Raw genomic sequence first — 60,948 nt, forward strand, 5'->3', positions numbered from 1 at the left:
CTAGTGAAGAGATAACCCTGGCTTCTCTTTGATTCGGTTTCTCCATCTCTGTGGTAGGGGTGCCAGTAACGTAATGTTTACAAAGTACGTTGAGATCCTCACATGGGAAGCACAATAGTAGTGACAAATATTAAGCAACAAACCAAACGCTCTAGGTTTTCAAATAGTTAAGTCTTTTATTACAGTGGTTCGATTCTGCTGCTGTGTGCACGTTGCATAGCTCTGAATTTTGTAATAGGTCAAGTGTAAGGTCTGGCCTGCAGCCTCTTTGTTATATCCTGCCCTCAGTTCATATAGAGAACTCCCAGGGTCACCAATAGGCATTCCCTGTGCAAATCCAGGGAAGTACATGGCCCTGGTTGCTTAACTTTTGATACACTAGAATTCCATCTTCTTTCTAAAGTTTACTTTGGTTTGATAGGTCTTCTGCATCTGTGCTGGCAAAGCCCAACAGGAGCTATAGTTTACTCAGAAGGGGATGGCTTGGCTATCCCCTATACATATAGAGCTAGATTGTGAATTGCGCTGAGGTAACATAAAGGGGCTGCAATGGAAACAGAATGGTACCCTCAGAACCCCTTTGTCTCAGGAGGGTTCCTGGGCTTGCACAGAACCCAAGTAATGGCTTTATACCAGCCACTCTCACAGCCTGCAGTGTAGGGGACGGGCCAGAGGTGGGAAGGGTTAGGGACAGGGTAGGAGTCCCTACAGCACAGCACAGATATTCTGTCCTCGTCTGAATGAATCATAGAAGCCAGTGCAATTTAGAGCAGTTGGGTTGCTCTAGGTTGCAGTGGAAAGGGATGAGGAGGCCCTAATCCAGGCCAGAATTCAGGAGACACAGAGGTGACTTAAACAACTTTTGCCCATCTTATTTCCCTCTTTCCACCTCCACACACATACACTTTCCTGTGTTCATCACAGAAAAAGAGTAAGAGGGAATCAGGTATATAGGGTCAGGTCAAAGGCATCCCTGACGTAACTCCCCAGTGTAACTGGGGCTAATTTGCCCCATACTTTTTTTCAACTACTGTCTGAAACTGGTGACTGTGGTGTGAATTCATTGAGCACAAATTGCCGCTGAGTTTAACAGAGAATAACATATAGCTTGATCCTCTCCAACTGTGTAGGCAATAAGCAGCTATTCGGCTTTGAGTTTTTCCATCTCTCTGACCTAAACCAAAGATTCAGATGAAATATCTGGGACCCAGGGGCAACACAGGCCAGCTCCTGCTCCTGGTGAATTCCAGGGGAGCAGTAAGGCTTTTGATACTGTCTCGCATGACCGGCTCATAAACACACTACAGAAATACAACCTAGATGGTGCTACTGTAAAGTAGGTGCATAACTGGTTGGAAAACTGTTCCCAGAGAGTAGTTATCAGTGGTTCAGTCATGCTGAAAGGGCATATCAAGTGGGGTCCCACAGGGATCGGTTCGGGGTCCAGTTCTGTTCAATATCTTCATCAATGATTTAGATAATGGCATAGAGAGTAGAATGGCATAGAAAGTTTGCGGATGATACCAAGCTGGTAGGATAGGATAGGATTTTTGGATAGGTTTAAAATTCAAAATGATCTGGGCAAACTGGAGAAATGGTCTGAAGTTAATAGGATGAAATTCAATAAGGACAAATGCAAAGTACTCCACTTAGGAAGGAACAATCAGTTGTACACATACAAAATGGGAAATGACTACCTAGGAGTACTGAGGAAAGGAATCTGGGGGTCACAGTGGACCACAAACTTAATGTGAGTCAACAGTGTAACACTTGCAAAAAAAGCAAACATCATTCTGGGATGTATTAGCAGGAGTATTGCAAGCAAGACACGACAAGTAATTCTTCAGCTCTACTCCACGCTGATTAGGCCTCAACTGCAGAACTGTGTCCAGTTCTGGGCACCACATTTCAGGAAAGATGTGGACAGATTGGAGAAAGTCTAGACAAGAGCAACAAAAATGATTAAAGGTCTAGAAAACATGATCTATGAGGGGAAATTGAAAATATTGGGTTTGTTTAGTGTGGAGAAGAGAAGACTGAGAGGGGACATGATAAGAGTTTTCAAGTACATAAATGGTTGTCACAAGAAGGAGGGAGAAAAATTGTTCTCGTTAATCTCTGAGGATAGGACAAGAAGCAATGGGCTTAAATTGCAGCCAGGGCTGTTTAGGTTGGACATTAGCAAAAACTTCCTAATTGTCAGGGTAGTTAAAATGCTGGAACAAATTGCCTAGGGAGGTTGTGGAATCTCCATCATTTGGAGGTTTTAAAGAGCAGGTTAGACAAACACCTGTCAGGGGTGGTCTAGTTATTATTTAGTCCTGCTTTGAGTGCAGGGGACTGGACTAGGTGACCTCTCAAGGTCCCTTCCAGTCCTACGATTCTATGATTCTATTATGTGACTTTTACTTCTGCAACAGATAGAGGTTTATAATATTGTTCATTTAATTATTACAGTAGAACCTCAGAGTTATGAACAGCTCAGGAATGGAGCTTTCAAAGTAGCAGCCGTGTTAGTCTGTATTTGTAAAAAGAAAAGGAGTACTTGTGGCACCTTAGAGACTAACAAATATATTTGAGCATAAGCTTTCATGAGCTACAGCTCACTTCATCGGATGCATTCAGTGGGGAAAAAAATGGAATGGAGGTTGTTTGTAACTCTGAAGTGTTTGTAACTCTGAACAAAAGGTTATGGCTGTTCTTTCAAAAGTTTACAACTGAACATTGACTTAATAGAGCTTTAAAACTTTACTATGCAGAAGAAAAATGCTGCTTTCCCTTTATTTTTTAGTAGTTTACATTTAACACCGTACTGCACTGTATTTGCTTTTTTTTTTTTTTAGTCTCTGCTGCTGCTTGATTGCACACTTCATGTTCCAAATGAAGTGTGTGGTCGACTGGTCAGTTCGTAACTCTGAGGTTCTGCTGTACTCCAGGTATAATCAAGTCAGTGATATGGTTTAAAATTGTCTTCCTTTACTTAAGAACACCATGTGTGAGAGAACATGAAAAAATTGAAGCTGTTTTCACAAAAATTAGTGGAAGACATGCTGTGGTGCTGAACTATAAGTATTTTGTAACCATAGAAGTCAAAATTAAGATACGACTAGGGAGCCTGTTCTGAACTGGACAGTCAAAATGATGCATATAATAGACATAAACTTGTTCAGATTGACACATTTCTCTGGATCAATGCAAGGATTAAACACTGACCATGTTTTAGAGAAATATTGCTCTGAACAATCATATCCACAGCCAGATACACCAACACTGACTGATACATATCAAACGGAAACAGAAGGTATCAATCCCGTTGCCCCGTCACTTGCCAGATCCTGCAATTGTTTAAGTCAGTGCGATTTTGCCACTGATTTCAACAGGAACAGGACAGAGCCCTTTAAACTGTCCTCTGTCTGTGGGCGTAGCCAGGCCATATACTGCTTCTAAGCCCTATATTGAGCTTCCACTAATCTCAGTAGAAACTGTATGTACAGATCTAGGAACATTTACAAGTGTTGGTCACAGATCTTCAAAAGGACAGAACTTGGCCTGCTTTAATCTTATAACTGAGTGAGAACACATTTTTGGTAATGATTTGAATGCCTTCGATGGGGGGAATGTATAATACTGTGCATCAAGGTGAATATTTCTTTCACATATGCCCAATAATAAACAACAACTCAAAACAGGTCTGAGTTATTTTAGATTCAAAGCCCTTCCCAGTCCGTTGAAGATTTTCTTCTCTGCCTTTCTCAGAAACAGGAAGTTGCATCTAGAGTGGAGCTGGACAGTGAGAATCAACATTTGTAGCAAATTGTTTTAAGGATATGGGTCTTCACAGATATGGTTCAGCTCTGCTCTTGCATGGCTCCAAATGACTTGTGCCTGGTGCAACATCTGCAACACTAATTCATGGCACGCTTTTCCAGAAGTTCTATGGTTTAAGAAGGTAAGCAGATGCGTGCTCTGTTTTTTCCTCATATTATTGGGCTTCAGAGATTTGGCCATCTTGGAAACACTGTCAGCTGGAATGGGTGCTTTAATTATAGCGTGGCTGTGTTCGAATTTTGTTCTCCAAGCAAGAGCGCTACTGTCCCATTTATGGGATCACATACAACGGAGTTTCAACAGGGGATCTCTGTAAGAAAAAGAAAGCTGATTGCGGCTAAACTTGCAAGAAAAAATGTGAATTGAAGCATATCTTCTCCTCCTGGCATTGGAAGGCAGAGACACTATTAATGTCAGTGACATTGTCCAACTAGAGGAAGAAGGAAGACAAGAACTCTGCCACCCTGTGACTAAAAAATCACAGGCAATTAGGCAGGGTTTGTATATTTCAGACTGATAAAAGATAAGGAGATGGACTTTTCTGGGGGAGACAGATGATCCGTTATTACTGGCCCTTTCATCTTGGTGGCTTACTTGGCTGAAAGTGTTCAGTGTCCCCAGTGCCAGGTTCCATCTGTGGAGAGGCCTTCTTCCTACAGCAGCAGATCCTTAGGGAGGACCTTGTGGTTAAGGCACACAGGAAACCCAGGTTCTGTTCTTGGCTCTGACACAGACTTCTTGGGTGCCCTTGCGTAAGTCCTTTGATCTATCTGTGCCTCAGTTCCCCTTCTGTGAAATGGAGATAATATTATTTCCCTTCTCCCAACCTTGGCTTTTCTCATCTTAGACTGTAAGCCTTTGGGACAGGGACTGTCTCTTACTGTGTGTCTGTACAGAACCCAGCACAATGGGGCCCCCAGTCTGGATGGCTATAATGTAGGTACTTGTAATCAAAATAATGAATAATAAATAAATAACTTAGATGCACTGTAAACTTCCTTTGAACTGCCTGTGCACCTCTAAAGTGTTTTAATAATGACATGGCTAATTAATTCTGTATATTTAGTTAAGATAAACATTACAGTAAACATAAGGTCTATTCTTTAATAACACGCAACAAAATGCTTTAAACAGACATTTGTCAGACTGAACGGATTATTTGTGACAATATTTCACAGCATTTGAGACATTTATTGTCTCTTTTCTTGGCATCTCTCATAATCTAGACATGGTTTTATACACACGAGGGTCTGATTTAGTTAGCTGAACCTATTTAGTTAAATCAGACTTCACAAGCAAGGATCAATGCACCAGCTAAAATTTGGTCACACCTTTTCATATCACTCTATCACGTTTTGGCTGAACACAATTATTTTACAGTTGCAGAACCCTGTAGTATACGATTAAATTCTATTGTACTCAGTGGCTGTACAGAATCAATAACAATTTAGCACAAGTAACCACTGCAAGTGATTATAGTGGGGGACTGGAAATTAGGACTCCTGTGGTCTATTCTTAGCTCTGCTCCTGACTCACCATGTGCCAACGTCTATATCTGAATGGTTTAAAATGAAGCCAGCAATGAAACTGTGGCCGACAGCGTGCTCATTTTATCACGACTTCTGAAGTGCTGCAAATTTGGGCTCAGGCCTTGTAAACATTACAACTTTAGCAGAAAGAAAAGGAGGACTTGGGGCACCTTAGAGACTAACCAATTTATTTGAGCATAAGCTTTTGTGAGCTCATGAAAGCTTATGCTCAAATAAATTGGTTAGTCTCTAAGGTGCCCCAAGTCCTCCTTTTCTTTTTGTGGATACAGACTAACACGGCTGCTGCTCTGAAACTTTAGCAGAGTTACTTCTTTGACTAAAAATTCCATCTTGTCATGCCTTCACAAGAAGGCCATGTCGCACTGGCTTTATGGATTCCGAGGGATAACATGGGATCTGTGTGCTAACAAGGAGCCGACCTTGTCAAAGGAGGGAAAAAACTCTCACTTGGAGAAGGCAGCTTGTCAACTCATCAAAAATACATGTGTCAGTTGTTGTGCTTATGGGCTTAATGCAAGGTTCTACTCTGAAAAGTAGCTCTGTCATAAGGGTAAACATGCCTTTATTATCTCTCAGTGATTTCCACATCACATGTGCTCAGTTTACTCAGAAAAAGATGGTTTTTGTTACCCCACGACCCTTCAAACTCACCCAGGGATCTCAGAATCAATCAGGGCTCTTTTCTACCTCACCTTAATTAAGGTTCTGCTGCCCAGTTTCTGTTTGGAGAGACACCTGTGCCACCCCTTTGCCTTTGGTGAGGCTGCACATGGGGTAACTAATGGGAACTTGGTAAACAGTTCCGTTGATGACGTACAAAAAGGAATAGAATCCAGCTTACGCTTTCTTAGCTCTTTTGGCTCTGCAGGGCTAACAGAAGGGATAAAACTCATTTTTGTAACATGTCAGCAGATATGACTTTAAATACGCACAGGGAGCAGATCACCTGAGTGAACATTCTAATTTAGGGTTTCTCAAACTGGGGTCCATGGACCCCCTGGAGTCATAACCGGGGCTGCCCACCCCGCTGATTAACTCTTCCCCCTCCTTCCCAGGGAGGGGGAGGTATGGGGAAGGGGAGCGCTCAGGGGAGGAGGTGGAAAGAGGAGGGGAAGAGGAGGGGCAGGGGTGGAGTGGGGACGGGAAGAGGTGGGGTGGGGAAGAGGCCTTGGGGGAAGTCTCTTCAGATGTCCTCAGTCTCCTTAGATTTCCCAGTGATGGAGAACAGCTGCCTCACTCAAGCAGGCTGTCCTTGTTCACATGAGTCGCTCCACTGAAGTCAACGGGACTACACATGTGAGTACAGAGTACTCGGCGGGGGGGGATTTCTTGTACCTATCCCCCAGCAAACCTGGTGTTTGAGGTTCAGAGGCAGAAAAAAATTAAACTAAGCCATTCAAAACACCTCGAAAATTAACCTAAAGAATATTTTTAGCCTTACAAATGTCATAATTAAAAATCCAATGCCACAGGGCCTTTCACGGCTAAAGGTGAGTTACAGGTATCCCATTGGGAAGTTGGGACTGTCCCTTTCCCAGTGGTATAAAACTCTCATTTCTCACCCTGGATAATTACAAAATATTGGATCTAAAGCTTTCAAGAGACTCATGATGCAAGTTTTTCTGGACCAAAAGTCCAGCTCTGAGTGGCTATGATGGGATAGCGAATAATCCAGGATTGGTGACGACCTTTCAACTGGAGAGGTCAGTTTGCTTTGCTTATAGTTTCAAGGCTACCTCTGCAAGGAGGGTGAGGATTTAGGTTTATGTTTTTGAATGAAAGCTGAGATTCTCCTTTACATTTCGTTGTCCCCCAAACAAAGGGAGACCCTGCCAACCCTGGGCTTTGTGAACCCCAGTGGGCCAGTTTTTGCAACTTCCTACAAAATACTACAGACTCTTTTGCAAACTAAACTCTGAATGACAGAAATCATGGATTTGACTGAGGATCCAGCAGAGGAACTGCATGATGTTTGCCTTTTATGTTATATGTACATTTTGGGCACACGTTTCTGGAACCTTATGGGTCAACTGCTGTGACCTAGGTCCTTATCCCAGGGATTTAATGGTCTTGGCACATGCAGGTAAGAAATGGAACAATACAACAGAACAGAGCTGGATTCATGATGCACACAGTGTTTGGTAAATATAATCCCATATCTGGGACTAGATTTATTCTTGTCTCAAATCTCCTTTTCTGAAAGGCATCCAGTCTCTCCTTCATCTCAGTATAATCCTAACTGGGACTTACATCTGATGCCCAAGTCTTTTCTCTCCCTGCCATCTACAATCTCCCTGGCACCTCCTCCTCCCCCTCTGCTGCATTTTTGTTGCTTGGCTTCCTGTCTCTCTTCCTCTAATGTTAGTCTTCACCTGGAGGTTCCTGGGATTTGAGACAGCACCTCGACTATCTAGTCAAGCCCAGCACCCCTCACCTCCTCTGTTTTGGGCTCCAGCAATGGACCAGCTCTCCCATTGGCTGACTTGCCAATTTATCCTCAGGTTCTAACATCTCTGTCTCCACATTTCTTCTCTCACCACTATCTCCACTCCTTCAGTCTTGCCTGTTCCGCTGCCTGTTGACCTTCCCCTCACCCCGTTTGTGACTTCCCATTCATTCACCTCTCCAATTTTGCTGCAGACTTGGACTCTCTCCACCCTCCCTCCAATCCATTGGATTCCATTGTATTTATCTATAACTTCATGCTCTCCTCAACGCTTGATACCTGTTGGCTATTCGTCCCCACTAACCACTAAGCTTTGGACTATCTTCTCCTCTCTACTTTCACTCTTGCCTTGGGCTCCTTTTCCTTTTATTTTCAAACATCTCCCTGCATCCTCCATAAAAATGCATCCCTCTCTCCATCTCCACTTATATCTCTATAGGATAATGGAAGGATAAGCCAAACCGGATCATCAGCTATGATATTTTTATTTCAAAGAGGGAAGATTTTGGAGAATTAATCAAAGAAGTGATATGGACTGAAGAGCTTAAGGACTTAAATGTGGAGGAAGCTTGGAATTTCTTCAAAACAACTATACAAAAAAACTATCTGAAATTTGCGTCCCAAGCAAGGGGAAAAGACATGTAGGGAAAGGCTCCAGACCCAGCTGGATGAATATCCACCTCAAAAAGGTTATTAGAAGTAAGCAGAGAGCCTATAGGGAATGGGAAAAGGGGTTGATCAGCAAAGAAAGCTTCATTGCCGAGGTTAGAAAATGTAGAAATAAAGTGAGAATTGCTAAAAGTCAAGTTGAATTAGCTCCTGCCAAAGAAATTAAAATAAATAATAAGAGGGGGTTTTTTTAGTTATAAAATAATAAGAAAATAAGGACGGATGAGGTTGGGTTTCTATGCAATGTTGATGGGAAAGAGATTAAAGATATCTAGGTATGGCCCCAAAACTAAATGAATACTTGGCCTCAATTTTCAACAAGGGTGATCATATGGAACATAGCCATGAAGGCAGTATGGCTAATGGAAATGAGTGTCTAGAAGTGGAAATGACCACCTTTGAGGAGGAGGAAAATCTTAAAGAGTGTAATACACTCAAATGGGTGGGAACCAGATAATTTCCATCCCAGAATACTGAAAGAACTGGCACATGAGAGTGCTAGTCTGCTAGCAAGAATTTTTAATAATCTGTATGGGGTAGTACCAGATGACTGGAGATTAGTTAATGTTGTACCTATATTCAGGAAAAGGAAAAAAGTGATCTGGGCAGTTATAGGCTTGTTAGTCTGACCTCAGAAGCATGCAAGGCTTTAGAACAAATTGTGAAGGAAAGAATAATTAAATTCACTGAGATAAATGGTAAAGTGAATGTAATGCAACTTGGGTTTACTGAAGGTTCATTGTGAGAATCTAACCTGATTTCCTTCTTTGAGAAAATAACGGGTCCTTTTTAGATAAGGAAAGTGCAGCAGATTTAATATAGCTGGACTTCAGTAAAGCATTTGATATGGTACCAAATAGGAATTAAATTAGGAAAGATGGGGATCAGTGCAAGAATTGTGAAGTGGATAAGAAAGTAGCTAAAGAGGAGAAGGCAATGAATTGTGCTGAAAGATGAATTATTGGGTTGGAGAGAAGTTATTAGTGGAGTCCCTCAAGGATTTGTATTGGGACCAAGCTTATTTAATATTGTTATTAATGCCTTTGGCACAAAAAATAGGAGTGTACTAATAAAATGTGCTGATACAAAGTTGAGGCATCACATTAGTGGCTCATAGTCATCCTGTGCTTGTCCCACACACCCAGGTCTCTTCTCCTCCTCTGTTGCTTCCAGCTGATGAGCCTCCAGTTTGTAGCAGAAATTCTTATTAGGGCTGTCAAGTGATTATAAAAATTAATTGCGATTAATCGCACTGCTAAACAATAATAGAATACCATGTATTTCAATATTTTTGGATGTTTTCTACATTTTCAAATATATTGATTTCAATTACAACATGGAATACAAAGTGTACAGTGTTAACTTTACATTTATTTTTGATTACAATTTGCACTGTAAAAAGACAAAAGAAATAGTATTTTTCAATTCACCTAATACAAGTACTGTAGTGCAATCTCTTTATCATGAAAGTTGAACTCACAAATGTAGAATTATGTACAAAAATTATGTACAAAATGTAGAATTATGTACAAAATTCTACAATTCTACAAATGTAGAATTATGTACAAAATACAAAAAAAATTTACAAAAAATTCTACAAATGTAGAATTATGTACAAAAATTATGTACAAAAATACTGCATTCAAAAATAAAACAATGTAATATTTTAGAGCTTGCAAGTCCATTTAGTCCTACTTCTTGTTCAGCCAATCACTCAGACAAACAAGTGTGTTTACATTTGCAGGAGATAATGCTGCCCACTTCTTGTTCACAATGTCACCTGAAAAGTGAAAACAGGCATTCACATGGCACTGTTGTAGCCGGCATCACAAGATATTTATGTGCCAGATGTGCATGCCAGATGCAACCACCATTCCAGGGGACACGTGTCCATGTTGATGATGGGTTCTGCTGGATAACTGTCGAAAGCAGTGTGGACCAACGCATGTTCATTTTCATTATCTGAGTCAGATGCCACCAGCAGAAGGTTGATTTTCTTTTTCTGTCGTACGCGTTCCATAGTTTCTGCATCAGAGTGTTGCTCTTTTAAGACTTCTGAAAGCATGTTCCACACCTTGTCTCCCTCAGATTTTGGAAGGCACTTCAGATTCTTAAATCTTGGGGCAAGTGCTGTAGCTATCTTTAGAAATCTCACATTGGTACCTTCTTTGTATTTTGTCAACTCTGCAGTGAAAGTGTTCTTAAAATGAACATGTGCTGGGTCATCATCGAGACTGCCATAACATGAAATATATGACAGAATGCAGGTAAAACAGAGCATGGGACGTACAATTCTCCCCCAAGAGTTCAGTCACAAATTTAATTAATGTATTATTTTTTTAACGAGCATCATCAGCATGGAAGCATGTCCTCTGGAAAGGTGGCCGAAGCATGAAGGGGCATACAAATGTTTAGCATACCTGGCAAGTAAATACCTTGCAATGCTGGCTACAAAAGTGCCATGCAAATGCCTGTTCTCACTTTCTGGTGACCTTGTAAATAAGAAGAGGGCAGCATTATCTCCTGGAAATGTGAACAAACTTGTTTGTCTTAGCAATTGGCTGAACAAGAAGTAGGACTGAGTGGACTTGTAACCTCTGAAGTTTTACATTGTTTTGTTTTTGAGTGTAGTTATGTAACAAAAAAAAAATCTACATTTGTAAGTTGCACTTTCAGGACAAAGAGATTGCACTACAGTACTTGTATGAGATGAATTGAAAAATACTATTTCTTCTGTTTATCATTTTTACAGTGCAAATATTTATAATCAAAATATACACTTTGATTTCAGTTACAACACAGAATACAAAATATATATGAAAATGTACAAAAACATCCAAAATATTTAATACATTTCAATTGGTAGTCTCTTGTTTAACAGTGCAATTAAAACAGTGATTAATTTTTTTAATTGCCATTAATTTTTGAGTTAATTGTGTGAGTTAACTGCAATTAATTGACAGCCCTAATTCTTATTATTAGACCCTAATTTCATGATTTTGCACTACTGAATTTCATCCCATTTCTGTAACTCCAATCATTAAGGCCATACAGATCTTCCTGTATAATATTCCAATTCTCTTCTGTACTGATGATGCCTCAACTTTGTATCAGCAAATTTTACTAGCACACGCCTACTTTTTGTGCCAAAATCATTAACAAAAATATGATTTTCTCCAATACAGATCCTTGATAAACTCCACTAGTGACCTCCGTCCAGTCCAATAACTCACCTTTCAGCACAATCCATTGCCTTCTCCTCGTTAGCCACTTTCTTATCCACTTCACAGTTCTTGTGATTGGCAGTGACCTTGGGAGTTTTTCCACCTTCTTCTGCAGCACAGGGCTGCAGGTCCCTGGCCAGGATTATCTCAGTATATCTCATTTAATTCTTTCTCTGCCATCTCAGGGCCTTGAGCACTGATTGGTCTCTCCTATTCTCTATGCGTGGATCTCATTTACTTTGGTCTCATTTCCATTGTTTGGCTTAGGGTGCAGGTGGTGGTCTGTGACATACAGGAGGTCAGATTTGATGATCTAGTTGTTTCAGTACATTTTTCTCCTCTCATCTCTTCAAATGACTCATTTACTTCCATACTCTTCTATTTCTTTCTGATACTCTCCAATCTGGTTTTTAGCCACTTCACTCCACTGCAGCTGCTCTTGCTAAAGCCACCATTGACTTTTAGGCAGATCTAAATGCCCCATCTCTAGCCTTTGTCTCTTTGATTTTTCCAAAACCTTTGAAAAAAAATGATAATTCCTGCTCTTGGAGCTGGCCTGGCCTTCCTCAGTTTGGGTGCTCTCCTGAAAATGTTTAGGTTTAGTTATTGGTAGTGGCATAGAAAGAATCATGATAATAAAGGGGAAGAATGAATAAGACTCATTATTATATTGTCTTCTGCCCTCTAAATGGGCTCCACATGAAGATTTTAAGAGCAAAATCCAGCTGTCAGGAAGATCCAGGTTGGGGAAGGCCAGGCCTACCTCTTTTAGACTTGTGAAAAAAATTGCCTTTAAAATCTTCATGGTCTCCTAAGTGGGTTCTATTAAGGAAGAAGAAAACAGTGAATAATCTTCTGTGATTATAATCTAATTGTCTACTGCCCCAGACTCATTATTATCTGAGCCTGGGAGTTCAGTTGTCAATAACTAAACTAAACATGAAGCAATTCCGGACACCTATGGGGTGGAGGGGAATATACAGGTAAGAGGATCAGGCAGTGGATGCAGTAGAGCCACTCTCAGTAAAGGTTTTACTATCTAGTAGAAGCAGATCCTGCTACATAGATGGGTTAGAATAGAAGGTTCAAGAGGTTTTCATTCCGCCCTCTGATTCAGCGATGAAGCTAGTTACCTTCTCTCATTAGAAGGCTCTTTCCAAGTTGGAAAATACTTACAGAGCTCTTAGCTATATGCAACATTCAACTCTAATTGTAACCATTTTTAGAACACCTTACTTCGGCTGGAAGAGTGTATGTAATAAAATCTATAGTAAGTTATGTGGACCTTACATTACAACTTCATGCCCAGAGCATATACACACATAATATATGGGAATCATCTTAAGCTTCAGATTAACCTGGAAAATCAAAATCATTGCAATTCATACTCTTAAGCCTTATTTCATGTTCTGTTTTCGTACTATGTAATCAAATACAAAGCTAATAATACTAATTTATTAGCATAGCTAATACATATTTTATCGTAAAAGTTAATATTTAGATTACTAATAATTATGTCTAAAATATTATTTTAAAGACTCTTAAATGGAACAATTCTAATTTTGAGTTGTAGTATGCCTTCCCCTATATGTCAAGGCAATGCACACAAATAGGTTGAAAAGCAAATAACTAGGTCAAAGGGGGTGGGGGGAACCCAAATTTCTGATTTTCCCTTACAAGAAAAAAATACATGAAAATGAACTGCAGGTAACTTTGTTGATATTTGTGTGCATATAACATACTATTATACCACCCTAATGAAGAGAACACCATCTGATAAGAGTCTCTCTTCTTTATGTGTGGTAGAATAAGGATCACCTTTTCTGAAAGGAGGAACAATATGATGAAATGGTGATCAAGTGTCATGAGATCATCACAACCATTAAAGTGATTAATTACCCCCAAAATATTCCCAGAGAACCTCAACCATGGAATGACTGCAGGAATCTGAAATGTCTAGAAAGATCTGTATGTAGCTTGATATTTGAAAAGGATACATCACCTCTCTCTCTCTTTTCCTTTCTGACTGCTCCTTTGTAAGTTGCAAAGTTTTCATGCATGCATTAAATCAACCAAGTATGGGACTTAACCTTGTACATCCAAATCTCACCTTGAAGTCACCTGGGACTTTGGGGTGAGCCAGAGAGACCACCGAAGTCCAACACAAAGTAATCAATGCTTGTTGCCCATTTCCACATGGGAAACCCCTCCCTAATTGAAAGGAAGAATGGTAGAAGTATTAGTAGGCCATGATGTCCTCTGAACAGGTTATTAGTATGATCATCATACAGTGCCTTGCATCCAAGGAGCATAAAGCATTACAGAAAACTGCAGGAATGGCCTTATAATCTACGGAGAAGTTTACCACCATTCAACAAGAGCTCACGTTAAATCCCCCGTGCACAAGAACACACACTCAGGTCCCTAGGACCCAGTTGGCTTGCTGGCATGCACACGTACACCCAGTGTGGATGGTTGGTTTGTCTCTTCATTTGTTTTTTGCTCACTCTTGTCTTAGGGGAGAAGTAACTTTAAAGCATGGGAGAGACAGGCAGAGAGAGCACGAGGCCCTATAATCCAACAAGTCAACTTCCCGAGCTCAAACACGAACGGATTTTTTTTTTCTTCCCCCGGCCTTATAAAAAAGAAATTGACTTTTGTTTGGAGTTTGTGAGAAGTGGGACTCGGGGCCCAGTCAATGGGGCTCCCTGCGGCGCAGGCTGAGCGGAGCCATCGCGAACCAGTCAGCCGCGGCACCAATTAATCCGCTCTTTGTCGCAGCCCCGGCCTCAGCAGCGGCCGCGGCAGCGACGGCTGCAGCAGCAACACATTTGCCCATTGTTCAGCCCTTCGTGCAATGGGATTTACCCTTTCAAAGAGCCAGTTTTGTCCCAAAGAGTTCGAGCGGAAGTTTCTCCCTGACAATTTGCCCCAAATAGATAGATTTGTCAGCAGCAACCTGTAAAAGCAAAAAGCCACACCAGGAAAAGAAAAAAAAAAGGTGCATCCCTCTGACTGTGGCTCGGGCCTGCTGAGGTGAGCTAGGGACGCAGCCTGGCTCTGAGCTCGGGGAGAGCTGAGTGGCCTGGATGGGGCGCTTGTTTGCCTCAAGACATGTCGAGGGAAGGGTAAATGGCATGGCTGGGGCTCTTATTCATCTCCTGACAGATACAACAGGGAAGATAAAACACGCTCCCAGGCCGCTGTATGGCTGCTGAGTTCTGAAAGCCTTCAGGGGAGAGTGTTCTTTGACATGCCGTTGGCATGCTTGCTCCACAGCATTGCGTTAGGCCAAGCAGGCCTTACTGACTCCAGAAAAGCCGCTGGCAGGGCTGGAGCAACAGGCCTGGGCTTGTCATTTACACCAGCGCCAATTGGACTTAAAGTGCTACCGCAGCGGAACGGGAAGACTTCATGCATGCAGTGCACTGGGGCGAATGACTGCCCAACGGGCAGGGCCAGGGCAAAGCAGCTTCGCAGTCTCTTTCAGGAGCAGGGCTGCTTCACTGTGCTAGGGCAGGTCTTCAGCAGCTAGTATAAATTGTCATCGCTCCCTTGTAGTCAATTTATGCCAGCTGAGGATCTGCCCCCTAGGGCTGCAAAACACAGCTATTTGCACCTGGCCACACAAGCAGAGGAGTATACTCATGCACACAGCCTAGCCCAGGAGTACAGGCCCGCTGGAGGGTAGCGTTTAGGAGCAGTGCCACCCTATCGAGCACACAGAAATGCACACGCTACAGGAAGTAAAGCTATTGCAAGGATAAAGTTTCAATAAACTCAGTTTAGAGCAACAGTTTGAGAGAGCGTGAATCACATGATTGATCTCCCCAATGACTCCACCTTCCTTCCTATAATACCCTTTCCTGCGCAGATAGGATGTGGGTAGATGTGATGTTTATGTGAGCTCTGTGATGCTGGAAATTAAAGCCCTCTATTTATCCAGAAACTGCTGGGAGGGGTTCAGTGGCCTGACTCATAGAATCAGCCTTGTACATGCCAAGGAACTGTATCAAACCCAGGATTAGGCAAATGTACATGGAATTTGCCCAATTCCAGGAGCCCATCCTCAGCAAAGGTGCCCAATTCATTGACTAATAAGTAGTTCTTTTGTAATAGGGGCCCATATCCACAGCCCTTAAAGTGGACTGGGTCACGGGTCAGGCGAGGGAGGGGGGTTCTGTGTCACAAACCAAGCCAAGAAAACCAGAGATCTCTGAGACTGGCCCACGGCAGGCTGCCTACCAAAGAGGGGGCAGTAGAAATGTATCTAGCCCAGCTATCTTGGCCCTACACTTTTGCGGGGAGCAAATGAAATTACATCATTGGGAGATAACAGGTCTGGATCTTCTGTGGGACCACTTCAAATCTACTAGAGATAAGGCAAGACAGTCTACTTCATTCAAGTCCATCATCACTTGAGCATAGCTTGACTTATTAGCTATTTTATAGCACTCAAAAGTTTACTAGGAACTTCACAGAAGACTGAAAAATATGGGACCAAGTTCAGAGTGATGTGTAAGATGAGCGTAAAGGGGTGGACACTCACTTAAGATCATGTAGCCCTGCTTTTGCCTGCTCTTTTGGTGGGTAGTAGAATGTCAGTGGGTGTAACTTATAAAGTGAGGTGTTAGATGATGTTTGGGACGGCTTTAACTAATTCCTTCTTCTGGCTCCACAGTGGGAAAGTTCCACTCCTTCAAAGCAGTCGTTCTCAACCAGGAGTACACGTACCCGTGGGATTACACAAAGGTCTTCCAAGGGGTACATCAACTCATCTAGATATGTGCCTAGTTTTACATCAGGCTACATTAAAAAGCACTAGTGAAGTCAGTGCAAACTAAAATTTCATCTAGACAATGAGTTGTTTATATTGCTCGATAAACTGAAATGTAAATACAATATTTATAGTCCAATTGATTTTATATGATATGGTAAAAATGAGAAGCAGTTTTTCAGTAACAGTGGGCTATGACACTTGTGTATTTTCAGTCTGATTTTGTAAGCACATAGTTTTTAAGTGAGGTGAAACTTAGGGGTACGCAAGAGAAATCAGAAAGGGGCACGGTAGTCTGGAAAGGTGGAAAGCCAGTGCTTTAAAGCCTTGTGCATATCAGTAGACCAGGTTTAAGTGAAAATATGGCTCTCAGAGTAAGCATGGGTGTGTGTCTAACTTAGACCTCCTTATGCTTGTGAATTTGGTCCACAGCACCTGTCCCCAAAAGCGAACAGTCTAAATACTAGAGATGACAAAATGGGAGGGTGACAAAAGGTAGGAAGGGGACAAGCAAAGGAAGGGCAAGCGTTACCCAGCAGTGCAATCATGTGGTCGCTCAATTTAAGCATATCCACCTTGGGGCGGTTCTCTTCAGTTTTATTGTTGTTGTTTGGTTGGTGTGGATGGGAGGGTTGATTTTTTAAACCAGTCTGCCCACACTGACCTCACTCGGGCTCAATCCGGTGAGATGCTGAGCATTTCCTGACAGGTGAGAAGTGCCCTCAACTCCCAGGGCACCAAATATCTCAGAGGATCAGGCCTTAAAACACTTCCCTCACCCTCCAAAAAGAGACCCTGTGACTTCACTGTTAAAAGCAAATACTGGCCCTTTAGCATTTAATAGCAAGTCCTGTGTTTTCAGATATTGTTTTGGTCAAAATCATGACGATATGGGGCTGTGTCTCCTGGAGAGACCTGGACTTTGGGCCTCTAGACATGGAAAATCCACCTAAGGATGGGGTCCAGGGAGGATGCAGTGGTCCAAGGCATTCGCAAGCTCTGCTAGTTGGCCTGGCACTGGCTAACACAACTCCAAATGCGGTCAGGACACCCAGGAGACATGCTTATTCAACATCTCCTATGGGGAACCTCCACCAGTGGGATTCCTATGGAAGTCCAATGGTAAATTAAAGCTGCCTTCCCCGGCAGAGCACTGGAAAGGAGCCTCTGCCTCTGTGAGGGGAAATCAAGCTCATGAAGTTAACATAAGCAGAGCCGTACTTTGCTCATCAGATGATGGCTTTGCTTATGATCTTTTACAGACCAGAAATACAAACAGGTGGTTTTACAGTGTGCAATTCCACTCATTGTGACGCTGGCAAACCAGGTGCCTGCTCATGCCAAGGGCCCCATGTCTCAACTAAACACTGACAAATACAGAGCTAGAATTAGCCTGGTTCACCTGTGTGTTAGTAATTGTCAAAACAGGTATTAGAGTTATAGAAATGTGCTTAGTCTTTAGTCTGTATTGAATGTTTGTAGGTTGCCGCATGCATTAATCTCACAGATAACATCTCATATTGTAAGGTGAGGGTTTGCATTATAAGCCTCTGTAACTGTGTAAGTCACCAGATAGGCAAGAAACAGGAACTAGTGCGAAACACTAGTCTCCAACAGAAGGTGTTGGGTCCTGCCCGACAAAAAAAGCCCTTCCACACCAGACAAACTATTGTGGAACATGACAGGACAAAAGACTTTGTTGAGTGCTCTCCCCACTCCCAGCCCCCATGAAGAGGCCATGGGCCAGTGTCTGCAACTTGGAGCAGAAGGGGGGAAGGAATAAAAAGCCCTAACAGGGAGGAACTATATCTTTATACCACTTGGACTGTGAGAGGCAAGGTTTACTAAACATAAGCAAAAGATCCTCAGTGCTTAGCCTGGGTTAGCCCTAAGGGACATATAGAGCTTGCTTATTAGAGAAGCTTCTATCATCTTTTGAAAATTAAGACTAACTCATTTGTGTGTATATGTTTACCTGCTTTAACTTTGTAAATAATGCTCTTGTTTCCTTTTCCTAGTTAATAAAGCTTTAGATAGTTTATTATAGGATTGGCTACAATGATTATCTTTGGTGTAAGATCTAGCATGCAACTAAGCTGGGTTAAGTGATTGGGCTTTTGGGACTGGGAGTAATCTGAATTTATCACAAAGGCAGTTTGCCTGGGTGGTGAGATAGATCAGAGTACCCAAGAGGATTGTCTGTGACTCCAGGCACCATAACAACTTTAACCTGAAGAGTTTACAGTTGGTAAAATCTCCAATTCGGAGTTTGTGCCCTGTTTCCTAACAGTCTGCCCTGAGATTGGTATGCAGGATCTTACGCCACTGCAGGGTAGCTTGACACTCATGTGTACGATGTGAAAGGTGAAAGGAAAGCACTTTTTCTTTGCTCATCCATCAGGTGATTAGGTACTTAACCTCATATAGGGAAAAACTCTAGGTGGTCTCTAACAAGGCTTCAGCAGTTTGAGCCGCTACTTGCTGCAGATGACAATACATACAAAAAGTCAATAGTATTTAAACAAATGTACTTGACAACAGAAAATTGGTTAATTACCAGGCAGTGGCTTTGTAGTTAATTCTCCCTGTAAATGTGCAGTATTTTGTCCATTATTAAAATGTTTTTTATAAACCATTATTTAATATTTAGGACAGTCCCCTCTGAACCATCTTTTCTAGCTGGAACAAAAAGTATTTGTTAGAACAAAAAATGTCATCTCCAATTTTGACTCCTTGTAACTAACTGAAAAGTAATAGCTGTATATTATAGTGCCAGGCAACTGTGCTTTCACTCTGCTATCATTACCCCAAAGCAGAATAAATAATCAAAAATGGTTAACACTAAAAATATTAGTATTAATATTTATAAAAATACTCTCTACATGTATGTCACCATATTACATCACACCATAGTTATTGCCATTACACCATCCACACCAACCCTGAGAGGATGTTTAAATATACTGTATATTGCCATTCACAGAATCATGACACAAGAGAAAGAACTATCCCATGATTCCCAGCACCGCTTACACTGATCTGTGTTTCACTAGAAGGATCTCTCCCAACAAAGATGTCAAATATTTGAATTTACCTGGTCAAAGGTTCTCAGCCTTTAACATGTGGGCCACATCTTGCTAAAGAGACTGTCTCATGTACCATCTTCCCTCCCATTCCCAGTCCCCTAGAGCTCCTTTCATTGTGTTTGTAATCACAAAATATCCCTGTGATAGCTACACCAAACTGTGCACATGGAAAAGTAACACTGGGAAAGTCTTTAATATATATCTGTAGCTTCTTTTAAAGCAATTTAGCAGGTGAAATCCTAGAATGTTAACACCATGCGATCAGCCAACTCTCTGCAGTCCACCAGCAATTCTTCCAGGAACAACAGTTTGAGAGCCCCTGAAACAGATCATAAATACAAAGAAGCAGTGTCCAAGATTTCAGAAGAAGGCAAACCCTGCATGACCTCATAAAGCACCCAACCAATACTGCAATGCAATACATGGTGCTATTTTCTTCCTGGCCTTGCAGACGATCACTTTATACCCTGAAGTATGTGATTTGTGTTCTGTGAAGCGAGTGATCACCTGTATTTTAGCCTGCATAGCTGTAAACATTGCTACTGATCACACAAGTGTACTACCCTTTCTAAACTCCAGACACAGAAATTGACTTAATCTGTTTGAGCAGAAGAGAATGCCATACGCTGGCTCTGTGCTTCCTAAAGGAATATTTGTGTGTGTTGGTTCTAAATTCACTGCCCTAACTAGACACTTTGGGCCACATCCTCAGCTACTGTAAATAGACACAGCTCTGTTGAAATCAATGGAGCTGCACCTATTTGCAGCAGCTAAGGATTTGGCCCTTTGGAAGGACCTTCTCTGTTGGCATTATGCCATGTATTATGTGATTGCCTAGGAGATCCAATTATTAATATGGTTCTGCAGCCAACGCTACAAAACCAGTCCACAAGATGGAAAAATCCTAGGCTAACCGATATTAAAACAGGGCCATATTTGACACAACCCCCTCCTCTACCCACACCAAAAAAAGAACTCAGGGCTTAGCCGTGGTCGTTGCTTTAACACATTTGTACAATGATTTTTGAAAAGCTGAAGTGTGGTTGCAAACCACATGGACCACTTGTAGTCAGTTATCTTTCCTTCGCAGTTTAAAAGGATAGTATTTTAACTTTTCCCATATCAGAGTGCATTGGGCCTGATCCTGATCTCACACTCGTTTTACACCAGTGTAACTCCACTGACTTCAGTTGAGTTATTCCTGATTTAGGAGCCAGTGCCGGGTCAAAATTAGGACCATTCTCTCCAAAGTGAACGGAACTATTAGATTACTAAAATACTTGTATTTACTTCTAACTCATTAACAAGTAAATCAAGATTGTAATTAGAACACCTTTGCTAGTGATTCTTGCTTCACGTTGTCCTGATGGGGTCAGGTACAAATGTGGGCATAAAAGCCAACCCTGGCATTTCCTTTTATAAAGTTTATATTTGGGATTAATGGAGATTTTCACTGATGCAAGTGAACTTGGTCTGAATTGCCTGCACTGCTTCATCTATGAATAAAGAGAATGTGAGACTGTTCAATGACTAGAAAACTTTGTTAGTGGCCAGTCTTCTCCTAGATATCACTCCCCCACCCCCTTTATGCACAGTATATTATATATCCTCACTCACTAGAAACATACACTTATAGGATATACATATAATATATACAGTGATCATACTTATAGGATATATGATCATCTAATATAGTCATCAGTTGATTCAACTGAGCATGCACAGTAAAGAATTATGAATTTTAATACCTTATCATTGGCACCCGCTGGAAATTGTCTCAGATACGTATAACCTTGTGTTTTTTAGCTTATTGATTGATGGATAACCAGAGGGAATGTGTTCACTGAATACAAGTGAAGTAAAAGAACGACCAAAGATATTGTGATATAGTCACTGCAACCCCGAAAATGAAAAAAATCATCAACCACAGATCGAAACAGAGAGGTATCAACAAGAATATTGTGCCAATTTTACAAATGTAATAATAAATAAGATTAAATTTTGTATATTCTGTGGGCAGGCATAGTATTTACAGGGCAACCTTAAGCAGCCCATCCACTTATTTTTCCACTCAGAAATTTTTTTTTTTCTCAGCTGAAGAAAAAACTTGGCTTGCATCAAAAGACTTTTGGTCAGATATTCTGGACATGTCGCAGGAGTGATTAACTAAATGTGAAAAATCAAGTTTTATTTAATTCACGATCATCTAATCTGATTTCCCACATAGCACAGGTCATAGAATTTGACCTAATGATTCCTGTTCACATTAATAACAGTTCACTTTAACTTGTTTTGATTTTGCCTAGAAGCATAATTACTGGTCAGCAAGGAATACAGGAAGTGATGGTCACTACCAGGCTCTGCTTGAGAGAATATTTAGTGGGAGGCAGCTGATATCCATCTTCCCTGCCCACCAAGAATGGAGAAAGCATGACCATGATGAGGAGGCTGCTGATGGCCTTTTGTCCCATTTAGACTCACACACCTCCACTTCGTGCTACTCCCCTGTGCACTGTCATACAGCAGAGACACCCATTCTTCCCACAGTAAACATCCCACCCCATAAGTATTCATCCCTCACATGCCTGTTTCTCTAACATACTCCAGCATGCGCACTCCCTTTGAGACACATGGCTCCTTCCACTGCAAGGCATATGTCCCCCCTGTGAGAAACACAGCCTGTTGTACTTTCTAGTTATTTGGGCTTTAAGGTGGCTGGCCCAAGACTGTAGAAGGAACTCCCAGAAGAATTGAGGCCAATCCTTCTGCTCCAAGTGCAATGTGCAGCTCTTTGAATTTACGTCCTCTAACATAAACATACCACAATGTGCGTATAAATTCCAAAACAGATCAGTCCATTGCACACCTTTCTCCCCCTAGAGAGAGGATGAGAGAACACACACGTGACAGATTAGTCCCGTTGCTTAATGCACTAGTGGACAACATTCAGATGCTAGGCAATAAGAACGGTATAAGAATCTATATAGAAAGGAATAAAATAACACTTTCACATCCCAATAGCTAATCAGTCCAACCCACTCCAGCCTCTGCTGTGTGAGATATCCAGCCCTCTCTTGCACTTCTCTCCCTCCATGAGAGGCTTGGACTTCATTTTGCCACCAATGTTCCATAATACACCTCGTCCTGTGCCAGAGTAAGGCCCAGGCTCAGATTTCAGCCACAAAATTTAAGGTACCCTAAAAACTGATAAGAAAACCAGCAAAAATAGAAATCAGGAAAGTAAAAGGAAGACGCTTGCCCTGCACAATAGCACAAGCATTTTAAAATAATAAAAGAAATTCTGCAACATGAGGCACTACGTGGTTTTGGGTTGGTTTTTTTTTTTTTAAACCATCTGGCAACTTACTGGGGCTCTTCAGGGCTCCAAGCTGGCCATTGCCTAAGAGAAGCCAAAGTTTCCTCAATAACCCGCCCACAGGAAAACTTCAAGAAGGTTGAAAATGGTTATATGGGTGTGTTGCTAGGCAACACCTTGACCTCCCTAGGTGGCAGCCATATTGGATGAGATAATTTATACTGAGTGTTGGGAAGATTAAAATAGTTATTGTTCAGTGTGAGTTACAGAGCTAGTGTATTACGCTGAACATATAAAGTATAATCCTCCAAAATGAATATCTGTCATCATGGGGTAGGGGCTTTCAAAAAGAAGGGAGCAGAAAGAAGCTTTAAAACTATAACAGGACTCATGATGAAAAGCATTGTTGTCACTCCACAACTAAAGCAAAATATGACTAAAGGACAAAAATTGAAGGCTAAAAAGGACATCAAATTCAGCCAAGTACGGAACATAGGAAGTGAACTGATCTACAGAAGTTCTGGAGTACAGTGAGGAGAAATGTCAAAGAAAGCATGTGCCTCCAGTTCCAGAGGCTGAAGTTATAACCTCTACCAATACAACAAACACCACTCTGCTGTGTCCTGGAGAATCTGTACTTTGGCCTGCCATAATTGCTGAAGATATAAATGAACAGTCTGCTCACAAAACTCCTTACTCAGTCCAGGGTGACAATTTTGCAATGGTCACCATTCAAATCTTTACCAGCCCTTGCATGAGCTGTTTACTACAATTGGTAAGTGACTGTGTGGAATGTTGTTTGAGGGTTGCTGCATATTTTTCCTTTGGTCCAGACTTCTATTGGGGTTTTCTTGTCATAATCCACTCACCTTTGGGAAATTCTTACAAAATGTTTGGAAAGAACATGAAAGAAATGAATGATCAAATTCCTTTCCCACATAGTAAAATGAATGGGGATTGTTGGTGGAGTAACTTAAGGTTGAGGTGTAAATGGAAGGGGGGCTGGTGGGTGGAAGCAGCCACAACCTTCAGAGTGGACACAGGAATCCAGAAGACCTTAATATCATCCCTCTAGGTACCAGCTCCCTTTTATAGGCCACTTTCCCTGCATGCACAGATCTCAGTCTTACGGGAGATGTGGGGTAGCCCTTGCCATTTGATACCCCCAAGGAAGAAGTGAATTGGGTGTGGCTTCCCATGAGCTAATCCACTGTTAAAGTCCTCATCACCTCCACAAAAAGGAGAAGGGGTAGGTTATGCTTGCCTGATCCTTCCTATCTGCCCCAGAAAGAGAAACAAGAGCCTGACTTTCCAGTCAAGTCTACCACACACAAACACAGCCACCCATGAAGGCAGATTCTCATTGCCTAATCATGCCCTTCCTCAATGGAAAAGAAAAGTAGAAAAACTACCTGTTGTAACCTGAACCTCTTTCCTCCATATTCCTCTCCCTAGCAATGGAACTTCTTTCCCTCCAGATGTTTAAGACTCATTTCAAGTTAATAGCGAATATGGATAAGGTCGGGGGGCTGGAGGAGGGCATTTGATTTTAACATGAGTTGCTCTTCGACACCATCAGAGGAAAGAAAATATTGCTGACAAATAACAGAGAGCCTTGTATCTGGTGTTATAGATCAGCAGAGTCAGAAATCACTTTTATAAGAACTATGTTTTGCTGAAGACCAATAAGACATTTGATGAAAAGTTTATTAACCCCAATTTCATGCTATAATAGCTAGTTGTTTGTACTCCCCAAGCAGGAATTGCAATATGCTACATATACAAATAGTTCAATATTACCTATTAAAAATGCCCATTACTGCAAATCTTTTCTTACAACATAAGAACGGCCATACTGGGTCAGACCAAAGGTCCATCTAGCCCAGTATCCTGTCTTCCAACAGTGGCCAATGCCAGGTGCCCCAAAGGGAATGAACAGAACAGGAAATAATCAAGTGGTCCACCCCCTGTCACCCATTCCCAGTCCTGTTCATTTCAATGGGACTTGACCCAAAAGTTTGCAAAACTGGCCCTTCCAACAACAACAGCTTTTTGTGCCAAATAATGTACTAAATAATAATTGCACAAGAGGAATAGCTCCAAGCAGTGACATGAGCATCCACAAGAATGACCATTTTATCTGATACTCAACTTTTCTTCTAATTTCTTCTTGATTTCCTCACCCCCTCCAAGAATGATGGGAAGTGATCTGGAAATGTACAGAACTTACTTATCAAAAGAGTGGTTTGCTATTAAAATATCATTCAATGTATTAATAAACTCTGACCAAAGATGAGGAAAAGGGATACATGTGTTACAGAAAATTGCTTGATTCAATACGATTTCCAGATTCTTTAATTAGCAAGTCTTTCTTCTGTGATTGCTCACAATTTTAGTGGAAGTGTTCAAGAATGCACCATTCTGCCTGTATGAATAACTAGAATATCGGCACATTCTTCTTATGGTTTAAAAGAGCTGTTACTCATTCGGTTACATTATTTTAGATCAAGAGATTACACACACAATTTTTAAAATCTTAACTAAAGTATACAAGTTCTCTGCTAATAGAGCACTGTAATGAAATTGAATTTATACATTTTCACACACGCAGTTACAGCCATAAACTTGCTCTAGTGAGTGCAGCTGTTTTCTATAGTAGTGACACATCTTCCATAGGTAACTTTGGCACTATCCACTATCATATATAGGAAGGCAATGGAAGGAATGTAGGCTATTTGTTGAATATTCATCCCTAGAGGGTTGTGAAGTGATCTCGCTGTGGTCAGTTTTGCTTATCTTCCTCCTAAATAAAATATCCAGTTAAAGAATAAGGATGAAATATATTAGTATTTTAAGGGTTAAAAATTTAAGTGCTTTAATCCATTCCCATCTCAGTCAAAAATTCACACTATTGTCTGTGATCTTTGACAACTTCTTTACCTCCTGTTGGTGCAGTCAAGACAAAGTAACTTTGGAGGTAAACAGAGAGATCTCACCCAGGGACTTCTATGAGGATAACTATCCAAACCTGCTCTGGCTGAAATAACTGGCCTTTACCTTCAAAGCCAGCAGAATCACACCCTAAATCTTTCTGAGCACTACCCTGAAATGTTTAAGAGAAACAATAAAGAATCCCCAGAGAAACAATAGAAAAGTTAAATTATTTAATTGATATCAGCTATTGGAATTCCAGTGACCATGACTGAAAGATTAGTAAGTAGCATTGAGAAGTGATTGAACTTTACAGGTCATCAAGGGGGCTCTCTCACCCACTCACACCTATGGTACAATGGCTTCTGCATATTTTTTTAAAGGGGTTAACACTTTTTCTGTTCTTGTTGCCTGCAATTTGTGTTCTACCATCTCATGATCACAACACAATGATCAAGACACCTTCAGCCCCATAAGGCTGGGTGCTGGGAACCTGGCGAAGATGAAAAAGTTGATTTTATTGTATCTGCCAAGCAGGGTTATACAAACTGTAAGAAACCCCATTCCAAAAATGTAAATGTCTGCGACTATGCATGGTTTCGGATAGGCAGAACTAGGCAAAGGCCTTTGCCCATAGTTTCAATGTTTCCAATTTAAACTAACAATGTCAATCTCTCTGAAATGCCTTGGGTTGCATTCTAAGGAATATGCACAATCAGTAAAGTGAAAATCCTGCTTTAATGTGCTTTACTAGGCAGGCAGGAGGTAGGAGTGCTTATGGCCTGCTCATAATAGACCCGTATAGTGTAGGTGCCGTCTGCTATTGATGTCTGAGGGAGGAAGAGTTCCGAGCTATTTGACTTCATTTGTATCTGACATCTGCAGCTACTCCTACCTTTTGTGTTCCAATCTGTAACAGCGATTCTAGATTCTCTGTCTACCTTGAACTATATTTTACCCTGACTTGCACTCGGGTAACCCCACTGGGGTCACATGTGGATAGAACTGGGGACCTGCATGCTTATTCTTATATGCTATTCAGACAGAACACAAGTGGTTGAAACTCCTACTGCACGGAATTAATAACTATGCGGGGTTGGAATGAAAGTCTTGCTTTAAATGACTTGATCGATTTATTTGTTGTTTTGGATCTCTCCTAATACCTTCCCCATTTGATTCCATTCACTTAACATTCCCATTTGGGTGTCTCTAAATAGTACAAAATGTCATTTTTGGTTTATCGCTGTTGGATGTGTCTCCCTGTTATTGACATATCAGGCACAAAAATAGAGAGCAGAAAGTGATGACTATGATTTCAGTATTGTCATCGGGATTTATGCAAAACTGGGGAATAATTATTGCTAGACTTAAAGGGAGAAAATACAATGATGTGTGTGTTTGTGTGCGCCATGTAAGGCCTGGAAACAGAATACCTCAATTAGGCTTTGGGATGATTTATTCAGCTGTCGCATTCTCAAGATAGTCTGCTGTTAACAAATGAAATATCAATAACGGTAAGAAAACCACGGAAAGTTACATGAAGGAGAAAACAGGGTACTGCTCAGTAACATTACATAGATTTCAGAACCGCTTGGCGATTTCAGAATCTGGCCTCGGCTCCTACTGAACATCAAACCTAAAATCAAAATGATTTCTGATCTGATTCCCCTGCCTAAATACACACTGTCCTCCCAACTTTTCCAGCAGATCCTTCTGCCCATTTGCCGCTGTGGCGTATCTGCTTTGACCTTGACCAAGAGTTTTCAACACAGAAGGAAGGGCTTTTAAGTCACACTTTGAATCAATATAGTTGCTAGGTTAAAACCATGTTGCCTTGGTTTGCATTTCTCAGCTTCCTCCTTTCTTCAACTCTAAATCTAGGTGCCTTTTTAGGTTCCTTATCCAGGGCTGGTGGGGGTTTGTGTGCCCCACCCCCACTTCTTTAGTCTCCTTGCTAATCTGACTCGGTTTCACAATAATAAAGCTGTGGTCCCAAGTCAAATGCAAACTATTGACACTTTAACAAAAGTAGGTTTGATCATGCTGAAATCTGGGATTTTAGCTTGTGCTTTTCAGGCTGCCCACTCAACCCCACATGTAAAATCGGGCTGTGATCCCCAGAACAGCAGGTTCAGTGACTCTTCTGCACATGTGTGACAATGTCAGCAGTTGTCTGATGCTGGTTCCTTTCTACCCGTTTCTCGTGGGTTTCCCCAGACTGCAATGCACAGAAAGGCGTTGTCACGTGTTTGGTGTACTGTAGATACCCACCGACGGGCTAATGACCTGGGGTTTGCATTCCTGCCACTAGCACCGGCAGAAATTAAGTAACCTGAATCACTTAAGGAGTTGATCACAAACAAAACTTTCCCCTTTCAAGCCAGGGATTTGCTCCGAAGCCTGAGGAATAAATACGCCATGACCAATTTGGTACAGCCAGCGACCCCTCTCGTTAGGGAACTGTCGCGGATTTAATTGAATTTGCTGACTGCTGATACACAGCAAGATCTGTGGCGCCCAGGGCTAAGAACATCCCCCTGCAAGCAAGTAAAGCAATGTTAGGAGCCCTTTAAATCTCCCAGCTCCCGTGGGGTGAAGGATGATAGCCCGGGAGAAGGAATTACCGAAACCGCCAAACAAAACCACACACCTGGCAGAGGTTCACAGGATCTTGTGCAACGAGGTCAAGGAGCTGCGAGAGCCTCCGATTTCGATGTAAACCCGTATTAATCGCGTAACAGACCAGGAGAGGCCCGAGAAGGATGCCTTTAGCCTAGCCTAGCCTAGCCTAGCCTAGCCTAGCCATGCCATGCCATGCCAGGCCAGGCCAGGCCAGGCCAGGCCAGGCCAGCCCCGCCCCCGGCAGGTGCGGGATGGACAAGCTGCAGGATGCGCTGGTTTTAAAGATAACTGGGCCTCCACCCACCCCACCCACCCACTCGCTCGTCCTTCTCGGGCCCGTCTCTCGCCCACAAACACGGCCCAGTGCAGAGCTTGCAAAGGATCGTCCGCTTACCTTGTGTTCCAGCCAAGTTTTATCCCCAGGGACGGGCCTTCAGTTGACACCTTTATATTCAGAAAGTGATCCCACCTCTTCCATCAATGCAAGGCCCCCCCACTTCCCCCCCAACACACACTTCACACTCCAGCAACCGGGCGGAGGGAATAAGGGGAAATCGGAGTTTGAGAAAAACCCAATCTCACTTGTAAAAACCCGCTTTTATTACAGGAAAGGCGCAATGCACACACACACCAAGGGGAAAATCAGCTTGGCAAACGCCTGCGTTTTCTATGGAAGCCGCTTGGGGGTTCATTAATATCATTAGCATTTAACCCACTCCCTGCCCAGCGCAGGGCTGACGTCACAGCCCTCCAGGAGTTGGGGGGGGGCGAGCAAGGAGAAGCTAAGTGGGCAAGGGGCGTCCTATTCCCCTCCCTACTGCTGCCTGTCAGAGCTTCTCGGGGGATATTACAGGGGCTTCAGCCTGAAGCTCAAAGCACAAAGTCATCCAGTGTAATGAACTTCTGGAAACCTTTCCCTTTTTGTGCCATTCAGCTTGTGAGAGCCAGAGACTGCCTCCTCTGACGCTCCCCCCCCCCCCCCCGGCACCCTTCTATTATTTTCCAGGCTCTGATCTCTCCTAGCTGCACTGAGGCACTCAGCACAGAATCCAGCTCACAAATCCTACCTTCTCCTTTCATTGCTGCTGGTATTATTTTTCTTCTAGGACAATACTAGCGAGCCCCCGTCTAAGCCGTTTGGGTTCTCCTCGGCTCCGGGAAGGATTTTCTTGCAGGAACAACAAACCACAGCAAACTTGTCTCTGTCTCCAGAAACCTTCCCAAGAAGCTGCCAGAGCTGGGAAGAGACGCGAGGATGTGTCGATTCCCAACGGGCAAGGACTTCTGACTGCTTGGGAAACACCTGTCACTGAGAGAGAAAAACAAGGAAGGGGAGAATAGAGATCTCCCCAAAGCAGCAAGACTTTAGCCAGAGTTAGCGATTTCCAAAGGGATTCGAGCATGAGCAAGCCGGCAGGATCAACAAGTGGGTAATATGTGATGCAGGTTTCTAACCGCCTTTAGAAGAGCTGGCCCAGCCTGGGTGTTTTGCAAAAGCATGTTATATTTCCATCTGTAGCGGCAGTTAATACACAGTCAGGCCCCAGATGGAATTTGGGGAGATTGGGACAAGTGCTTGCAAAATGCTGGGTTTGTCATTTCCAACAGCTTGTTTTGATCGTACAGCTCTCTAATGAAATCTTGCTCCACTTTTGATGTCGAGCATGTCTGAAATGCAGTTATACGTGCAGCGAGTGTTAGTTATATTCCACCTGGAGGTGAGCATTTGTGCGGAGGTCTGCGTGATTTTGTGGGTTGGGGGTGTTTGGTTTTAAAACAGCATTAAAGAGCTGAAACGTGCTGCTTCTCTCATGGGCCTCATTCAACCTTTTTTCTATAGGACAATATTTTTATTTTGAAAAAAGAGTTTAAAACTCAGATCATTAAATTAAGCAACTCTGTTGAAAGAGGATTTAAATGCAATACTTTGAACACCATTTCCAGTCATACCAAATAATCCTGCAAAGAGGAAAGCAGAAACAACTTAAAAGTCACATTTTCCTTAATCCTAAATCCGTGTACCTCATAACTGGGGAATTTAAAGTATGACTAACCGCTCTTGCGAAGAGCGGCTCAATCGGTTCTAATCCCAGCTGGCACTTTTGGAGTTTATAATATGGACGAAGTCAGTAACAAAAGAAAAAAATACGCAATCCAATTTAATGTATGACAGGTGACTGAATGGACCTTTATATTCCTTGCTATTTAATACACTGTGCAGAGCAGGATCATGGTGGTGGAGTGCAATTTAAACAGGCGCCTGAAAAGTGGGTGTACACGTGAGTTTGTGACAATATGTACATAACTGCTACATTCACGCTCATGCATGTACATCTAACTCACCCATGATGGTTATCTTTGCTTCTAGCCTCTATTATTCTCCCCCGCCCCCCAATCCTCCTTTGTCCCTTGGAGGTTTGAATCCATCCAAGGGAGAAGCCGCTGTTTTTGCTGGTTGCCTGGCCATTCTTGTTCGGAGTTTTGCCGTTGTTACTTCAATTAATACTGGCTTGAATGTAGGGGTTTCTTTTGGAAAAGCGAGCGGGTGAAGTTGATTTCTGTCTATGCACAGAGAGTTGCGTTAAGTATTTTCCTACAGATGCGTTAAGGCTTTTTTTCTCCCTAAGGAACTTGATCTGTGTCACTAACAAAAGCCGAGCAAAAAAAATGAAGATGTAAGGACTTGATCTTGCTTTGCTGGCGCACCCAAAACTCCCGCTGAAGCCCACACCCCAGGGGAATTGGGTAGCAAAGGATGGGGGAGCGAAAGCAGCAAATTAAATAGTTTCCTGGCATATTTTTCTAAAGATAAGGATAAAATAAAACGGGGGGAGGGGTGCAGGGAAAAAGCCCAGTGCCCCTAAAAATGTTTGAAGGGATAGAAAACATTTTGGGGGAGAGAAAACTCAACGCATCTAGAACCTTAGTTCTGGGCCGGCTTCCCCATCGTTGGGTGCTTTTCACATCACCCTCCTCATTTCTGACACCGTGAAATCAATAGCACTTTGACTTCTGGCTCCGATCCTCCCTGGAGCCCTTTCAAATGAACCTTGTTACTTACTGAGTTTGCCTCCCGCGAGAGCTGGCGGCACCGACTGCCGTTTGAAATAGATTTGTTACCAGCTGCACCCCTCCCCAACAGCTCGTTTCCCAAAATCGGGACAGATTTTCCGTTTCCTCTTTCAGTTCTGGGGAGCAGGGAAGCAAACTACATTTTAATTTAAAGCTAGGGCTATTTCTGTGTCCCTTGATTTGCTGCGTGGACGCGGGACCATTGCATGGGAAAAGGATGGCTTCTTCTAGGTGCGCGCACGAGGCTGGTGGTTAGTAAAGAAGAAAAGCTCAAAAAGGGGCATCCCCTGGTTTCAGGAAACCATCCATAATCTTGTAACTGGTGCGGTTAAAGGTTTGACTGGAGCCCGCGCGGTTTCTTGGCACTTTCTTCAAGTTGGTCTAAATTATAAGATTTTATCCAAGGGACTCTTGTGAGAAGTTATAATTTAGAGAGATCAGGGGAGAGAGAGAGAGATCTAAAGGGAAACCTGCAAGCTGTTCCCGAAAGGATGAGTACTAGCCCTGCTGGAGCCATTCAAGGTCTACGGTCTGCGGCTGAAGACCTAAGGCAGGCTCAGCCAGTGGTGATGGAATAGCCCGGGGAGATGCAGGCACGAGGTGGGGTTGGTTTTTTTGTTTTTTGGTTTTTGGAGGGGGGGGTGTTTTGTTTTTTTACTGTGGCTTTTCTCCTTGGCCTGAGTTTGCCGTGTGGATCTTGCTCCACTTCCCCTCCAGTGAGTGTATAGTTATGTCAAACGTGATCTCTGCCTGGGTGGCAACAAGACCCCGTCCCGCAGTCCCTCAAACCCAGACTAACTTCTTTCAACAGCCTCTGATGGTAATTACAGTAATCGAAGCTGCCATATATCTTTAAGCAATTATGACACACAAAAAGCTGCAAAGGACCCCCTGTCGAGGGATGTTAAAAAACGGTTTCCCAGATCAACAAAATTCAATTTTCTTAACGTTGGACTTCGGAGACCAAGCTCTGCTTCGTCAAAGGGGAGCTTTTTTAAACAGGGGGAATCGGTTATCTCATGACCCCGTGTCATGTTAACATTTCTCTCTCGCTCGCTTTTTTTTTTCTTTCATATTTGTTCTGCCCAAGAATTTTCTCATAACAACAGCCACGTCTACAATAGTCTGAGGGGCTGACACTCACTAAAGATGTTGATTAGTCGGGGGAGAGTCAGAATAATTGCAAAAGTGATCAGATGAGATGGACACACTTGGGACTGGGAGAAGAAGTAAGTTTAGTTAGGTATTGAATGGAGGGCGGGGAAACCGACTGATAGAATTATATTTTACATGAATTACTATACATCTGGCTGCAATTTGCGTCACCACCCCCCTCCTTTTACAATTACAGCGACGAATGCTGAATCTAGCATTATTTTACTAGCTCTAGGTCTAGAGGATTTAAAATATTATTTTATCATCTCTGGATATGGTGAAATAAAATACAAAATAGAAACCGCTCAGTATTAAAACGGTCTTTCACACTAAATAAAAGTCCCGCTCTGATGTTATACATATACTGCTACCCATCCGGATTATTTATTTTCAAAAAAGAGAATAAACGCACTCCTTCATTTCACTGGTTCACTGCCTAGTCTGAGGCTGGTTTCAAAAATTCCTTGCTGTGATTGAAAACAAAGTTCGGGTTTATTTGGAGCGGGAAGCTCCGATTTATCTGCAAGCTCCAGCCAGGGGAAGAAAGTCTGGGATTTGCATAGCTAAAATCAAACTCCAAAGTGCCTGTGAACTCTGCATTTAGTCTGGTGGTGACATTGCATGCAAGGGGATGGCACAGATGCATGTATAATTTCACTGTCTTTTCTTCACCCTCCTCCTCTTCGTGTGTGTGTGTGTGTAAAAGTCTATCTGTGGATGCTGAAGCTGAAGGGGGTGGGGGGAGTCGAGTGCTCGCCCCTGTTGGCATTGTGTGATATCCGAATTCCCATGCTACTCTTTTTGACGGGTCACTGGTGACCCAATAGGCAGGTGGCAAGGAGGGCTTGTAATTACACAATCCCAGGAATCACTCCTTGTCCCCAAACCCTCCTCGCGATCTCCTACCTGCAGACCCAGAGCCACAATTTGCGTTACAGTCTGTAGGGGGAGGGGTGCGGGGTGGCTCTCCTAGCTGGACTTCTTATTAATTGCCTAAAAGTTTTCTATTCTTTAACCCCTCTACCCTCCCTCCTCAGCTCCCTCCCTTCCCCAGTCCCTAACCTAATCCCCATTCCTCTAGCCGTGTTGTATATAGCAGCTGTCGAGTTTCATTTAGGGGAGAAGCTGGCAGCTTGTGCTGATTGGAGGCAGTCAAACGAGTTTCAATGGGGAAAATCATTAAGTTAACACTTTATCTAATGTCCCTATTGTCTGCCAGGAAGCATTGTTTTAGAGCCTCCAGATAAACATGTCTGAAAACATCCCGGGCTCCTAAATTCTCTAGGGAGCAGAAGAGACTTCTCTGAATTCAGCTTCCAACCCCTTCCCCCATCCCTCTTCCAACCCCACCCCCCACCCCCCCACACACACTTAAGACACTCTCACTGAGCTAATTCAAAGCAAAGCAAATTGCTGTAAACCAAATCGGCCAGGTTTCTCAAACCCAGGTTTTGTGAGAGAGCTGCACTTTTAGCTTGAGTTCCTTTTGGGGGGGAAGGAGGCTGTTTGAACTGATGCTAACAAAAATAAAAGAAAGGAGCTAGTAGGGGTTTTGTGGTGCGTTCATTGAAATGGGGTTTAATAATCTCTATACATTTTATATGACTTTCAGTGCATTTGCACTGACAGTAAAAGTCTCTGAAAAGGAAACACGATTCAGACTGTGTGGCTGATTGATAGATTAGATAGAAGAAAGGAACAAACCAGGCATTTCAAGTACGTTCGGCAGTACATAAACGCACTTTCCCACAGTTAATGCGGAAAGTTTTGCTTAAATTTTAGGGTAATGGAAACCCATCCAAGGTAATGGCGGGAACAAACCCCACCGTGAGCTGGTTTTGTGACTCGGTTCTCGCCACTCCCTACACACAGAACGTCGTTTCCCCCCTGCTTGAAGAGCACTTCAGACCCAGCAAAAACTTTTCTCTCCTAGCAGGGAGGTTTTTGCTACTGCTGCTGCTGTAATCTTTCGTTCCAAAACGGGTCTTGGCGATTATAGAAGATCCAAATAAATGTAGCGGTGCATGAATAATTCTCATTGTAGAAAACTGACACTTGCTCAAGGGAAAGAAGGTTGCCTATAAAACCACTTCATTATTTGCTTTTATCGCAGCTCTGGTGCTAATCCCTTCAGAGGTCAGATTGCTTAGTTCTCTCTCTCTCTCCCTCCCCCCGCTCCCTTGCCTCTGCTTTTTCAGGTCGTATATTAGACATCCCTTGTAAAGTGTGTGGGGACCGCAGCTCCGGCAAGCACTATGGGGTTTACGCTTGCGATGGATGCTCAGGATTTTTCAAACGGAGCATCAGGAGGAACAGGACGTACGTCTGCAAATCTGGAAATCAGGTACTAGTGACAGCATTGGCTCATTTCCCTTCCACTTCCAAAGAGTTATTTATGGTACTGTCGCTCCGGAGTTCCCTCCGGCATGCCGAAATATGGATCAAAATCTAATACGCATCCTGCCAACTGGATGCCATCCCAGCTTAATACAGACTGGAGATGCGGTGCTGGGGGACTAGAATTTGTCTGTGATAGATTTAAGCAGATCAAGGATGTTTGCTAAACATTTTAAGGATATTCACATTTTAACAGTATGTTTAACGCAAGCTTCTTCCGGGCGCGTATTATAATAGAATAGGAGTCAGCTTCCGGGGGTGGGGGGATTTAAACAGCAAATCAAAAATCAGATCTCATGCTTCAGGACCAAACGATCGCCTGCGGTGGTCAGGAGGAAATGCCTGCCCCATCCTCTGCATTGTGGCGGAGTTTCGCCAGATATACTGGCCACCGAACGGTCTCTGAAGCATTAGATATTGGACTGCGGTAGGATAAGGGATTTCATGGACCAAGAGTCTGATTCCACACGTCAGATCTTTCCTCTTAAAGCAAGAGAAGTTCAAAATTCGAGTAGATTGTTATGTGTCAATTAACGCAATGTATATTAGCATGAGGTTGGGCAGTTTTCCGGGGCCAATGCCCTGGTCTCCATGTGTTCCGATTACTCTCTGGTTGTGCGCATATGTGGAAGTGTATCGGTATATAAATACTCTGTTCAGCAGCACAGAGACAAAATAGATTCAAACACTAAACCAATTTACCTTAACTACAGTGACATAACTTGGTGTGGCCTTCTCTTGCTACAGGTTCTGTTTGTCCTCGCTACATAATGGTGCAGGTCAGGCCAACTCTGCGCTTCTACCAAGCTTATTTAAGCATAAAAGAGGGCAAAGACTCGCAAATATTTTAAGACAATGTTCTGATATAAACTTTGCTATTCAAATATAACCAAGTCTGAGAAAAATCAACCCCCCAGCTTTTGATTTCTGTGTCCCCTACCTCTAGCCCCCCTTAATTAAAATAAAAGCGCAGTTATAGAGAGAGGGAGGGGGTGAACGGAGGAGCTGATGAGTTCAAGCCAAGCCAATACCATAGTTACAGGGAAGATTTCTTGAAAACAACCCCCTCCCCCCGCCCATCTCACTGGAAAAGACGTTTGTACAAACTTTTTGAACAAGCTTCTCTCGCTAGAGTTTCTTTTCCAGGTCACTATGAAATTTAGGACAGTAAAAATTCCAGCTCCCACCAACTATCTAATAAATACCTATTATAATAAAAGAGACAAGGCGGGTGGAGTAATATCTTTTACTGGACCGACTTCTGTTAGTGAAAGGGACAAGCTTTCAAGCTCCGCATAGCTCTCCTTCAGAACAGTGGAGCTCAAAGGCGTGTCTTTTTCACCAACAGAAGTTGGCCCAATAAAAGAGATGACCTCACCCACCTTGTGATCTCTAATATCCTGGGACCAAAAGGCTACAGCAACGCTGCAAACATATTATAATAAAGGCAGCTAGTAGATTCAAGTAGAGGGTTCATTGCCTGTGTTGTAAATAGAATAAGGAGTGGTGGGAAATGATATGACGGTACTATCATACCTGAAGGATTAGCGCTAGGATAATTAATCGAGGGTTCCCCTTTCCGGAGTATTTGAACTGTTCACTCACTGCGGAAAAGAATTTTCACTTTCCTCCTTGTCTCCTCTGTGTGTTTACAAACACGCTCCTGTCTCCGGCGAATTCCCACTGACTTCACTGTGAACTATGTCCGAGCAAGGACAGCGGCGAATCAACCATTATATAGTGCATCCACAAGGCTGCTGTGAAACGTGTGTCGCCTCCACTCACCCTCACACATTTAAAGATCGTCTAATGTGTAACAGTAAAAAAGGAAAAGGCTGTCAAGTCAAAAGGCGGATGGCAAAGAGAATATTGAAGTAAATTGATCAGACAGCGTCAGCTTTGTACTTCTAGGCAAGGGAACCGTGCAGGGAGAGTAAACAGATTTTTCCGAAGCAGCTATAAATCCCCCTTACTCATAACAATATTGCGTTAGGCGCCCTCTGCTTCTGTTCATTGGATTGTCTCGGAAGGGGTTTTAGGCGGGAAGCTTTTTTGTTTGAGGGCACTTGGAAGAGCTAGAGAAGAGAGCGCATCGATCCGGGCCCGAACCTAAGTCTGTGGGTGTTTCGCACCTTACTTCAGTGGGAGCTGGAGACCCCCGTAGGAGTCCGGAATAAGTTTCGCTTTGCAACCTGACTTCTGGGAAAGGCGAGTTTCCATTGATCGAGGAGGAGTAAAAAGAACAGGAGGACTCGTGGCACCTTGGAGACTAACACATTTATTAGAGCATAAGGTTTCGTGAGCTACAGCTCACTTCATCGGATGCATTCAGGACTCTAACTTCTACGGGGTCTCGGCAGGTGTGAACTGGTTTCCAGCTCACCGCAAGCCAGAACGGCACAGTTACAGCCAAATTGTTTCTGAACAATTAACACTAACAATTTATACCAGGCTCCCACCTTTCTGAGAAGGGGTTTTCCTTCATTATCATGTCTCACAGGGCACAGGAGGCGTGGGGGGATGGCGGTATAAACACACATGGTGCCCGGAGTTAGTACCAAAGGATAAGGGGCAGACTGAAGGACCATTAACTTTTGCATGCGTAAGTCAAGTTATCTGAGGCTCCGGGGCTAAATGAATATAGCCGGTGCCAGAGTATAAACACAGACAGACACATACACATAGTGTGTCTGGTTCAGTGACTTTTTTTATAATTCTGATATCTGTCACCAGCATTTACACTAATTTACAAAATCCACCCACCCCCATCTTGTCCCATCTTCTTAAGGTCTCCATGTCCACTACCTCAGTATCGGCTGAAGTTTGGCTTTGTGGCTAGATAGTTCTGGTTGACTGAGCCGAGGGCTGTATGTGACTTTCCGGGACTCTGGATGGCTCTACGTCTATACTATTCCTCTTCGGACAGGGGCTCCTGCTGCATCTGCAGGCCTCGGGAGCCCTGTTATTCCGGGGCGCAGCTGGAGCCTCTGGGGGTGGGGAGCTGTCTAAGGTGCTGAAACAGATTTGTCCATAACCACCTGCCCACTCATTTGTTAGGGTCCAAATCCTGTTCGCCTTACTCACTCCAGTAGCCCTATTGGGCCAGATTCTAATCTTATTTATACTGGTGGAAATCCTTGGTAGCTCCATTTGGAGTCACTGTGGAGTGACTCCGGTTTTCCCCTCTATGTGACTGAGATCAGATTCTGCTTTATTGATTTCACCGGGGCTGCTCCCAGGAATGAGGACAACATGATTTGGTCCCTTACACCTCGTTAAACCCTACATACACACTCGTATAACCCTCGGTATAGTCTCCCCAGAAAGGAACCCCTTTGTGACTAGATCGGATTCCAGGAGCATGGACTCACACCCGCCAAACGAGCCCTTTCTTCCGTTTCTCACCGGGACACTTCGGCACACGCTATAGTCTCCCCTTCATTTCTCTGTTTCTGTAGAAGTAACTCGTTTCTGCACAGCCTACAACCCAACCGCTGAAGCGAAGGGATCCTGCAAACCCAAATGACTCTACCCCTGTCCTCTCCAGCTACAGACTGCGCTGACCAAGGGCCCAAGCCTGAGCTGCTTGCTCAGGCCAATCTACTCTTTGGCGTCGCAGGGAGTTTTGTCTGAGTAAGGGCCGTGCACACAGGTGACCCAGGGAAGGTTAGGCAGTGTAAATACACAGGGTCATATGGTGGCATCTGTTTAAAAGCAGAACTTCCCACTGGTTTCGGGCTGATGTTCCGGTTGGAAAATCGTTGGCACCATAAATCCCTCCGTTCACAAATCCTTCCTAGGCGGACGACAAGCAGAAAGGGCACCAGCCACATACTTGGGTGACGGGGGGAGTACTCCCTAATGCTGCGATCGCTAAGCAGGTTCTTAGCTGCCCCGCCCTTCGCTTGTCAGTTCCCCACCCCGTGCCCTATGCAAGCCCATCTCTTAACGAAAGGAGTTTCTCTGTTTTAGGGAGGTTGCCCCGTGGATAAGACACACAGGAACCAATGCAGGGCGTGTCGACTGAAGAAATGCTTGGAAGTCAACATGAACAAAGATGGTATTTGCACATCCTTTTACCCTTCTCCTTGTGGCTGAGTAATATGAAACATGAATCGCATGTATGGGGAAAACGCATTGTAAAGTAAGCGCCCGGAACCCACGGCCCGGAGTATTCCCTCCCAGCTGCCCTCCACCTGTCGGCAAAATTCTCCCTTCCCGTCCACCGTGCCTGGCTCAGCTCAATGACCCCTTCCTGCCAACGAGCAATTAACGCCCTGCCCCAGCACCCCTTCCTGCCCCAGCAATGAACGCCACTGCCTTTAGCCCTCCTGCCCCTGCCACCAATTCGGAGCCGATCCGTTCCCATCGGAACGTCTGTTATTCAGCTGTGTACAATGGACCCAAAGCCAGGGCCGGGCAAATTGTTTGGGTTGATGACAAAAGCAACTAAAACACTGAAACAAGCGCAATGAAACCACCAATTAATGTATTTCAGCCAAATCCAGCCCTTGGCGTGGATCCATGCGATTTAGCAGAGCTATGCCAGGGATGGATTTGACCCATAATGTCCAGATCCAACGTGTGCTAAGGAGCTGCAGGATTTTTGTGCAGGGAACAGAAATGTCATAGAGCTCCGAGTAAGAAGGACCCAGTTATTCCACAGCCCTAAACGCTGATCAGGTTAGACACAATCCAGTCCCTTGTTGTAGACCCCCAAAAAAGAAAGAAAAAAGTCGCTCTGCAAACAATGTAATGAAGTGTAGGCAGTGGGTGAAACCCTCAGCTTATTGAAGGCAACGGGACTTTTGCCACTGTCATCAGTGCAGACAGGAACCCCGTGCTTTATTCGAGAATTAAGAACCTTGCTGTTAAAATTAGCCTTTCACCTTAACGTTTTTGAGATGCTATTAATACTAGAATTAAGACTCAATTAGACTGTCAATTAAAGTCCGTCACTTGGAAGCCGCGAGGCCTGGCATAGGTCAGCAAACTGTGAGCTGTAAGATTTCCCTATACAATAAACGATATGATGAGCCACAGATCGTCTCTGTGGAGGAAACAGTAGCCCGAAACAATGACGAATTTTTCGATTGATAATCCACGAGCAGTCAGCCTGGCTTGGCATTCATTCAGTATACCTCGTATGCAACCGTCTACTGTCTTCTAGTGCCCAATAAACCTTTCAACACATTTCGGTCCGAAACAAGGACAGTGAAATCCTGGCTCCTGGGAAGTCCTGGGCAAAGCTCCGCTTGACCTCGATGGGGTCAGGATTTCACACTCAGGTTGTTTTATTAGCACATGTAAGACAATGGCTGTACATTGAAGATGCCTAAACAGAGAAATTTCCTGATGCGCTTGCCACAGTTATTGGCATAAATCTTCTCGACTTGAATCCGATTATGATCCTATGGAGACCAGCAACAGAATTTAGTCGTGCAAACACTCCAAGTGACTCATTGGGTTGCAATCTTATCGAGTCTTGGCTATTTCCCGTTATAATTCTGCAGTAAACTTTTTGTTTGTTTGTTTTCTAATGGCCGGGTTCTAATGCCTGCCAGAGTGAGTCTGGAAAGTAGTGTGCTGTCATTGCTGACTAGGCTTGCCAACCCTCCAGGATGGCCCTGAAGTCTCCAGGTATTAAAGATTAATCTTTAATTAAAGATTATGTCATGTGATGAAACCTCCAGGAATACATCCAACCAAAATTGGCAACCCTAATGCTGTGGGGACCGGCAAATATTTCCTTGCAGATTCACTAGAGCTGCCCCATAATACCTTAGGCAACAAAATCTAGGCAAGGCTAATGCATTGCTGACTCCAGATTACAAAACTGAACCTGTATTTTAGACACTTCCTGCTGAATAGCACAATCAAAGTTGTGGAATATCTTGACCTAATAAAACAGGACGTTAGCATCCTACTGATTTGATCCTCAACAGCTCAGTGGTTTGAGCATTGGCCTGCTAAACCCAGGGTTGTGGGTTCAATCCTTGAGGGGCCATTTGGGTCAAAAATTGGGGATTGGTCCTGCTTTGAGCAGGGGGTTGGACTAGATGACCTCCTGAGGTCCCTTCCAACCCTGAGATTCTATGACCCAGTAACTAGTTACCACACTATCCCTCAAAGAACCCCACAGAAATCCTAAACTGGACATCACAGGAAAAGAAAATCAGGGCTATAAAACGCCTAGTGCCACTAAATGAATAACATTGTCATGCTGAAGAGATGGCTACTAATGCCTATACATGAAATCCAGACAAACTTTCAGATAACTATTTTCATTTCTTTTTTGGGGGGGGGGGAGAAATATGGAGGTTTATGTTGCATTTAAGGTCAGCCACCTAATATTAGGTACTGAAAGTAATGCTATGGTATGCAATATCAGGCACTTAATTCCGCATGCACCAGTAAATAATCTAGGACAATGAAATAGAGTAAGTCAGTGAAGCCTGTTCCAAAGCCCTTTGCTGTTAATGGGAGTCTTTCCATTGATTTCAATGGGCTTTGGGATCAGGCCGCAACTGGGTAATGTATTCACTAAATGAGCCCTTTGTTCCCAGCTGTGCAACACGAAAGAGGTCCAAGGACATCCACAATAAGGAAGCAAGTTGCGCTGTATTTCAGGGGACACAAGGACGAGAATGGAGCTACACCTCACTTTCCCTCTGCAGCTTTACCTGCTCCGACCTTCTTTACGGCTGTCTCGCAGCTGGAACCCCACAATCTAGAGCTGGCTGCTGTATCGACTACCCCTGAACGGCAGACGTTGGTGGGCCTGGCACAACCAACGCCAAAGGTCAGAGCTGCCTTCCGTGTTCTAATGAGGTGCACTAAGAGAGTGTTCAGAGATTATGGCAAAAATATTTGGTCCTGAAATCAGGGGTTGGCAAGTCTTGTTTTAGAGCTGGGGTTGTTAAGTGTCTCCACAGGGTGTGTTTGTGTGAGATCCAGTCAGTTCTATGGCAGAATACAAATTCGGACCCAATACTATGAAATGTAAATGCTCCTATTGATTTTAAGGAGAACTGTGTTTGAATAAGAACTTTATGATTGGCCCCCTCAACACTTAAAAAAAAACTATTTTGGTGGAGAACAAGAGAACAATTGTCTGCAAGTTAAAATCATTCTTGCTATATGGAGATAAATACACACCAGTGCATTTTAGACATAAGCACACACCATTTGTGAGCTTTTATAGTATATGTATAAATATGCATTCCCTGGAAAGACCTACACACAGTGGAACAGTTCAGAAATACTGCCACCTGCAGACTACCCGCCAACCTACATGTTTCAGTCTTGGACACAGTATTATTAAAATGACCCAAGATTGGAGAATCATTGACGTTCTGGACAAAAAAATGTCATGATTGAGCCCATAATGCACTGTAATGAACTGAGCAAATTATCGCAGCCTATCCAAATATCTAGGTACAGAAATATATTTATCTTTTTATTTCTGGATTTTGACATTTAATAAGCAGCATAGGAAATTGCTGTCATAACTTGGTGGATGAGGCTTATCTATGAGTTATTTAAATTGATAACTCAAATATTTTCATGCTCTCCTTTCCAAAATATTCATAAGCACGTTTGTATTTAGAGTACACAACAAATTACAGAAAAATTGTTGTAAATCAACCCTGGTCTATAGCTTGGTGAAACCCACTGTGAACTTGCTTGTAAAAATCATATTTCTATTTTTATAAATGTAAATTCAAAAATATTAAACCAGAAATTATTTAGAAAGAAAATGCATTTTACTCTGTGCTTGCTGCAAACCACTTAAGTGCATGTTTAAATCCAACTGAACTCAGTGGGACTTCAGTATGTGACTAAGGCTAAGCACCTGCGTAAGTGCTTTGAGGAATAGGGATATACTGCTGAATCTGGGTGTGGATTAGGGGTGACAAAATAAAATACTGATTCAAACATATATCTATATCTGCTCTGAAAACAGGGAACACTGAATAAAGTAATGAGACAGGGTCCGGGAATCAAACTATATTTTTAATAGGTTTCTTCTACTGTTAGAATTTAATTCTGCCATACTGTGATCTTATGCTTATATGGTCCCATTCATCCCCATGGATAGCAAAGCAAATAGCCTGCTTTATAAAGGGCCCACAGAAGCCAATGGAAGTTTTGCTATTAATTTCAGTGGGTGCAGGATGGGGGATTGCATCAATTATCTATATACAGGAATGACTAGTGAAGTGCAGGCATATCTGAGGTGAGGAATAAAAAGAGGGCAGGGCTTAGCAGCCAGTGGTCTCACTTCTGGTTTTTGTTTTATGTTTATGTTCCTGAAAGCTCATTTCAGGGTTTCAGCCAGCCACCTGCAGGGAGGATTCTTCCTCTCCCCAATGTATACTGGGTGGGTGGTTTAGTTTTGTTGTTTATTTTATTTTTTGTTTTTATCTCCTTCCTCTGAAGCATCAGGATGCTCATTGCTGGAGATGGGACATTGGCTGGGGTGAGCCAGGGCTCGAGAGGTGGCAAAGAGCATTCTCTCTTTTAGGTTCTTGGCTGGTTAGTGCTTGCTCACATGCTCAGGGGGCTGGTTCTTGCTCACAGTCTCAGGGTCTAATGGGTCACCACATGCTGGTTTGGGAAGGAATTTTTATAAGTTGAGAAGGTTAGACTGGCAGTGATCTGGGGAGGTCGGGGGAAAGAGTTACCTTCCTCTGCAACATGTGCATGTGGGTCACTTGCCAGGATTATCTGGCGATATCTCACTTAATCATTTCCCTGCCCTTGCAGGGGCTTCAGACACTGTTGGATCTCAGTCCCTCCTATTCTCTGCCTGGCACATAATAGCCTAGTCTTCTGGAGGCTGATATTTTGGTCTCATGTTAGTTGCTGGGGTTTAATGCATGGGTGGTGGCCTAGGATATACATGAGGTTAGACAAGATGATCTGGTGGTTCCTTCTGATCTTAAAGTCTATGGCTATCTTAGTCACTTTTTATTATTCCTTATTTTACTTTTTATATTAGTATCCACATGAAGTCAATGGTACACCTATGTACCTCTATGAAGTGGCCACTGAATCTGTTTGTGAATCTGCTGCCAGGCTTCTCTTTATGAGCATCAAATGGGCCAAGAGCGTTCCAGCCTTTTCCACTCTGTCGTTACAAGATCAGGTAAGACTTATACGACAAGTAATTGTCCTTAGCCTGGCAACCATATTTAAAGATGGTCCACAAAATTCAGATCTAGATCAGATTTTTCACCCTTCCAAAGGAATTGGCCCCCATAGTTTTTGATGTGGCCCATTTCTAAAATAATATATTGTTTTAACAGCAATTTTCATCAATCTGAAATGGATATGTTATAGTGTAGGTGAAACTCAGATAGGAAATAGATGTTGCTATAAGACAAATATTATGAGAGGCAGCATGTTGCAGTGGACAGAGCACAGGGCTGGAAGTCAGGAGACTGGGGATGAAATCCTGGCCCCACTGAAGTCAATGGCAAAGCTCATATTGACTTAAATGGGGTTAAAAGTTCGCCTCCAAGTTCTATTCCTGGTTCTTCCCTTGACCTTCTATCTGAACTTTTGCAAGTCATTTAATCTCTGTGTGCCTCAGCTTCTCTAATTGCAAACTGAGTATAGTGGTATTTATTCTCCTTTGTAAAGTGCTTTGAGCTCTCTGGATGAAAAGTGCACTCTCAGTAAACATTTTTACCATTTAATCCTACTAGTGTACAATGGCCAAATAGTTCTCTGAGTCACACTGACTTCAATGAAGTTATTCCACATTTACACTGATCTGACTCAGAGCAGAATTCAGCCTACTCTTTTTTTAATCCTAATTAAAATCCTCCTTAATTTGTCTTGTTTTCCTCTGTGACAACTTGCCTTTGCCTCAAGTGATTTGTGAGTGAACCACAGTAACTAAAGCAATTTTGTAATTACTTGATTTTTGATGAGGACTTGATCTATTTAATATAATGCATTAGTTCTGAAAAGTAATCAGACAATAATAAAAGGAAAAAACTATACAAAGCTCCAACCACAAAAATGTATCTAATATCATTGAGTTTAATTTTGCAATACAATAACTAGAAATAAAAGTCATATCTTAAATATTACAACTAATTGTATTAGACTCTTATAATAGTCACCAAATAAAATACAATATTTGGTCTGTGGCATGTTAGTGTAAGTACATAAACAAATGCATATTGTGAACAGAAAAAGATTTTCAGGATGACAATAGAGTTTTCTACCTAAATACATATCACATATAGCACAAAAAGACATTTGCTTAGATAAACTGAAAGGTCCTTTTTCTAGAGCTAGTCCCAGATTTTGAGAGCCCTTTTGTGAGGTTAGCTATGTGGAGCCTCATTCACCTCCCTCTATGTATTGTCACCAGCAAATCAGGTACATACATTCAGGGCCATTGGATGAGTAGGATCTTAAAGAGGCTGCAGAACTGCCATAAGCCAAAGGCTTAACAGTCAACAGGGAACAACTGACAGGAAGATAATAGGAATGGGCCCAGTTCATCAGCTGCTGCATGCAAGCCATTTCCGTCAACTTCAAATACAGTTGCTCTTGTGGATCGGGAAGCTGGATCAGGCTTATGAAAGACCTGCAGAATCAGACCTAGAGTGTACTTCTTTACACAGACATCATGGAAAATGGTTTTTGCTTTGAAAACTACTGCCATTTCAAAGAAAACAATCTCTGTCATAATGCTACAACAATCACATTCAGCCATGGACTATTGACATCAACAGCAGTTGCATCCACCTAGGCCAGGGCTCAGTTTGGTCTAATATGTAAAAATTCCCCAAGCGATCATCCCTCCAGGAAGAATGGAGTGAAGGGAGTGGGAGGAAGGAAACATCTTTCAAGAGAGAGGCTCATCAATACAGTAGCAATGGCTAATGCACATTCCATATAGTTGAACGTTTCCCATTAAATTCTTCACAGAAATCAGTTTATCCTGTCATCTTAAATGAGCCAGCGACATGGCTTACATTTTAAATGAAAGGCAAGTGTTAGCAAATTGTAACATCAATTGAATCTGTTTTAAAGTTCTAACAATGTCAACTTCACCATTCTTCCCTCCAAGTTGTAAGGATGGGTTTGAGTTGAAAAGTTTAGACCTGGATCCACATTTCTCAAAATTCAGAGAGGTTCAGATATGGAACTATGGTTTGAACCTCTATCCAGCACCTCAGCTTCCTCTCATATTCAAGAGAATCTCAAAGGAAATAACTCTTGTTTTAATAGCCTTATTCCATAGTTATAGAATCAGATAGATGATCCTTACAATAGTACTGTTTCATTTAATTTAATAGTGGCACAGATAAAAATGTCTAAAATTTCCTCTGCATGTCTTTTGACATCTAGCTAAGAGTTTAAAATCTTTTCCTAGGATCTGCTTTTGTTTTGGGCACCTCTAGAAAAATTAAAACATTACAATTCTATAAACTATGTGGCACTTTTCTGTCTTGAAAAATGTGGAACCCTATCAGTTGACAAAACACAAGTAATCAACAGCAGGTTATCCTTACAGATAGTGCCTGATTCTAAAGCAGAAGTAGGTCCTTTAGAAAGCCTGGGATTTTCTAATTCCTTTGAGGAATGAAGGCCATTTATAAGCCCTCACTAAGGTCAGCATGAGCTATTCCAACTGGAGGCTTTAAAGACATATTCATCAGAACCAGGAGAGGCTTAGCTAGTTGGAGGAGAAAGTTCCTTTAATTTCTAAAGTCTTCTGACTTTAACTGCATGGTGTTGATATCTAGGAATCATTGTTCATTGCCATCTGCATGAACAAGTGACAAAAAGTTTTACAAAAGCCAATTAATTAATGGCTAAGAATCAATTTCTTTATACCACATAGAAACCTGCATATCTAAATGAAATATCAGTTCTTTATAAGGCACAGGGAATGGCTGGTTAGCAATGCAAGTTCTGTTTCTCTCACCAGAAACCTGAGATGGGTATGGTACTTCAGATAATTTCATATCTCTGGGAAGTTTTTGTTACTATAAAAGCCAATGCAATTAATTAAAACCCATATTCTGTGCAGACATTTCCATTTCAGTCACAGTTTCTTTATTAGAGTTGAATAAAAGCTCTGCAAAGTTTAAGTAGATGGTTCAGAAAGAAACTGACGTTGTGATGGTCATAGTTCTGTAATGCAGTGGCATTGTAGCCGTGTTGGTCCCAGGATATTAGGGAGACAAAGTGGGTGAGGTAATATCTTTTAGGTCCAGTAAAATATACTACCTCATCCACAGTGCTTAATTTGTGCCAGGGCTCAGCCCTGGCACTTCTAGGCTTGGCAGGTCATAGCCCCAGCACCTCTGGGCTTGCTGCCCCAGTTATGAATGTAAAAAAATTGCTTGAGCCTCAGCACCTCTTTCAGTACAAATGATGCCTCTTTCACTGCTCCCCCACCTTGTCTCTCTAGTAGTGCTGTAATGACTTCAAACCAATATGGCTTAAAATACTGGGTATTAAAAATTAGAACTTAGATAAGAAATTTCCAATTGTTGGAGGATTTCAGTGCAACTGAAATGCATCTCTTAAATTCAGATGTGTCAGAAAAACAAAATTCTGTTGAAAGGATTCTATTTTTTAATGTTATAAAGGGACATCACTAAACTTAATAGTTCCAAAATGTGTTCTTCCCTTGTTCCCAGTATACCCTGCATTTCCAAAATCCATGTAACGTTTTCTCAGCAAAACCTTTGACCAACACGATAAGTCTAAGCGTGTGTTATCCTGAGGCTTGAGGATGGGATCCCTTCTCTTTTCCTGCCAATTGCATAACAGTGAAGTGTCTTTGCAACTGCTACTGAAGTCTTAGGGTGACAGTAGCAGCCACAGGCCCTTGTGTGACGCCTCCCTTCCTTGTAGGAGTTTTGGGCAATGTATCAGCCTAGAGCCACCAGACAATACTTCCTGAGCCTAGACCTGCTCACAAAGTCACCTCCACCTTGTTGTGGACCGCAAAGAGGCATCAAGTCCCTACTGTGTGTGCTCTGTGGTGTGCCCCTCAAACCATGCCATGGAACTGATGAGATTCAGCTGAATGTAGGACCCTTCATGTCCATGCAAAGAAGGTGTGCTAAGCCAAAATGTCGTATGTGCACTTAAATTATTCTTTGCTGGCTTTGCCACTGTAATTCCTAAGGATCTTAATTTTCTTCTCGTGCCTAACAGTGTATTTGTACTTAAATCAATGGGATTGCCCCAGTGCAAACAGAGAAGCAAATTGGGCACAGAGTCTGCCACTCAGCCCTTGCAAGGAAAAAAAGTCTACAAAACAAAATCAGGATAGAAGATTATGGAGAGCTGCAATACCTGGATCCAAATCAGAGGGGCTCCAGCCTCCACACCTGTTTGGCTGTGGAGTTGGGGTTCGTCCCTTGTTGAAGAGGGACAATCTAAGGTGTTTGGACCTGGATTCAAACTTCCCCAAAGTTCAGTGACATTCTAAAGTAACCAGATTTCAGTAGCCAGCTTTCAAGGGCTAGTTTCAGCAAAAGTAGGAAAACAAAGATTTTAATATACCTTGATATTGTCCTTTAACAGACTAGAGATTTGTTTAACCAACAGTGGATTAAATGTAAATAAGAGGATGTCTGCCATTGTGTAGTAGTGCTTTGAACTGACTCTCTATCAAGTGGTGTCAGTTCAGGCCACCATCTAGTAATCTGCCACTCATTTCACAAATCACATATTTGCAGGGTAAAAAAGGTCTAATAGTACAGAAATCATTAAAAGAACTGTCAGGCATCCATTCTGCTCTCAATACACATGTCTATTAACACTGAGGAGGAGAAGAGAGCGCTTATTGAGCAAGCCTGCTTTTGAAAAATATGAGTAGATTTTTAAGAAGAGTGTAAGCTCTTTGGGGGTATGGACTGTCTTTCTCCCTCTGTGTTTGCACCGCACCTAGCACAATGGGCTCTGAGTGTGGGTGGGGACTCTAGGTTCTACAGTAATACAAGTAATTAATACTAATATTTCTTCCAGGGCTATTCTTACCCATATACCTTATCAAAAAGATAAAGAAAGAGCTAAAACATTCAGGGGAAAATACAAAAACAGGCATTTAAAGCAGTTTTTAAAATAACAGAAATTTACATTTTGAAAATGTTTATAAATCTATAAATTATACACCATGTTATATTGTACATCTATTGTATGGCAGCTGATGCTTTTGGAAGATGCTTGGAGAGAACTGTTTGTTCTAGGAATAGCACAATGGGCCATTCCAGTTGATGCTAACACTCTACTGGCTGTATCTGGTAAGAATTGCACAATTTAATGACTTTGTTATAGAAATTACCATAAAAATACATTACTGAAAAAAGAACAACATGTAAAGAATAACAAATTCCCACTGAACAATAGAGCATACCTGTCATTTATAAATCTATATTTAAATGCAAATAATGTTGTTTTGTTGTATTCATGACTGCTTGCATTGTCATTTAAATGCAAATTACTGTGTTTGTTATCATCCAAGAGAAGATTTTATATTAACTTTCACACAATATAGTCAGTTTACATGGAATCGGATATCTAAGTGACAATTGAATAGATATTGATACAGAGGATTGTCAGAAATCAATATATATTAATGCAAATGCCTTAATATAGAGTATTTTTCATATGTTTCTATTCTAGGCATGAATGGTGACAATACAGATTCTCAGAAGCTGAATAAAATTATTTCAGAAATACAGGCTTTACAGGAGGTTGTGGCTAGATTTAGACAACTTCGGCTAGATGCTACTGAATTTGCCTGTCTCAAATGCATTGTCACTTTTAAAGCTGGTAAGCAGAAATAATCTGTTTTTTTTTTTTTTTTTTTTTTTGATAACTAGCTATTTTGCTGGTTGGCCACTTCAAAGTCTACACGGACATTTTAAAACAGTGATGTGATTACATCAGCTAATAGGTTTTCTGCTGTTGAATTCTGATAGGCAGTGTTACACTTTAACTATTACAAATTAAATGTTTAAAAATGAATCTTTATTTTTACGGTAAATCTTAAATATTTTGACCTTAAGAGTCCACCTGACTAGTTACTGATCTGCTTTCCAGTACCTACACACAGTGGTTCTGAACTGAGAAGTTTTCGAAATGCTGCTGCCATTGCAGCTCTTCAGGATGAAGCTCAGCTCACTCTGAACAGTTACATCCACACCAGGTGATCAATATTTTCTTTGAATACTTTTTTCAAACACTCTGGGTGAAATTCTCACCTCAGTGAAGTAAACGGCAAAATGTCCATTGACTTCAGTGGAGCCAGGATTTCATACCGTGTTCACGGTGACTGTATGCCTGTAGGAGAACTTGGGTTATCCAAACAGAATGGGGAACATGGAATGTATTCAAATAAGTGAGAAAATGAAAAAGAGGGAGTTTTTCATGGTATGTGATACCTGAAAAGGAACATAATACGTTTAGAAAACTGGAGTTTTTGTGAAAAGAAAAGGAGTACTTGTGGCACCTTAGAGACTAACCAATTTATTAGAGCATAAGCTTTCGTGAGCTACAGCTCACTGTATTAAACAACACCACCACCACCACATAAAGTGCTTTACATTTTAGCATCTCAGAATCTTTTATTGTATTATTCCCACTTTTTAGATAAGGAAACAGAGGCAGTGACTTGTCCAAGACTGTAGTGTGAGTCATGGCAGAGCTGGAAATCGAAAAATCCAGATCTTGTGACTCCTAGCTCGGTACATCTTAACCAGAATGATGAGAATAGTAGTTTTGAAATGAGGTTTTCCATATATCTTGTTCAGCATAAAACATGAAACAGAAACCTTTATACCAACTATAAAGTCATAAGTCAAACCTTTATACCAACTATATAAGTCACCACCTCATGAAACTAACAAGGGTAAAACTGGGAATATGTGAATTGTACTATGTAGAAAACCACTGTTATTTTCACTATGTGAGCAGTTGTCTTAATGTGACCAGTTTAGAGCACCATGCTTTGAATACTTTTTAAAACTATCCTCCAGCCTTGGAGCACAAGGGCTAGGAGGACTACTGCCCAAGCAATTCATTAGGCAATTGGGTGGGGAGGAAAGGAGACAGAGGAATGAGATGCAAAGCACACCCTTCAATAGTGTTTCCTCCAGTCATTTCAGGAGCTATTGTGATGAGCTCTGAAAGGCGTCTTGTCCAGTCCTCAGCCAGAAATAAACTGGCTGTAATGCAAGGCCTGGAGCAGGTGGAATTTGAGTAGCGGCACAAGGGTGGGGGAGAAGGGAGAATCTTCAGGGTTCCATAGTGGACATGGAGGTGCACCCAAAAGAAAAAAGGTCTAACCTCCAGTCTGTGCATTTCCATATACCCATTCTTTTGTGTCACCTATCCTCACCTGTCCCTTCCAAAATGTCAGCTTGAAATATTAAACTTTTTAGCCAGATTCTGTCTGGTGTCATTGAAGGAAGTACATCTGATCTATATCACCAAACTGCCTCCTCTTAAACGATTATTCTGAAAAGGGGCAATACTTAGACTCACTGCTGTCAATTCCCCTCACTTTTATAACCTTGAATTTTAAACATTGTCAATTAAATGTTAATTCACTAAAGCTAAGAATATAATAAACCAACCTTAGTTTTCGAGCCTCTAGGTCACTTACAGACAATTTAATTTAGTAGAGGATCTTGGATGACACTTTGAATGATAGAACCAAACTTTTTAAAAAAGAGAAAAATTAGTTAAGCAAACAGGCATACAATTACCATTTACACAGTACTACAATTATACTCACATTTGAAGGTGGAATGGTGTATCAACAGATGATCAGTCCACTGACAACCAGATAAAGTACAGCCTTATAATCCTATAACCTAACAGTACCCTTTCGGTGTTCTCATAGACTCAGCTATTAAGGTCAGAAGGGACCATTATGATCATCTAGTCTGACCTCCTGCACAATGCAAGCCACAGCACTGGAGCTCCGTCCAATTTAAAAGGCTACTCTTTTTACAACCCATGATAATACTAATTAACATTAAACCTGTCCATTACCATAGTCACATTTCTTCCACCTCTGCATTGGCTCTTCACATTACACATTTAAATTAACATTTGCACCAATGTTCTTTCCATGCTATCAGTGTTCATAGCATTTTAGTAAAACATTCCTAATTCTCAAAACTGCTCATTAAAAACCATTCCAAAACCAGTTTTAACCAACACATAGCCACAACATAACCCTGGGTCATGTCCTTGCTGACTTCAATTTTCCCATCTTACTGTCTAACTTTTACGCACACTAACAAACTCAATTTCCCAAACTCCTCTATACTTAGCCTAATTAAAGCCAAAGCCTAATTTCTATTTATTTCTTGACCTAACCCATTTTATAAAAGCTACAACTTCCACTGAACAACTTTTCTCCTCTGGCATAATGGAATTCTGTACAAATAAGGGTGAAGCCTATCTGTGTGGGAGACAGGGCTTTCTCGTGGGCTAACCCAAGACTGTGGTATGAACTTTCCCAAAAACTAAGGACCATCACAAATCTCATCATCACCTTCTGCTCTATGTGCAAGGCACATTTCTTTGACCTTGCCTTCTCTAACACACACATAGCAACATGTCTGTGTGTATGTGTTATATATCGTTTAAAAATAAAATCCAAAACACTCCATTGCACACACTTCTGCCCCCGGCGAGAAGATGAGAGAACACACACAATGACAGACAGTCACACTGTTTAACACACTCAAATACTATGGTGATGAGCATGGTATAATAAAATCTCCAGTAGAGGACGTAATTCAATGATCTGAGAGTTACACATGTGAATCCAGATGACAATGTATTCTAGGAAAATCCCCCCTATCAGCATCAAGTACTGCTATAACTAGCCTTGAAAGGGTTAGGTTTTTAATCTATAAATATTGGTAAATATCCATTTCACTGTACACACACACACCGACCGATGAAAAGATATTTCCATTGATAATAACCAAAATTTAGAGCTAGGCAAAGTAAGAACAATGCTGCTTGAGAACTTATCAAAGTTTGACTTAGGGATGTTTACTTTGTATTTTGACCCCGGCCCCCAGAATTTCACACAACTGTGAAAATTTAAGTATATAATAATAAAAAATGCTGACAAACATACATTAATATCATCAATTGACATTGTAGGGGGAAAACTGAATTCTGCCAAGCCTAGCTATAAGCTATACTGAAGTTCCACCACCGACTGCAATTATTTTGCAAATCCAAGGATAAATTAAAAAATTGCCTACTCTTAAAAACAATGATGCTCACTGGCAGAAATCTTTGAAGTCCTTTGTTTAGACTATAAATAGAATCCTTCACTGCTGATGTGAGCAAACTTAAAAATACCAGCCAGTACATACTAAAAAGGAAAAAGCAGCAGCTGTGTGGCATGCTCTCTCCACCCACATTGAAGCCCCTCCACATGAATAGTGTGCCACTGAAGCTCAGTGAGAGTTAGGGTTACATGGCCAGCCAGTGGGAAAAAAAAGCCAGGAAGCAGCTGCTTTACATGGAATGGTCCTCTTTCCAAACTCAGCAGCTTTCCTACTGGTCAATGCTCTGGAAGCCCTCTAACTTACACCAGTTTTACACCAGTATAACTATTTACATCAGTTATTTACATGGACTTGAAAGGAGAATCCAGCCTTGAGAACCAACAAATGGGTTGTGAGAACAGGCATGAACTGGGGATCTACAGTCTCCTGGTTCTAGAGTGCTCCATGTTTCTGAGGTAAACAAAAAGGCACAGAGCAGTGGAGCAATATAGAGGGGCTGCCTGTCAGCATGGATGCCAAAGCAATACTACAGACTAGATAGATAGTATTTTTCCACGGGTATGTGTGCAGGAGTGGAATGGTTAGCTCTGCACCACAAGGGTAAAGAGCGGTGAATGACTATACACCATAAATAAATCTTGCAGTCTAAATAAAGCCAGCAATTAGGAACAGCATAATTCCCCTCCTCCCCTGCAGTTTTAGGTATATCAAAGTCTATGCCACTTTTCTGGAAAGATGGACATACAAAAAATATTGTTGGCCACGTTTGATGGAGCTAGGACCCATCATAGGAGATTTATTTTCTTTTGTCAATGCAATAGCCTTGGAACGTCGTAGAAGTTTCCATTGTACGTTGATGTATTTCCATAAGAGTGTTGGAAATGTTGTAGGTGAAACCTAGACCCATTGAAGTCTAAGAGAAAACTCCCTGTTGACTTCAACAGAGTCAGGATTTCATCTTGTATTATGTGACATGTGAAGAAAGAGGTCTGATTCTGCTCTCATTCTAGTTTTACCCTAGTGCAAGTCTTGATTTCAATAAGGTAACTCCAGATTTACATTAGTGAAAGTGATAGAAGATTGGAGAATCGGGCTCCAAATGTTTCTGATAGTGGGCCTATTTCTCGTTTTACTTACAGCAGTGCAAAATCCAGAGTAATGCCTCCAAAGTCAGCAGAGTTACACTGGTGAAAAAATCAGCACCAGCAAGATCAGAATCAGGCCCATATTGTTTTATCTTTAAAAGTTGTGAAGAATTCTGTGGCTAACGAGGATGGAAAATAGCCTTTTATAGATGTATATTTTCAGGGGGAAGGAAATGTTGCTTCTCACTCAGAATTTTGTATTCAAAATGTCAACTATTAAAAGTGACGCTGCACTCAAACATCTGCAGCATACTGGGTAGATTGCAAGTTCAATTTAATAAACCCAGTTTATTGAACATGGGCCAAATTCTTCTGAGTTACACCTAATTCAAGGTTATTGTTTGAGGTGTAAGTCAGGGCAGAGTTTGGCCTTCTATAAGTTATTCATCTGAGCGATCAAACAAAATGGCCAAACAACAAAATGTGAAAACAGGCCCAAAGCCTGCTTACCTCACTCACATCAACATTCCCATAAAGTCAACATGTCTACTTTTATGAAAAGGCAAGTAGGATTTCACTCAGTCAGAACTAAACCCTACAATTTGCTTAATTTGGGTTTTGTTGCTCATTAAGGCAAGTGATTTTGCTGTTTGGAGAAACATACAACACCTCAATAACATTCTTTTTCGTTTTATATTCTAGGTACCCCACACAACCCTGCCGTTTTGGAAAACTCTTATTGCTTTTGCCAGCTTTACGTTCAATTAGTCCATCTACAATAGAAGAAGTGTTTTTCAAAAAGACCATTGGGAATGTGCCAATTACAAGACTGCTTTCAGATATGTACAAATCCAGTGACATATAAACTACCTTAAAAATAAACAATCAGGATGGACAGTTTGATAAGAACTTTTATCTATGGAGAATAAACCTCAACTAACAAAATCTACAGGAAGCATAAGCCTGGGAATGTTTAACTTTTAAATTCATTGAGAAATTTTTTTAAAAAATCCCATTAGATATGATTTTGCTGCCTTGAACAGAGTGATTTAGAGCATGGAGAGAGTGTTTTGCTCTACAGAAAAAGTGAATTGGATGGAATTTTGCTGCTTCTCTTTCTCCACAGTGGCGGCAATTAATTTGTCAGTCATAGTTAAGAAAGACTGTGCAATTCTGTCATTTAACTGGCAGATCTGAGAAAAAGAAGGTACTTTAGTTCCTTCATTTGGAACATTTGGTAACTAAACATTGCATCTGTTATAATGTGTCATGAGGTGGCCTTCAGATCGGTTTTAAAAGTAGCTTATATTGGTGAATATGCTCATAATATTCTAGACAACATCTAAAACAGGTTACCAAAATATTGCTTCTGTTGTAATATATCATAAAGTGGCCTTCAGAACTGATTTTAAATGCTGGCAGTTACGTTTTGGATTCAGCAGACCAGGCCTTCCTGTAAAACGAACTGGTAAACTTTGATGAAATTCTGATGACTTGCAATTTGGTTAACATCTCAAAGACAGAAGAGCTTTGTGTGCACACACAAACAAATGACTACAAGTCAAAAAAGAGACTAAAACAGCAAAACCAAATAAAATGGAGATGATTGATTCAGTGAGCTGATCGCTGTCCCATTGGCATAGTGCTGAAACCAAAGGCAATGGTGGCCAAACTCTTTGTCAATGAGATGCAGAAAGGTGAACCAACTTACAAAAGACAATGAAAAGAACTTAATTATGAAGAAATAAAGATGGTCAATTGATACAATGCTAATAGTCTCCAAGACTCTCCAATGCCTTTTTAGAAAGCTTCTGGTTTAATTAAAGCTTTGATCTCTCTCACACAGACACATTATAAGCTGCTTATTTGATATAAGACTACTTATGAAAAATGTAGAAAACACATTTAAAGATAGCTGCTGTACTTTTCAAATTTTGATTTGTTATTAGGAACTAGCACTGAGAAAAATCAGCACTTGAACTATCATAGAATGAGTAAAACTTTTCTTGTACAAAGTGGATTAACTGATTTGTGAAGTTAAAAAGTTGTACTCATTGTATTTACAAAGAATAAAAATATATTGAATTTAAACAATCCTTCCTTTGTTTCTTTCACTTCTCTCCCTCAGTTCCTGGATTAGTTTCCTCCAGATAATACTGTACACTGCTTGCCAGACAACAGAAACATTCTTCAAATATAAGGAGTACTTGTGGCACCTTAGAGACTAACAAATTTATTTGAGCATAAGCTTTCATGAGCTACAGCTCACTTCATTGGATGTATTCAGTGATCTTGCCTACCGCAGGGTTTCTTTAATCTTTCTCTGAAGCAGCTGGCATGGACCTCTTCTGAAGACAGAGTACTGGACTCAGTGGATCATGGGTTTAAGTTACCTGGACAATTCTTTTGTTCCATGTTAAAATGGTCAACAACTAACCAGACAGCTAACAAGGCACTGTTGATGGGATGGAGGGGCACACCACTTCCCCCCAATTAAAATGACTTTTAGGTGTGCAATTATATCAACAATCCAAAGATCAGATAATGTAATTCCCAGAACGCAAGAAAGAAACTGGCAGTGGGAACAGAAAAGGCAGAAATGTAGAAATGAAGGAAAGGCACTGTAACCATATGGTGATCAGTGAATGAAGAGAATATACACATTAGAAATTTGATATAGAGGTTTACATAAACCATGTCAAGGAACAAAGACCATGGGTGAAATCCTGGCAAAAACATCTATTTACTTCAGTGGGGCTAAGATTTCGTCTGTTTCCCAGATGTTCAGTTTAAGTTTTTTGCATGGCAGCCTATTCAAGGCAGCCAAATCGAAGTATACAAGACTACTCCTCTGTTTGGGGGTGCTGAGGCTTTCCAGCTCTATAGTATTAGTTTTCTAGTAATTAGGGAGACAGAGAAGCCAGCCTTCTTAGTAGGATAGAAGGATCCAAAATTTTGGAATTGCACTCTGAATTTACAAACTTTTTTTTATTATTAGGTTTCTCTCATCAATAAACTAAACCCTAAAAATAGGAAATAAAAAGTTAAGAATTAAAGATAGTAAAGTCAAGCACTCACAAATTTGGAAATGCCAGAATTAATGTTGCCCAGGCAACCTTAATTTGGCTCTGTTATGAGTATGCATTACAATAGATCCTTTAAATTACATGCAGAAGTGTATCTGTGAAAGGTATGGTGTAAGTGAATTACCCAATGTCACATAGGAACTCTGAGCAGAAGCAAGGATAGAATCTAGGTTTCTAGGGTGGCATGTAAATGCCCTATGAGACCACCCTTTCTCCCTGCAGTCCCATCTCATTTACTACAAATGTTTCAACTTCTACAATAAACTAGACAAGAATCTTTCTTTGTGTGTGTGTGTGTGTGTGTGTGTATGTATGTATATACACACACACACACACACAATCTTGATTCATCCCCAGAGCAGATTGATCCAATGCACTGACTGAACCAGTGTTCCCTTGTAATGATATGAGATCATGTAATTAAAGACTGTATCATAATGAATACAAAGGTGGCAGTGGGAGGGCGGAGAGTTATGGTTGCATGAGCAACATTCATTCTGGCATTTTCTAACTTGAGCATGCTTGACTTTGCAACCTTTAAATCCTTGACTTCGTATTTCCTAATTTATGGTATAGTTTATTGATCAGAGCAACCGTAACTAATGTTAAATGAAGTTTTGAAAAACTAAGGAAATTTACAAAGTCTTCTATGCACTATTTAAATAATAAAGCACCTACACACCACTTTATTGAGTTACGGTTTCATAGTATTAGAGAAAAAATAGGCATGTTTTACTGCAACTTCTAAATTTTTTAAATAATTGTGCAACAGAAAACTGAGTAGGGACTCATGCACAAGTAACTTTTTTTTTTAAAGTATTCAGAAAGTTGTGCTCCTAATTTGTAAGAAGCATCTAAACAATACGCATGAAAAGGAGCTGCAGTTAGAATCATAGAATCATAGAATCATAGAATATCAGGGTTGGAAGGGACCCCAGAAGGTCATCTAGTCCAACCCCCTGCTCAAAGCAGGACCAATTCCCAGTTAAATCATCCCAGCCAGGGCTTTGTCAAGCCTGACCTTAAAAACCTCTAAGGAAGGAGATTCTACCACCTCCCTAGGTAACGCATTCCAGTGTTTCACCACCCTCTTAGTGAAAAAGTTTTTCCTAATATCCAATCTAAACCTCCCCCACTGCAACTTGAGACCATTACTCCTCGTTCTGTCATCTGCTACCATTGAGAACAGTCTAGAGCCATCCTCTTTGGAACCCCCTTTCACGTAGTTGAAAGCAGCTATCAAATCCCCCCTCATTCTTCTCTTCTGCAGGCTAAACAATCCCAGCTCCCTCAGCCTCTCCTCATAACTCATGTGTTCCAGTCCCCTAATCATTTTTGTTGCCCTTCGCTGGACTCTCTCCAATTTATCCACATCCTTCTTGAAGTGTGGGGCCCAAAACTGGACACAGTACTCCAGATGAGGCCTCACCAATGTCGAATAGAGGGGAACGATCACGTCCCTCGATCTGCTCGCTATGCCCCTACTTATACATCCCAAAATGCCATTGGCCTTCTTGGCAACAAGGGCACACTGCTGACTCATATCCAGCTTCTCGTCCACTGTCACCCCTAGGTCCTTTTCTGCAGAACTGCTGCCTAGCCATTCGGTCCCTAGTCTGTAGCTGTGCATTGGGTTCTTCCGTCCTAAGTGCAGGACCCTGCACTTATCCTTATTGAACCTCATCAGATTCCTTTTGGCCCAATCTTCCAATTGGTCTAGGTCCTTCTGTATCCTATCCCTCCCCTCCAGCGTATCTACCACTCCTCCCAGTTTAGTATCATCCGCAAATTTGCTGAGAGTGCAATCCACACCATCTTCCAGATCATTTATGAAGATATTGAATAAAACCGGCCCCAGGACCGACCCTTGGGGCACTCCACTTGATACCGGCTGCCAACTAGACATGGAGCCATTGATCACTACCCCTTGAGCCCGACAATTTAGCCAGCTTTCTACCCACCTTATAGTGCATTCATCCAGCCCATACTTCCTTAACTTGCTGACAAGAATACTATGGGAGACCGTGTCAAAAGCTTTGCTAAAGTCAAGAAACAATACATCCACTGCTTTCCCTTCATCCACAGAACCAGTAATCTCATCATAAAAGGCGATTAGATTAGTCAGGCATGACCTTCCCTTGGTGAATCCATGCTGGCTGTTCCTGATCACTTTCCTCTCATGCAAGTGCTTCAGGATTGATTCTTTGAGGACCTGCTCCATGATTTTTCCAGGGACTGAGGTGAGGCTGACTGGCCTGTAGTTCCCAGGATCTTCCTTCTTCCCTTTTTTAAAGATTGGCACTACATTAGCCTTTTTCCAGTCATCCGGGACTTCCCCGGTTCACCACGAGTTTTCAAAGATAATGGCCAGTGGCTCTGCAATCACAGCCGCCAATTCCTTCAGCACTCTCGGATGCAACTCGTCCGGCCCCATGGACTTGTGCACGTCCAGCTTTTCTAAATAGTCCCTAACCGCCTCTATCTCCACAGAGGGCTGGCCATCTCTTCCGCATTTTGTGATGCCCAGCGCAGCAGTCTGGGTGCTGACCTTGTTAGTGAAAACAGAGGCAAAAAAAGCATTGAGTACATTAGCTTTTTCCACATCCTCTGTCACTAGGTTGCCTCCCTCATTCAGTAAGGGGCCCACACATTCCTTGGCTTTCTTCTTGTTGCCAACATACCTGAAGAAACCCTTCTTGTTACTCTTGACATCTCTGGCTAGCTGCAGCTCCAGGTGCGATTTGGCCCTCCTGATAACATTCCTACATGCCCGAGCAATATTTTTATACTCTTCCCTGGTCATATGTCCAACCTTCCACTTCTTGTAAGCTTCTTTTTTATGTTTAAGATCCGCTAGGATTTCACCATTAAGCCAAGTTGGTCGCCTGCCATATTTACTATTCTTTCGACTCATCGGGATGGTTTGTCCCTGTAACCTCAACAGGGATTCCTTGAAATACAGCCAGCTCTCCTGGACTCCTTTCCCCTTCAAGTTAGTCCCCCAGGGGATCCTGGCCATCCGTTCCCTGAGGGAGTCGAAGTCTGCTTTCCTGAAGTCCAGGGTCCGTATCCTGCTGCTTACCTTTGTTCCCTGCGTCAGGATCCTGAACTCAACCAACTCATGGTCACTGCCTCCCAGATTCCCATCCACTTTTGCTTCCCCCACTAATTCTACCCGGTTTGTGAGCAGCAGGTCAAGAAAAGCACCCCCCCTAGTTGGCTCCTCTAGCACTTGCGCCAGGAAATTGTCCCCTACGCTTTCCAAAAACTTCCTGGATTGTCTATGCACCGCTGTATTGCTCTCCCAGCAGATATCAGGAAAATTAAAGTCACCCATGAGAATCAGGGCATGCGATCTAGTAGCTTCCGTGAGCTGCCGGAAGAAAGCCT

The 60,948-nt window shown here is 42.0% G+C and overlaps 1 protein-coding gene across 1 annotated transcript; it reads left to right on the forward strand.

The window, feature by feature from the left end:
- The first annotated feature begins 29,850 nt into the window (after positions 1 to 29,850).
- NR2E1 (nuclear receptor subfamily 2 group E member 1) lies at positions 29,851 to 55,564 on the forward strand. The gene is made up of 9 exons (XM_078852149.1): positions 29,851 to 29,875; positions 34,875 to 35,020; positions 39,046 to 39,133; positions 41,640 to 41,875; positions 44,078 to 44,224; positions 49,268 to 49,364; positions 49,747 to 49,896; positions 50,167 to 50,272; positions 55,175 to 55,564. The coding sequence occupies exons 1-9, from the start codon at positions 29,851 to 29,853 to the stop codon at positions 55,335 to 55,337; spliced, it is 1,158 nt and encodes a 385-aa protein (XP_078708275.1). The 3' UTR covers positions 55,338 to 55,564.
- The last annotated feature ends 5,384 nt before the right edge of the window (positions 55,565 to 60,948 follow it).

This window comes from Lepidochelys kempii, chromosome 3, assembly GCF_965140285.1.
Source record: "Lepidochelys kempii isolate rLepKem1 chromosome 3, rLepKem1.hap1, whole genome shotgun sequence".
In the NCBI taxonomy this organism is placed as follows: Eukaryota; Metazoa; Chordata; order Testudines; family Cheloniidae; genus Lepidochelys; species Lepidochelys kempii.

What these genes read in the sequence shown, in the direction of transcription:
- NR2E1 (XM_078852149.1), top strand. Translation starts at nt 29,851, where the DNA reads ATGAGCAAGCCGGCAGGATCAACAA. An exon ending in TCTGCAAATCTGGAAATCAG is followed by an intron (nt 35,021 to 39,045) that starts GTACTAGTGACA and finishes TCTCTGTTTTAG; the next exon opens with GGAGGTTGCCCCGTGGATAA. An exon ending in AACAGTTACATCCACACCAG is followed by an intron (nt 50,273 to 55,174) that starts GTGATCAATATT and finishes TTTATATTCTAG; the next exon opens with GTACCCCACACAACCCTGCC.